This window comes from Lytechinus pictus, chromosome 10 (assembly GCF_037042905.1).
Source record: "Lytechinus pictus isolate F3 Inbred chromosome 10, Lp3.0, whole genome shotgun sequence".
In the NCBI taxonomy this organism is placed as follows: domain Eukaryota; kingdom Metazoa; phylum Echinodermata; class Echinoidea; order Temnopleuroida; family Toxopneustidae; genus Lytechinus; species Lytechinus pictus.
In genome coordinates this window covers 22,307,011-22,364,060 of record NC_087254.1, presented here as the reverse complement: position 1 = coordinate 22,364,060, position 57,050 = coordinate 22,307,011, and the positions used below count along the sequence as shown (strand labels likewise).

Sequence of the window (57,050 nt, the reverse complement as noted above, 5' to 3'; positions counted from 1 at the left end):
CATTCATCTGCACGTACCGCCAAAAACCCTGAAACTTTCGCCCCCAAGATATCTACTTTCCTTCTAAAAGATCTAGTCCTAAATCATGTAAATGGGATACAACTTAATTTCCGACATCTCTACGCTATTGATTTCATTTTCAAACAAGAATTCATAAAAAAATGAGAAAAAAATTATGAAAAGACGTAGGAGACTTGCCCGATGTTTACGCCACCATCTTGTTTCCTATTGTTTTTCCCCAACGTTACTGACGCGTACATGCAGATGAATGGGAAGGAATTCCTGGCTCCGTGGAGAGAAAGCATACGTTAGTAAATGATTTTTACTCTTGAGGAGCCTCCTGGCTAAGTCGAGGGCAAGGCTTAATTTAAGCTCAAAAAAATTTCTGCAACTCAAGTTTGAGTTTGGGGGATGATATATTTTTGTTAGATCTACTGAACTAAAGTCAACTGGTAAGTTAAGTGGTATAATTGGAAAGCTTCTTAATTCCTCTTTACAATAACAATGATTTGTCATTTGTTGTGATTATGTAATCATGAAATGTGCAATTACAAGGGCAAAGTAAGAAGTGAAATTGCAAAATCATATGCATTGTTTTCTAACCAGTCTCCATTTCTTTAGAATTCTGCCGACTGCACGAAAGGGTATTTCCAAGGACCGTCTTTTGCGTCGCCCATCTTTCATGATGCGCTGTAGACCTATGTGGGATATTTCTGAAATTTATGATAAATGAAATTTGTTAGCTAGCTTTTAATCGATATTCATATTACATACAGTAACATGAGGTTTCACATCAGTTTTTAAACAATGATTTTGTTTACTTTAATGGACGAATAAAATGTATTTGCAGGTAATTTATTGAAATATGTTTCACATGGCGCATCATAATAAAATGGGCGACAAGAAAGACGTTTCTTGAAAAGACCTGCTCATTCAATTAGCCCCAGGTGACAGTGAATGTTTGAATGTCTTCATTAGTGTGTCATTAAGGTTGAAAGAAATGGTTTTTGTTGTTGAAGAGATGTGTATTAACTGTTTGCACGATTTGGTGTTTGCTTGAAGTGAAAGCTTTCATAAATTTAATCTGTTCAACAACAAAGAAACCAATCTTCTCATCTTTTGTAAATTCAACATCTTAAATTTTTTTTTAATGACAGGGTTAAACATTATTCCAAGTACATTCAATCTGTTACCATAAGAATACACCATGTGTGGATTTTCACGCATCAATATCATTTAAACTCAGTCCATCCTCAAAACAATTGGAAATTCACGATAAGAAACAACAAATTTGCAACATTTCATTTCTGACATTGCTGCTTATTTATCAAGTCTGGGCATTCCATGATAACATTAGAAGTACAAATGACACATTGTAAAGAGGAATAATCATGCTTTCCAATGATACCATATTTACATATGATGATGGCACACTAAGAAATATATTATCCTTCAAACTTGAGTTGCGTAACTATTTTTGAGGGGTTTATATTACAAAGTAACATGAACAATCAAGATTTAGATCTAATCTGATGTAGGATGGAGGTCGGGTGTCTGGACCCTTTAAAATTTTGAACCCTTCTTTTTGTCTTAAGATTGCACAAAAAATATGAATTCAATACAGTAGTAGTGGTAACTCTTTAATTTGTTTTCTGTAATGCCTATTAAAGATTTTACACTAAAAGTTGATGAAACTTTGCTCGTTAACTTTGAATGGCTGTTTAAACTTGATTGTCTGGACACAACAACAACTGTCATTTTGACAGTGGAATTCGTCCAGTGCCATTGTAAAGTTTGATCTATTTCTTTTGGAACCCAATTTATTTTATACATGAGCAGGTATTAATTATGGGAATGAACATATTTATGAAGTCAAGAATAAACATTTGACAAATTATTTTAGGTTACAGAAATTTGGAATGTATATATCATAAATTGTAAGTGTTCATAACATTTTATCAATTAAGTTTTAGCTTAATTTCTGCCCACACATTCTAAAATATCTGATAAATTTGAATTAGTCATTTAGTGTCACTTTTCACTTGGTAACAGGTGTTTCACATTCGTGAAAAAATAATCAGACTAATCAGGCGGAAAATGTAAAAAAAATAAAAGTTAAAAAAAAAAGCGTCATCATGGAGTCTTACTTAACTTGGTTCAGTTTCTCCTTAAATCTGAAAAGCAGAACTAAGCTTGATCTTCAGATCTTTTTTCATTTGATTTTATCAACTAGCCTACATTGTTGCATCAAGTGATATGGGATCAGCAGAGAACCAAACCAAGTCAAGCAGGAAGCGTAAATCTGCTGATAGTTTGACTGCAACTGAAAAGGATGAGGAGTCAACTTCAGGAAACAAGCTGGCAAAGAAGCAGAAGAAGAGTGGCAAAACAGTAGTTGCTGAGGTATTGATTTCATGCTATTACTTTTCTTAAGATATGACTGATGAATTCATGATGTATGAATATTTGAAAAATAAGTGATAAATATTCTATTATTGATATGCTAAAAGTGCAGTTTGAATTTTAACTTGGGTGGGAAATAGAGTACATTTTTTTTATTAGAATGTAGTTCTGTCAAGTGAAAAGAAAGGACAAAATGGGGTTGAGTCAGCTATAGGCTACTTGGCTGACTCCATTATAAGTTTACTTTTTTCAAGATATTAAAAGAAAAAAAAACTTTAAACTGCTATGGCATGTAATCAGATATCCAGGTGGTTACAAAAATAAAACAGTTAAATAATTGTGATGTATTTTTTAAATTATTGTTTGTTCCAGCAGGCTACAGTTCATGAAGGAACAAATAGTGCTTCAGTTCCATCACCTGAAGCCAAGCTAAAGTACTCTGCAGAACAAGTGGCGGAATGGAAGAAGAGAAAAGCATATTTCCAGAAACAGAAGATGGTATGAAAGCAATAAGTTCCATAGATTGATATTTTTTGCTGCATTCGCATATCTCACTATTCATGAGTGGGTCATATGGCGAGATAAAAGTAGCCATTAGAAGTTTAAATTTAATGTTTATCAGTACCTCTGTGAATGTTATAGATAATATAGACTTTGAAACAGAGGATCATGGGTTCAAATCCCGGCCATGGCGTAGCTTCCTTCAGCAAGAAATTAATCCACATTGTGCTGCACTCAACCCAGGTTCCTGGCAGGAATTTATTCCTTGAAATGCCAAGCGCGTAAAAGCTGCTTGAGCTACAGCCAGGGTAATAATATCCAAGTCCTTTGGAAGCGCATAGAGATGTTATTCATAATGTGTTATGCGCTATACAAGAACTGACTATTATTTTATATTTTGATGTCATATATAGGAATAAAATATGGATTTAGACAGTATAAATTTATTTTCACTTACATTCTGTAAATTTGTTTTCCTGTTTCCTGCAGCTTGGTTATTGAAAATTCACCTCTGAAAAAAAAATACATTTCATTTCTTTACATTCCTGCTTATTTACTAGGACTATGCATTCCATGATTACATTATCATAACAAGTCACACACCACACTGAATAATGTCAATTTTCATTAAAAGCAACTTAACATAGTATTATAATGATGAAGGAGCAATGAGAATGGTATTACATCTCAAATTTGAGTTCATGAAATGTGTTTTAGGGGCTTATACATGTATGTCAACCATGTTTTTATTTATTATTTTCAGTATTATTTGAAATTCCATTGATATTGAAACATTTTCCATGATTAAGATCTCCACCCCCCCCCCCAAAAAAAAAAAAAAATTCATTACTGTACAATTTTTTGTCATTATTTTCTGTCTCTTTCTCTCTCCTATTTTAGCTACAACCAAAGTTGTTTCTTGTAGAGAATACTCCCAAAATGAATGGCAATCACATCTCAGCCAATGGAAGTGACAAAGAAAAGAATGTAGATTCACCAAAGACAAAAGTACCAACAATACTTAAGAGAAAGGAACCAATAACACTCACAGAAATCTTATATCTTCTTCAGTATGGATTGCTAGGAAATGCTGCAAGTTTTCAACCAAGGTATGGTACTATGACAGTCTTGATAAGTAAAGAAATATAGAGACAGCAAACAAAGGGAGAGAGTTCTGAAATCTGATGAATATCCCATTGGCTACTGTAAAAAATTTGCTGTTCAATTATGGTACCGTAATGAACAGTCTAATGCGCATTCATGAATGCATTATATTTACATCACACAAAATAATCATTTTAATGCAGTAAGCATCATAGAACACAGTAATACTAAAGAGTCAAATATAAATCGCATTATCAATCTTATGAAGTGGTGCTATAATATCTGATTGTGATTTGTGACACGATTTGCTCAATCAAATTCTTTTGGGGAAATAATTATATTGGAAAGCCTTTTTTCATGAAATTCATGGAATATTGGCCCTAACTTGTGGAATATTTCTGGTATCCCATTCTGAGTGCTCTATCCAATATAATATAAACATTCTGCCTTAGCACTTATCATACTGGAATAATGTTTGTAAGTGCTTTACAGATATTTTTACCCCATTCATTGGATTCTGGTTGTCCTATCATTGTTATTACCACAGCTGGTGCAAGCTACTTAGGGTTGCCAAGGTGAAGAAGGTTGTTTTCATCATCCTGAATGGTGTAACCAGTATAATTTACAGGAGAAAGAGACATTGCTTCCCAAATATTGCTTCCAAGTCATTTGTGAGTATCAAGCTTTTAATGTATGGCAAGTTATGGAAAATTCTATTTCCACCTTCAATTGGAAATAAGAAAGATATTCTGTTTTTCTTTCTTTCTCTGTGAAGTTTGTAACCATTTATATTCAAATATATGCTTCAACTGTTCATTTATTTATTTTAAAACAGTAATTTCATATCTATTACATTTAACAATTTTACTAAGTCTGATCATTAGCCTTATAGATGCCAAGTGATTACAATTTTTTTAGTTGCATATCTACATTGTTGTGTTTGGTATTGCTTCTATTGTGACACAACTCTTTCATCAAAAATTAATTATATGAATATATAAGATTTTTTTTTCAATAATTTTCTTGTTAATATTCTTATTTATGGGTCATTATTAGGGACAGTGATTTTCCGCGATCGCGGAAAACGGACGGAATTCACGGAATCGGCCTTTTGAAACGGAAAGTGGCTTTTCAAATGGAAAATCACGGAAAACTTGTTTTTTCTCAAAATGCACAAAATATCAACAAAAATTAATCCCAAATCCTCAACAAAATACGAATATCAACTGAAAAAAACACAATTTCACTTTGCAACAACAATCATGACAATCAACACATCGTAACTACACTCGAGCCCCTCCATCACTCGATCGTATCTAAATTAGTTTACACTGACGTCCGCATATAAGGCAGAAAACGGCCGTGTGTTGCCGCCCTCTGCGTTCGGTCATAATACAATGATCACGGTGATTCAACATATCCAACATGGCGGATAAGCGGAAGTCGTCGACTGCTCAAAACGATGTCCGAAAAGTCCCCAAATCAGCAATAAAATCTCATGTAACCATAAAATAATGCTAATAATATGAAAGGTGAGGATGTATTAATGTTGATTATGTTTCTCTAAATAGTTTTTGAGCTCGAATCTCTTTGATTAAAATGGACTTTAAAGCGATTTTAGTACATTGGTGGCTGCAAAATTTGACCAGCGCTAGCATTTTGACATCGCGCTACTCATTGCGTATTGGTTTTCTATGTAAACGGAATTGTCACTTTTTCATGTACACAAAGTCTATGGGGAAACAGAATTTCCGTTTTCAGACATGCTGAAACGGAATTTGAGATTTTCTGAAACGGAAAATCACTGTTCATCCTTTGCAGTTTGTATTATTATTTTTTTAAGTTCAGATATTTTAATTTCAGATATTTTTGTAATAGTCACTTTTGTCATTTACATGTTGATCAGTCAGCCAAAGTCATTCCAGCCCTTAGTTACTTTGCTATGCTTCAAGATGTTCTATCCACCCTGAAAAGCAACACTCGATTTAGCCTTCACAAACACAGGATAATAGCAGGTAATGATTTCATCAGAGACAACCTAGACTTTGATTTAGTTTCATTATATAGGACTATTCAATAAAAGTCTGCCTATTATAAGGAATGAAAATAATAAATAAATCATTGATAAGATGAGTTTGAAAGTGTACCATATACCAGTCACCATGATAATTTTTCACTCGTGTGTTAGTGGGCCCATGTCATTTTAATATGTTCAAATTTGTAGCCTCTGATATATCTGATATAAACCTCTGCAGAGAGATATATCAATGTAATGTCAGTGTAAATGACTAATGACATAATTTACTTGACTCATCCTTCAAAATAAAGGTTCCATGCAAGCAATTTTAGTCTGGTGATCTAATGATAGATCTTATGCATGGATACCAGTGCTGCCATCTTAAAGGCTGAAGCCATTGTCTTGCGTGCATTTGGTGATTTGTAGCTGGCGCATCTCTGACAACTACATTTACATGTACTCTTGTATTCCTATAGCCTCTAAGGTAGGGAGCTATGAAATTATGGCTTTATATATGCATAGGGTCTGTTACTTTAGGGTATGAAGGTCAAAGAGGTCAATGATTTGTTCTAAAAATAACTACAGATCCATGTGATGGACCGATATAAAACTTTGCTCATGTTTGTCTATAAAGGGTGCATTTTTTAATTTCATAATCTTAAAACCCTGTCACTTTAAAGAACTTTCCATAAGGATCACCTTCCTGTAAATACTCTTATTCTTGAGAACTGGAAATGTACCAGTTCCCCCCGTGCCGATAGGCAATGGGTTAACACTTCATGTCTGCAGAATAGTTTTGCCTAGTTTTTACTTGTATTAGAGAGAGCTCTGCATAGGTGATCTTGATAGTGTTAAGAATTTGACTTTTTATTCATGTTCCCAACAGCTATGAAATATGAGAAAGCAGTCAAGGAGAATCAGATGAATGAAGAACTGAAACTGATTGAGGAAAAGGCAGAAAATGGCATCGTGAATGGACAGGATCAACCAGGGAAGACCTACTACCTGGTCAGTAGGGAAGAGATGGAGAGTAGGGGATACCCCTGCCCAGATGACCCAGGATGTGTTCACACCAGGCATGTAGAGTGTGTCAATGATCAGAGCCCGATTATAGGCATCGATTGTGAAATGGTATGTTACGAAACAAGGTTTACCCAAAGTATTAGTTTAGTTTAATCAATTGAATAAGTTTTTTCTTTCTTTTTTAAGGGAATTTTTAAAAATTTGCAAAAATAGTTTTTATTTTTTTCAATTTTATGTAAAACAATTCTATTTATATCATGAACCATACCTAACTGAGTTATTTGATGATCCTATGAGCTAATTTTAATTTTATTTCTTGTTTTATCATAACATGAAAACCCAAATACATTAACTTATTCCTCCAAACATGTAGAACCATTTATGCTCCTCATGTAACATATAAATCATGTTTGTAACACATAGTGATGTCTTCAAGATATTTCATCTTAAGGTTTTTAAAGAAAGTATGTTAAAAATAGACTAATAGAGTAATAATTTTCTTTCAGGTGCTTACATCTGCTGGTTCTGAGCTAGCGAGGGTCTCTGTCACCAATGAGGAAGGGAAGATGCTCTACAACTCACTAGTCAAACCAACAAATCCTGTCAGGGATTATCTCACCAAGTAAGAAATTGAGGCATACGTGAATTAGCAATTTGTGCTACCTGCTGTAGTACTGATTATAATATTGTTGCAAAACTCTGAAACTATGAGATAGACAGTGTGTCTAAAGCCCAGCACACAGTATTCGACAGGATTGCACTGAGATCCGGTTGCAACATGTTGCCAATCTCATCTCAGTGCAATCGCATTGCGGGCCAGCGCACATATTGCAACAGCTCTGCAACGCGCTGCATATTCATGACACCTCTTATTGGCACTTATGTTGTCTGGGCTGCAGCAACGCAGCAAATTGGCCATGGCACCATTGTCTAGGACAAATTTGATCAACTGTAATTAGCGAAAGATTTGACATGTCAAATTTTTTAGACTTGGTCTGCGATCCTACTGCAACAAAGTGGGTCGGAGTTGCAGCGCATTGTAGGTTGGCGCATACTCTGTGATTTTGTTGCAATCGCATCTTTGCGCAGTCGCGTCGCATAGTGTGTGCTGAGCTTAACAAAAGATAAAGAAATAATATCTGTTTGTGAGATTGAATTGTGTTAGAAAGTGCTTCAAAGTGATTGGGAAAGGTTTATTTATAATGGGCTGTACAAAAGGTATAATGCAGCATACAAGTAGTATGTCAAGTGGGATTGAATAATCACAAATATGTCAGGAATCAAGATTAGCGAGAGTCACATACACTGCACGCAGAAATGCATGCATGGGACTCCATACATCTTTACCCAAATATTTTGTAGAGTGGGGGGATGGGTCACATTTTGAACGTATGGGTATTTGAATAGTATTCCTTTGCCTTGCGGCCATTACATGGCAAAACGATGTACTAGTATCTGCAAAATGCACATTCTAAGAAAAACCACTTTGAAGTTACCGCTTTTTTCTTTCTTCAAAAGAAAATTTCCCAGTGTTGAATTTAGTTAGATTTATAAGAATGTCATTAAATTCATCTTCCTTAATAATTTTATAACATTTAACTTTTGTTTTTCATCAAAATAACTGTTTTTATGTAGATTCAGCATTTAGCCAAAATATCAAACTGTCCACATTAGTACTACGTTTATGGCAAAATGATGTGTATCTGCAGATACATCATAACATTCCTACGGCAATATGGCAAAAAGGTGTATCTGCAGATACATCGATTAGTTTCTATGGTTGAATCATGGCAAAATGATGTATCTGCAGATACATCATTTTGTGTTTATGGTCAAATCAATTTAGCCATGAAACAAGCCTTTAAAACTTAAAAAGACATGACAACTGGTAAAAGGGTGTAATCAGACCTGGGTGTAATTGGCACATACACAATTTTAATACCATAAACTAATCTATGACTTTTGGGGGCACAATTTGTGGAAAATGATGTATGTAGCAGATACACTGTTTTGCCATAAACTGGTCTCTGAATATCGTGGCACACAATTTGTATGTTGTAGATACATTTTTTTTGCCATCAAATAGTCTATGAAGTTCGTGGCTCAACGATTACGGTAAAAATATGTATGTTGCAGATACATCCTTTTGCCATATTTCACGAAGCTGGGTGCGCTCACTCATTTGACGGAAGAAAAGTGTAACTAACAGATACATCTTTTTACCAAAGAACATTGCGCTCTCCTGCGGCCTTTTTGGAGTGTATCTGTAAGATACATCCTTTTACCATCAAATGAGTTGGCAAATTTGAATAAAGTACTGCAGATAGCCCATGCTATCTTGAAAACTAAAATACCTGTCATTATGAGAGTAAGATAAATGAAAAGAGCTCCCTGAAAAACCCCACCAAATGTAAAAACCCGAAAAAGTCAAATTTTTCAGATACATCGTTTTGCCATGTGACGGCCGATTGGCAGTGGTCATTTTAGATACACTCTGACTCATCTTCTTTTGTAACATGAAAAGAGTTGAAAAGCTCTGAATTATTTTCTCCACCTTTCCAACAACTTGAATCTCCATTTTTATGACATGTTTAATTGTTTTTATCCCTTCAGGTATAGTGGAATGTCAAAGAAGTTGTTGGATCCAGTTGAGACCCGGCTTGCTGATGCTCAGAAGGCTGTCATTGGTGTCGTACCAGAGGATGCCATCTTGGTGGGACAGGGATTGGAGAATGATCTTAGAGCTCTCAAGGTAAGCACACCATGGGTAAAGCAGAGCTGCCAAGTAGTATGATTTTTCCGTATTTAGTACGTTTTTGCAACCAAAATACGGCAGTACGTTTTTTCTTTAAAAAATACGTTTTACAAAATCGAAATTTATTGAGAAAAATCATCTCTATATGTCTCTATTTCATAAAACGTACACAAATATGGTTATTAGATCAATGTAATTTCAGGTAACTTGTTTTTTTTTCAATCATTTTGTAAAAACCAGGGTGAGATATACACAAGTTTCAATGTTTGTTTTTTTTTCATCTGCAAGAGCAGTGCACATTTTAGCTTGCATGCAGCTTGAGCGCCGTGATGGGCGAGTGCGCCAAGCATTTATTATGAAATACACTTTTTTGGGGAAAAATACAAAATATTTATCTCACACGGTAAAAATACTGATTTTTTTGTCAAAATACTGATTTTGGGGGATAAGAATACTGAAAATGCAAAATACAACTTGGCAGCTCTGGTAAAGATTAACAGGGGAGATCAGAGGGTGATGTTGACTCCCCGGAATGTCCAAAATAGCCCCCATAAAATGAGTTCAATACAAAATGTAATTTGGAATGAGCAGGTACTGCCGTCCCTATGTATGGCTGTCCCTATGAGGAATTTTTATCCTTGCCCCAGTAGACAGTTTCTCAAAGAAGAATTTGAGATTTTAGGAGATGTTTTAGGATGCAAGTTTCCAGTCAAATTTTTTGCAGCTGAAAGAACAAATTGTCCTGTCAAGTTCTTGAATACTCATGAAAAGGAATAAAGTGGTACAAATGTTGAGTTCTCGTAATCTTGTAAAACCTTCTGCTGGCCTGTTCAAGACGTATGAAGCATTACTATGGCCTGAAAATTAATTATCAAGGACCCATATCATAAAACTTATGATTAAGATAACTCTTCCATAATGGTAACTGCCATGATGTTGATTTGAATGTAGAAATTGTATTTTATGAAATTAATACCCTCTGACATATTTGGAAGCTGGTGGTATGTGACATCACAAAATAAAATCTTTAAATATCTATTAATCTGTTTTTATTTAAATCAATTTGACTTGAGAGTGAACTTCCCTCTAAGAACAGCTTTATGAAATGGCACACGGCAACCACAAGGCAGTCAATATTACTGGAGTGTTCGTTTTTCTTTGTGTTATATAGATCTATCACCCTCATTGTGTGGATACGAGTAACATGTTTACTGCATCAGGACGGAGAGTCAAGCTGAAACTCTTAGCCAAAGAATACCTCGAGTAAGAAATAATTATAGTAGTGATTGAAAATTATTAAAGGGGAATCCAGCCCGGGTGGGTGTTTCTTAAAGCTGTTCGTAAGTTAAGAGCGACTTTAAGAACGACTGGTGATCCTTTCTAATGGTAAATGGTATATTCAATGGCGATGGTTTAGCGCGTAAGAAAGGATCACCAGTCGTTCTTAAAGTCGCTCTTAACTTACGAACAGCTTTATGAAACGGCCCCCTGGTCATAATATGTTGTGTTTGAAAGGAGAAAAATAAATAAAACAGATTGTGAAAGTTTGAAAGAATTCGGACAAGCAATAAGAAAGTTATGGCTGTTTTAAAATTGAGATCTCTAAGACTATGTAGATTTCAAATTGGCAAATGGGTAAGTAAATTATGACAAGAGGCAAGGACAACTTTCCCACAGGCCATGTACTTTATTATCAGTGATATGTGGTTTTCTCCCAAGTACCCATTCCCCTGGGGCTGTAATCTAAATATAGCCTAGGTAGTATATTTTTGTATGTCCTCATGAAAGAAAAATATAATTTGAAGTAAAACATTTGAAAAAATGTAATTTTAGTCATTTTATGTATTGAAGTACATGGCAGAGTAGTCCTTGCCTTACATCACTTTGACAGCACATTTGTTGCCAATTTGAAATCTCCATAGGTATAGTGATTACCAATATTCACAACTTTTAAAAATTCATAACTTTCTTATTGTTTGTCCTATATTGCTCAAACTTTCACCTATTAACTTGTTTGATTTTCCTTTTTCCTCTAAAAGCAAGTTTTTATTTGGGTTGGATTCCCCTTTAATCAGTGCAAAATGAATCGTGAATTTGTTTTCCTTGTGCTATATAATGACAATATACAAAGTGATAAACCAAAAGTTTTATGCACCCGAAAGGAGAAAACTGCCGAAAATTGTAATTTGGAAAGGGTCTGTTGACTTTTTTCTCTCTTATAATAAATGTTTAGGTTTTTTATCATTATTTCATGTTTTAAGGTTTGAGATTGTAGTTTGCCTCCAAAGTATGTTTTTAGCCATTTAAAAAAATTACTACTCAATATCACACATCACTCTTAAGGTTAGCTATTTTACTTCAAAACTGATATGTTCTTAGTTCTTGACCTATCCATGTGCCACAAATAGGAAAATCTGAAGAATTATTCATTCAAGCACCCACAAAGTCACTAACCCCCTTTCATCTCTTCTCGTAGTCGTGACATTCAGTGCAGTACAGCCGGTCATGACTCTATAGAAGATGCAGTAGCATCTATGGATCTCTTCAAGCTCAAACTAGCTAAGGGAGATCAGCTTAGGAACTACTACAGAGAGTGCAGTTCAGGACCAGTCTTTGCTGCTAGAGAGAGGTATTTCAATTTATTTCTTTCATTTCAAGATGGCTGGCGTCATCTTTTATGGAAAATTTGATACCTTTAGCATGCTTATCAATTAGCAGTTTCTCAGTTATTATAGATAGGAATTGAGTTTAGACAAGTAGACATTACATTATTATAAAGAATATTCTTCTTGCTTCTTCTTATCCCTGTCCCAATATTTTCCAACTCAGCCAAAAAAATTATGTGATCCGATTTAATGGTGTGTGAAAACTAACTTATCCCCAAATATGAAGGTATGTTATGGGGATTCCCATTTTTTCAGTGTCTGGTTCAATCTAATTGTAATCTGATTCCCATGAAAGGTCAAGACAGACTGCAATTCATCTTTTAATTTGATTTCCTTTAATTTCGGTTTATTTTCCTTTTATTTCCAATTAATTTTGAGTGTCCCTTCAGCAATACCTGTATGTTTTCCTGATTACTTAAACGCAGTGTACCAAGCCACTGTCAAGAGCATCAGCTTCAGTCCTAAACCACTCATACTATCCCAATTCATTTTTGGGTGCATCATTCTAATATAGTCTTTGATTACATGCCTTTTAGAAGTATAACATATTCATTTATTAATTCTTCACATTATTTAAATCACAAGTTGCCTAGGAATACTAATATTTTCTGTTAGTCTTTCAGAACTTGTGCACTGTGTTATTCACTTGCTATCTCGTAATAAAAGGATACTGAAATGTAATAATATCCTGTCTTCAAATTTCATTGTAATCCTATTAAATTGATTTTCTTGTAGTATATTTGAGCTGGCTGAGGAGCAGGGGAAGAAAGTGACTGCTGTTGACACTAGATTTACACTCAAGAAATTCAAGAAAGAACCTGTTAGCTGTGTTGTGTGCTCCAATGACAAAGAGGTAATGATGATGGTGATGATGATGATGATGATAATGATGATGATGGCGATGATGATGGTGATGTTGGTGATGATGATGGGGATGATGACGATGACGATGATGATGATTAAAGTGATTAAAATGATGATGAGAGGATGGTGGTGATGATGCTGTTATGAATGGGTATAATGACGATGATGTTGATGATTGTGAGGACAAGATTGATAATAGCAATGAGGGTGGTTTTGGTGATGTCATATTCTTCAGTATTCCAAGGCAAAGCATTATTACTTGTACATCTACTTTCACTCCTGTATATTTTTTTGTCCTGTATTTTTGACATGTCGGTAAAAGAAAACTTATTTGCAGTGAGTTTGGACCCTATGGAGCAAGCGCAATTTATAGTGAACACATCACTCACTGAATATTAATTTTTAAACATTTAAAAAACAGAAGTCATCTTGTGGATTGTTTTAGATCTCTTCATGTTATTGATAGAAGACATTAGTTACCTTTTTGACTTCTACATACTGCCTTCATTTGATTATTATCACACTTGAATATAATGCTTTGATGATATCGCATTTGGGCAGTATATGTCATATTTCAGTCAATTTTCATCCATATTGTTTATTTCTGTGTTTCTGCAATCAAGTATTTGTATGTATGTTAATAAGACATTCATCAGCTACATCTTTGTTCATTTTTGTTTCACATAGATTTGTAAGAAAGCCTGCAGTGCACTCTCCAGTTCAGATTTTGTCTGCATGCAACTCCATGGTTATAACAATCTAACTCAAGGCAACACAGTAGATGATGTAGATATTGAGGTGAGTGTCATTATTTAGTTTTTTAGATCTTTTAGATTTAGATCTTTTTTTCCCCCATTTAATTGGTAACTGAAAAGTTACAAGCAATAAACTCTTTTGTAATGTACTTATGTGTTAATTTGTGGTATCTTATTTATATAAAATTCATGAAGAAATTGCTCACCAAAGTTTACCATTTAAAGAAAGTGCAAGTCGGACAATTCACCCCACCAATAAGTCTTGGCTTTGGCATTTGCAGTGGTTTGTGTGTATACATCTGTTTCATCATTGGTGTAAAATCTCTGGATGAAATGAATTACTGCAGCCAAAGCCTCATTGCCATATATACAAGATGAGAAGTGATTATAGGAATAGCCCTTCTTTATGTGTAAATGTATGAAATTTTAAGGATCATTTTAAACTGATCTATAAAAGAAAGGACACGTTATACAAATCTTAGCTATTGGTCGAATAGTTGATTTATGCGCTAGATTGCACCTACTAATGAATGTAATCAAGCTTAAAAATTAGCCTTAAAATCGAGTACTAAGTATGTGTTACAGTATGGCCCAGAAATGCCTGATAATTTTGATCTTTTAAAAAGAATTTAATGAGGAATCTGAAAGATCTTTCAGAATTACTAGCAATCCAATCAAGGAAATCAAAGTAGAATTCAGGGAGACATTTAATTGTGGTTGATTCTGCATGCTAAAATCAATTAATTTTCATGGAATGTTCCTGACATTCAGGAATACTTTGCAACTTTGTAAGAATAGCATTGTTGTACAATCACAGTGTAAGCTGAAATACTTTGTTGTTGCGAATTACCAAAGTAACTTTCATGTGCAAATTCCTATTAATCTCTTGTATGACCTGACTGCCCTGCATCTTTCCCTCCAACCTTCTTTCAGACGACACTTTCCCTGATGGATGAACGGGTAGGCACAGTACTGGAAGCCCTTCCTCACAACTCCTTACACGTAATCCTTATGCCTGGGACTACAGAGATGAGACACGTCAAGGATCCAAAGCGAGGGGACTACAAGATGAGGCACGGGAGATGTGTCGTTGGTCTCAATCTAGAGCAAATCAAGTACCCGGACAATAGATAACGCTAACTTTTAAGTCTGATTGGAACTTATATGGACTTAACACTTAGACATTATCCGTACTGGTACTTTTTGAAATTCAAATAAGTACTACAGAGACAGAGAATGTTTCGATAGGATTTTTCAAACACTTTCTACTACTACAATGTGAAAATATATTGTATTTGATGACTGAGTTGGCGACAGGCATTCCATAAAAATGTGGTCTGAATTCATGTAGATTAATTGAGTGATTGCATTGATTAAATCTATGATTGAAATCAGGTTTCCAGAGAGATTTTACTTCCCAGACCATAGAAATAATATCCGGTGTAATCTGTGTAATACACGAGAAGCAAGAAAAGTTTACCGTCATTTCCAGTTATATAAACTGCATGGATCTGCTAATAGGGTGGATTAAAAAGATCTGTTGCACCAACATTTTTAATGACTGCCTGACGTAGCAACACAATTTCTAAAATTTTAAATCTTGTTCGGAGTGATGTCATGTGTATGCACATAACTGAAAGAAAATTAAATTCTAAACAAAGATATTTTAGATTCCTGGGAAATACCCATACTTTTGAATCCCTAATAATTTGAGAGGTGATTTTTACCAACTGGTTTTACAAGCTACTGAAATCCTTGTAACTGAAAAACTGTTACACGAAACATTCCATTTGCCTATAGTCTTGATATTTGCCACTTGAAATAAGCTTAAGATTTGGAGAGGCAAGACCTCTTTGAGTGTTGATGTCACGTGGCAGCTTCACCAGCTAGCCTGCAATGGAAATGGTGGCTTCATAATGTAATGAGTCAGGTAATGGCAGCAAATTATGGATTGTATTTGTCAAACTGGGTGTGGCAGTGTCATTTGCTCCGAGTTTGTACCAGAATTTAAATGTGCTGAACAAGAGTGAATCTTGTCTTCCAAGCTTTGTTGTGACGAGTAAGTGAATTCAAACTATATCTTTTGCAGTGCTTAATTAAGTGCTTTATCAGAGACATGTATGGGAAAATGAGAAGAGATTTTTATAACTTGATTTCTTCAGCTGCTTTCATGACATTGCACCCAGGATGTAATGTCACACACTGTAAATCACTTGTGTGGTTTATTTCTATGACAGATGAAATATATCCATGTAATAAACGTTGTTCACTTGTTATAGCTTGAAATACCACAAGACTCGTTGATTTAAATGAACTGTAAAGTGATTACTGTGTGACACAATGACCATATGACCTGTGTATATGATAAGTGCTGGTACATTGTCGTTGTTTTAGGCACCTTGTCAAGTATCAGAGCTGTGTCTTTACCGCAGGAATCCAGCAAGCAGCTTCTCATTACAAATCAAAGTCACCATAGACCAAACAATGGGGACTGCAGGAAAGCTGCAATGAAAAGACAAATAGCATCATTCTAGCAAGATTCCTGCTGAAAGACACAGGACAGACTTTTGACAAGTTTTCTTGGGAGAGAGAACGAGAGGGAGCTGTTCAGCATTGTGTGTGTGTGTGTGTGGATGGGAGAGGTAAAGGGAAAAGGACAAAAAAAGATTTTTGATTCTCGTGTGTTTCCATGGAATTTTTTGCCGTCTACGATACCCCTGCCACCCCTCCCTGCCAACATAGGTAGTGCATCTAATTTTGTCTGAAGGAGAGCAGCAATAGACATTCTACTTTGATCGATGAACAGGCTTAGTCCTACAACATCGTTGGAGTAAATTAACTAAAACTAAAGAATGCAAAGATCTCTATTATATGTAATGGAAATGCGCTACAGAAATCTAAAAGCGGGTGCATCCAGGCTTCAAATCAGGTCAACCAGGAGAGTATACATGTGGCTTATCCAAAACAGGCCACTTCAAACTCTGAACAATGGCACCCGAGGTGTTACATAGGGTTCCACGACATTTGCTCCGGTGACAACTGCTCAGCTATGAATTCCACATATTTAAAGAATTACCACCTTAAATTCAACCATGGATTTGACACTACCCTATTCTAACCCTAAACCAAACATAAAATCCTATTTCAATCCTAACCCTGTATCTTAGATGGAAAAAAAGCCTGGTGTAAATGTTGTGCCCCTGTTAAATGGTCTCTTGAGCGAAAATATGAAATACACAAAGAGAGTGTGTAAAAACAAGACACAGACAATGATGAAAAGGAAATATTCCATAAGAAAAAGAAATCACATGTTTCGAACACCATGGAACTTTTGATTATCATCAATATTCTTTAATGTTCCTATAGAATATAATTGATGGGGGTATGCACATAACACTTTCCTTCATATATTCATATACAAAATAACATGAGTGAATAGCTTCACATAAATGATTGGTAACATAAAAACACATAAATGTAAATAATCAAGGGTTAATTTGATCAGTAACTGCATGGTAAATAATCATAACACAGGAAATTGGTATACAATGCTGTCCTAGTCATAATCAAACTTTAAATTAATACATTTATAGCCACAAAGTATCCTAGCTTTATACTATAAAAAAAAAACTGAATATCACTGACTCAACACCTGGCATTAAAAACGCAAGAGGCTTATCTAAAGAAAAACACACCAAAATATAATCATGCTTGAAAACATTAATACAGACATCAATGTCAATTTACAACAAATTATGTTTTACAACTGTTTCCAAATGAACTTGAATAGCAATTTTGTTTTAAAATTAATTGAATAGCAATTTTAATGTCAGAGACAGAGACAAGCATCAACTAAAATGCAAAGGGTTATTGGTCTTAACCATACACAAACATATACCATATTTGATTAACCCTATTTCACAGTAGTGAACTTGATTACATAACCCACATTTGGATGAATGCTACATGTTCGGACCTGTCACTAGACTGATTTAATCTATGATATCAGAATTTTACTAACGTTTTCTCTTTTTTCACTTCTTTTTCAGGATTGATAACCAGTATTATTGTTTACAAGGGATGTCATAAAGGACAAGTCCACCCCAACAAAAAGTTGTTTTGAATAAAAAGAGAAAAATCAAGCATGACGCTGAAAATTTCATCGAAATTGGATGTAAAATATGAAAGTTATGACATTTTTAAGTTTCGCTAATTTTCACAAGACAGTTATATGCACATCCCGGTCGTTATGCAAATGAGGGAACTGATGACATCACTCACTATTTCTTTTGTATTTTATTATATGAAATATAAAATATAATTTTCTTCCCATTGTCCTGTGAAACAAAGTTTTATTTCTCCCTGAACATGTGGAATTACCATTGTTTAACATTTTCTGGTTCAGTCAAGTTTGTCCTTATTGTCATATCTGTAAAATTGAAATATTGTATTATTCAAACAATAAAAAAAAATAGTTAGTGAGGGACATCATAGACTCTCATTTGCATGAGACTAAATTGTGCATATAACTATTTTGTGAAAAATAAGTGAATCTTTAAAATGTCATAACTTTCTTATTTTACATCCGATTTTGACGAAATTTTCAGTGTTGGATTTTTCTCTTTTTTATTCAAATCAATTTTTTGTTGGGGTGGACTTGTCCTTTAAACATTTTTGAGGATGTCATATTTTTGTATTGTGCTTTTTGTAATACAGGACCAAACATGTCAAATCTGGTGCAATCTTTGCCTATTGAGACATGTCAAGTTTCTCTTGGCTTATATAAACCAGTGTATTGGACTTATTTTGCTGTGAATGTTCTTAAACAAGCCTCTTCAGATTTAAGCACCATCAAAACCTAAACAGTATTTTAAATTGAAATAGTCAGTTACACAAGTCATCATATCACTGAAGTTTGGGAATGACACAAATTACCATCCACCCCCCCCCCCCCCCCCGAATAATAGGTTCACAGCTCGAATTTATGCTAGTATGTACTACAGAACAGTATCATTACAGAGATAAATACAGTTCTAGTAAAGTCATACTAACACTTTTTTCATCTAAACATCAATATCTACTCGATTCTGAATTTAATGTTTAATTGCATTTACATTTACTTCATTGAATATGCAGAGAACTACATGTACTCAAGTTGATTTCTGTATGTACATGTATTTACATTGTACATGCTCGATAACTTGGGTTTCTTTTGCCCACTAAATTACCATCACCCAAGCTACCATCCCAGGGTAAAAAGAAACTCTGCAAATGATTAGAAAATATAAATGACATTGCTATTTAGTGCCGAAAATGTCATATTAAACAGACATAACTGAGTACGATAGAGTATATGAAACCACTTTTATCATCAATGGGCAGTTTAAACTTTGCTACACAACTAGTATCAAAGCATAGACTGTTTTTTCCAACAATTTAAACCACTGCAAGGCAGAAGTTGCTATATTTAAACTGCCATCTGCTTTTTAATAGTTCACTGCCAGTAAGGTTATCTTCACATAATATGAAACCAAGCAGTACATTACAGCAATCACTATTATAAGTTTAGTATTGAAATGATTCAAAATGCATAAACACTATATAGCACACTTGCTTAGCAGGAAACGACCAATATCTACATCATATTCCATTAAAAAATTCACATTTATAATCATAAACAGGAGTTTTCAAAAAATTACAAAGGAGGTCTCAATTGAATCTAGAATTCCAGAGAATATTTCTTTCTGCCATTTTCAGACTTTATATAGTTCTATCATTTGCTTTATTGCTATGAATGGATCACATATAGAATTAATATAAATCATTTAAAGCCTGTGCCTATATGTGGCATGTTATATAAAATGATAATTATCATAATCTAGCAAATATATAACACCGGTGATGGACATCAAAGGGACAATTAAATATCACAACATGAGACAAAAAAGCAAACAGAATGAAATCGAGTACAAAGCCAACAGAGGAAAATATATTTAAGCAAAGTAAAGAGAGTATAACATGGGGACACCACCATTCTAATATAGGCCCGTAGTGGTAAATTTACAATACATAACAAAACTATAAGATACTTCAATGTATATGATTGATTACAAGAAATATGATATATAAACAGTGGAAAGGCATGAGATATAAAGTTTCTAATGGAGTTGTATAAAGTGTGTGTGGATTGAATACATTAATGTATGGGGAGGGAAATTGTTAAAACTAAAACATTCATTTTGTTTCATATAGAATTAATTAGGATCACACTACCATACACTATATTTTTATTCACACCTTTCAAAATAAACTTTAATAAACAGCAAAAAATTTCAACCAATACGCTAGTATATAGTGAATTTACATACAACTGAAATGTGACATAATCAAAATTAATTAACAAGCAGTTAGTAGGATAATGGTTATCAACGCTATATAAATCAAGATATAAAGCTATGAACCATTCAATTATATTGGCATCTATATCATAGTGTATTACATTTATATAATATTGGCTGGCCTTTAGGGGAACATCAAATAAGTCGCCCGCAACAGAATCATATTGGCTCAAGTCTTTAGACGAGTGCAATATGGTCCTTTTAAGGGCTATATATTTGATGTTTCCTGAAAGAGCCAGTCAATATTATTATTATTACCTACAGCTGTGTAATGCAACCTATTGTTTGGAACAATTTATTTGCTTATCACTACTTTTGATTCCAGATTATTTACGAACCTAGCGAAGTAACCCTTGCTTTTAAGCAATTGTGACGTAAATTGTTACCTTGCAGTCGCGCATCATACATGGCGCGCACATACACTCAACGCATAGAAATCTTGCGCTTGGGTTACGTTTGTATATGCACTGGCCGTGCCGCGCATTATCTACAATGCGTTGGTTCATAAACTGGTTCCAGCCAGATTTCTGAAATACTGAAATTAGCAACCAAAATCTGCTCCTACTGCACAAGCGCACTAGCAGAAATATGGCTAATATTGCCCTCTGTTTTGTACAGTATTCCTATGTGCAAAGCACGGGGAGGGCAACATGGCAAATGTTTACCTCGTTGGTCTCGGATTGAAAGTAGTGAGCAAAATATGACTTATCTATCTCCTAAAATGCCTTGTATAGGTAATATACCAGTTGTCAATGAATTACGGAAAATGGAGCATTTTGTATAATAAAAGGACTGTGATCTTTACATCCCTGTATTTTGATTGGGGGCCTATATATAATCTCATGAACGATGATAATCTAAAGCAGTGCATAGATAAACCTGATATTCATATATATTATACACATTCTATACATCTTTTTTAAATGCATTAAGATTAGTTGAATTGAATAAAACATTAATTTCATTAATATACCTTGTAAATTCAACCAGAAACTACCCATGTTGATTATGTACATGAATGCATGTATAAATCCATCTGTAGGTAAGAATACATACTGTATATCAATTGATACAAAACAGCATTTGGTATGAAATGCTAATTTTTATATAGACAACAACCAAAAAAAAATCCCCTCCATACAGACTGTATACAGCCAAGACTATCTTCTAAGTGCAGTGTATCTCCACATTTCATGATTCATATACATTGCTAACTTTGAATCAACATTTCAAACACAGAAAAACGGGCAAAAAGAAGCCATACAAAACCGTAAGAATTCTATTCAGGGAAATACATTGGATACAAGAGTAAACAAATTAGACATAACACTTGATAAAAACTACAGTACCCTCCAACATAGACTAAGTATTCATAATTAATCACTTAATTTTCATAATTGTTGAGAGAGATCTATAATTACTACTTAACAGTCACAAATTTCAATGAATTAAATATGAGTGTTATTTTTACATTTCCAGGGATATCCCTGAAATGTGAATATTGTGGCTGTTTTCATAACATGTATAACATGATAATTAATAGTGAATTTTCCAAAACATCTAAAGGTTAACTGCCATTCACACTGATGTGAATCAGTAACAGTGTTCCTTATTGTTAAACATGCAAAAGGTTGTGTGTGTGTGATAGAGCTTTGTTAGACGTGTATCAATCATGTTTACCGGCAGGAAGTAATTCCTCAAAAAAGCTGTGTGCACCGAATAGGTAGCCTAGCTTAGCCGGGTAATAGCCGGGCCCGCTGGGAGAACAGTTTTCGGAACTGAAGTGGCTACCCTGGGTGTAAATATACCTTTATTATTATTATTATTTAAATCTGGTACCGTACTTTAATGTCACCATCCAATAGATGTGACTAAGGCTTGAATCTCGAACCTCTGCATCAATTTGTAACTTCTCCAATATAGCTAGGAGTACAGGCGCACACCACAACACCCAGTTGTTATTTTCTTTTCTATTATTGAAATATCAGACTCTTCATCATTTTATCGTATACATTATATGACTCGATCAATATTTGATGTGCTAGAAGTGTTATGGTTCAGTAGATAATACCCCAAACACAAGGTCCAGGATTCATATCACACAGCAGCACCAATGTCATTTGGCAAAACATTCATCTACATTTGCCACTCTTCACCCAGGTGAAAGTGGTTACAGGCAAAGAGAAATTCCTAATATGATGTGAGTCATATTATAGATATATGGACTGCTTTGAGAGGCATGGTTGTTTCTAGAGGCTCAAGGGGACCGCAACGCGACTATGCCCGAGGGCTTGCCCGAGGGCATGGTCTGGCCGATGCGGTACCCGCGAGCCGAATTGAAACAACCATGTCTCGAATATAAAAGCAGTCCATATATATTTTATGAACCGAATTATTAAACATTAGATCTAACGTTAGGGCCTAGTCTAGGTCTAGATCTAAAAGCCTGCCCCTGGCCTTGGCCCCAAGCTAACGTTAGGTCTAGGCCCTAACTTTATAGCCCTGACCACAAAGTTGGGTCTCAAAATCGAATATCAAAGCAGTTCATACCGATGGGCCCTACTAGGCCTAGGCCTAGGCTAGATATTTTTAGGAACCAAATTATGATTCTGAATAGGGCGACTCTACTAAGCTAGAGTTCAGTCTTAAATCTTAAATCTCCATGTAAAGTGTAATCTAACGTTAGATCTAGTCGACTAAACCTACGCACGTAACTTCTAGCTAACTAACGTCAATTAAAAATTAGATCTACCCGTCCTAACGTTGTCGTTTGTCATACCTAACTTTACATGTAGCTGTCCTAACGTTAAGTTGAACGAGTAACGTTTATTTTTAGAAAGTGCAGTGACCGTCTAATCTTTTCTCCCGACTCACCTTTTGCGACCATGCATTTGAGCGAACTGCGACAAGACATGTTGATTGATACATCCGTTATGTCCTTAATAAGTTAGTTTTCTTTTCAATAAATGCCATATATTTTAACAGCAATTAACAAGCAAAAGTCAAAGATTTGCATCGTTCCATCGATATGTCACATCCGTTGCGCGCACTTGCGCAATAAGCGCGTAAATGCGAGAATTGTCTAAAACTTTCGATCAAATCGCGCGGATATTTATGGTATCCGCAATCACCGCAGAAAGCAACATTTTGCATGCAATCTAATGGGGATTTCAGCCAAATTTTGCTATGCCCGTCGTTAAGGGGCGGGTCAGGGGGCAACGGGCAGAAATCTTGTTAACTATGCCCGTTGCCCTTGGTTACCAACTTAGTTTGTTGCTTTGAAGGCATGGTCGTATACATGACCTCAGTTTTGACCAATCAGAGGAACGGATTATTCGACATTCTTAAAGAGAGGTTTATAACATGTAATAGGTAGCCAAGACAGAGTAAGGCGTTTAGTGGGTATATGTGCTATACAAGATCATTGTCGTAATTATCATTATTATAATTATACTTTCTCATTCTTGAAAAAAGAGAGAAATAATACTGATAGTAAAATCATTTAAGAAAATAGCTATTTAAATGATACTTAGAATGGGTACAAACATGGATAGGAGAGTGACTATACCATACTAAAGCAACACCAATAATAAACAATATTGAGTATAGATTTTACCTACATATCACTGAAAATACATTGCTTATACATAAAACAAAAGGACACATTGTTGCTTGACAAATACAGCACCCTGTTTAAAAAGCATCATTTTTCTCCATCACTTGCCAAGCAGAAACAATATCGAAACCAAATCATGAGAGAGTACCTCCTTGAGAATATGAAACTTTGAATATGAAGATAGTGTTAAAGAGAGGAAAAGATGGATGCAGAACTTAGTGAAGCATACTGTTGAATGATTGTAGGATGCTCAAGATAAGACAAAAAAATAATACATAGTAAAGGGTGAAAAAGTGAAGAAAATTTAAAAGTTAGAAAGGACAAAGCATGAAATTTAAGAGGCTGAAATGAGCAAATGAAATAGGTAGATAAATAAAGACAGACAGAAATATGAAAAGGATAAAGTGAAGAATAAAATGAATAGGAGACTGATAGGGTGGTATATAAAGAGGCACGAAGATTAGAGAGAGACAATACAGATGATATACAGAGAAAAGTGCAGAGGATGTAAATGTACACCTGTGTCCAAGCACAATGAAAGTTAAGAAGAAACAATTACTAACTATCCTGAGATGCTGAAGGAATAATCCAAGAACCTTCCATTATCAAACAGCAACAAGACAATATCTATACTAAAGCTCCATTACAAAAAAATACCTGCTTACTTTAACAAGATATTGATTTTAAAATTTCATTCTATACATATCAATTCACCAATCAACTATTAGTATTTATTTCACTGACCACGTCCTGCTCATCTAGACAAACATACTTAAATCTTTGGAAGTTCTACTGTATTTCAATAGTATATATAAAAGTTGAAAATACAATCAAGAATCACTATTTCAATTGAAACTTGTTAGCAAAAAACATTGGTATAAAGGAAACACTCACTCTGTAGCGTTGGTATGAAAATAAGTCTCTGGATCGCATTCAATCTAGGGACCAGCATATTACTTCTTGTTTAAAGCAAAATATATTTTTTTTAATCCAACAGTCCACTGGCATCATACATGTATGTAGGCTGTTCTATTAAAGGCTGAAATAAATTTTACAACTTTAAAAGTATACCTACATTTCATGTTTTAAAAATCTAATCTTGTTTCCTATCATTTTTTTTATGTGATTCACTTCTCCCCCTCCCCCAACCTTTCCTGCAAAGACAAAATAGTTTATATATGATTTAACTTTTTCACAAATTTAAAAGGCAATAATAGGCAATCCAATTTTTTTAACCTTTTTGGGTTAAGTCAAATTAAAATAAAAATTCAAAATAAAATTCAAATTCTTCAAAATTTCTTGTTATTTTAGAATGTACGAATAAAGATTAATGAATTACAAAACAGGCAATTGAGTTTCTGCATCGATTCATTGAAAATGGGTTTCACAAGGTCATCTTCATTATTCAATTTTGTATTTTAACCCATCATTTGGTTACGTATATCAAATTTGGTTGTATCAAACTAAATTGTACACAGCACTTGATACTGACGATGTGGTAACATGCTAATTAAACTATTACTATTACTATTACTATCACATCGGGGAATGGACTCTGGATTATGTACATTCCATTCTATGTGCATTATCTAAGACTGATGGTGAGGAGGATTAATCAATATATCAACCTGAAGTACTACTTTGTTTACAAAACATGGGGGGAACAAGTGCCCCACTGGAAAAAAAAATGAACAGATATGAACTTGCAAAACTAACAAGCAAAACCAACATAAATGATAGTAAAGAAGTTGGCATAATTCCAAGTTCACCTTTTTATCTTAGCCATATCACAAAGTTTTTACCTAGTAAAGATAGCTATAATCTACACTTGAATGTAATTGGCCTGTACATTATTTAAGGAAATGTTCGGTTCCTTGTCTATTTTTGTCTTCTCAAGCTATCTTTATACTTACAGTAGAATCTGCATAAGTCAACCTTCAAAATTAAAATGGAATAATCCCTAAACACAGAGCATTATTTTAGATCAGATTATGCAAGACAATGTGTTGCAATACAGTATGATTTTCATAAATTGTCAAGCTGGCAAAAGAGGATAATACTGGTATTCGTATAGTAGTTTTCAAAGCACACTTAAGTTTATTCTTGGATTTAATTTAGCCATGATATATGTACTATATATCATTAAGCAATGGTCATTTACCCATGTCTGTGCAATTATTTTAAGCTCTTTTTATTGAACATTATTATTGACCTAATGTAGCAATTTAACACTCCCTCATGAATGCTAACATCAATTTAAAATGATATACCCCTATATAATATGTTCCTTTTTTAAAACTATTTTATATATATGACTGGTACAGTACATGTACTATCCATTATCATTATATATTATCACATTTCTATTTGCTTGGCATTTTCATGATTTAAAATCTTATATTTGTCTAATAATTTCTTACCATCTCAGGAGCAATGCCATAGTCTCTGGATCATTTCTATACAGATTCTAAACAAATGTTATCATCTATTTGCCCCCCAAAATATCTAATTATTTGGAAATGGTAGCCTTCAATTTTGGCCCAGAATATTATCCTATACTAGTTGTTTATAGCTTGTGTAAAATTTGTGTTAAGCATTTGATTGATGGTGCAGCAATGCTCGTATTTTTTTAAAACAAAAATCTTTGTATCTAGTTGCAATGTGCATGTACCACATTTTATGTGGAAAAGAGGACTGGTTTGAAGGATTAAGTTGACAGATATGAATATTACATTTGGGACCTTAGGGAGGTATCGTATCATACATGCTCAGACATGGGTATAGGTTTGTGAGTGTATTTTGCACCACTGGCGTAAATCCCGGGGGGGATGGGGGGATATATCCCCCTCACTTTTCGAGGAGGGGGGGATGGCCTGTACAAACATCCCCCCCCCCACTTTTTACGAAAGAAATGAAAAAAAATCACAAGAGATAATTGTTTTATTGGTGAAAATTCTTCCTGAAATACCGCTTAACAAATAAAACAATATTATTGAATCATAAAATGCAAATAAAGAGCCAGTTCACCATTTCCAAACGAAATACTTATGTCCTTATTATAACATTGAAGAGAAACTCCCGTTTCTTCCAATTCATCAATGTTGGGGTCTTTGGGAAGGGATTAAGATGGAATGTCAATTCTTTTTTAATGTAATCTCTAATAAAACCATTAAACCATGGTAATAGCTCTATGATTAAACCATCATGGGGTAAAAAAGATAATAATATTGGAGGGGTATTTGCCATATGGACATACAATGGCGTAACTACGGGGGGGGGGGGGGGCATCGGCTGACCAAAATAAAAAACGGGGAAAAGGGGAAAAGGAGAAAAGAGGGAGAAAGGAAGAGAAGCGTATAGTGGGAAAGAAGAAAATATTATTCATTATAATGTTATATTATAATTATGTTATGTTACATTACATAAGAAACATTTTTCTCATAACTTCATGAAACATAATTTGCCCAGGGCCTACGTCTTCATTGTTCCTGGTGCTTGCATTGTCTGTTAATGAGATATATAATCCTGTTGTACTGAAACATCCCGTTTTCAAGTCAATATAAACCAAATATATTTCCTAGCACTTGAGTTATCATTGTTTTATGTAGTGACATATGCTTCTTTTTCATGACTCAAAAAGTGATTGCCCCATGTTAAGGTCTTCGTATATATGAAACATTTCTTGTCCGTGATTACGTTCGCATTAGTGGATTGGTGAGATATGTCTGCTCTTCATGAATTCCTAAAATCAGTCCTTAAAATGTCCCTTCTGATCTGAATATCAAAAATTTTCAGCTCGCGCTTCGCGCTCGCATCATTTGGATATTGAAATACGTATGGTCCTAGTTAATTCCTACAAAGAAACCTTAGAATGCCCCACTTCAGGTCTAAATTTTCAGCTCGCGCTTTGCGCTCGCATTATTTGATTAGTGAGATGCGTATGATAATCATGATTGCAATGACTACAAAAAGTGGTTCATGTGTTCAGATGTAATTCTTATAAACCAGCAAGCGCTTGGCACTCGCATTAGATGACTATGGTGAGATATGCATACTCTTAATGGATTCCTAAAATATATTCCTCAAAATCTCGCTTTTTGGGGTCAAAATATACGAAAACTTCAGCTCGCGCTTCGCGCTCGTATTGTTTAGCGAGACAGGTACCTATCATGATTACACAAATTTGATTATAATGTCTCTTTTTAGGTGTGAATATAAAAAAAATTCAGCTTGCGCTTCGCGCTCGCATTATTTGATCAGTGAGATGCATATCCGTTTAATGACATTGTCCAGAAAATGTCTCTATTAGGTCAGTATAACTGGCAACTGAGCGCGCTCACTCAGTGATTCAAACATTTTGCTGGTGCCCCCCTCCCCAATGCCGTGACCCACGGTACGCCACTGTGGACATATCAATGACAATTCCTTGCATATCTAAAAACATGATTGCAAAATAAAAAAGCCAAAATATTTCAGTCATCCCCCCCACCCATCAACACGGATTTACGCCAGTGTTTTGCACAATGTACAAGTGCCTGTTCCAAATGCATTGAACACTATTCCATTCATCTTATTTTTTGTTCATATACTGCAAATTCAAATTCTATTTATCTTCTTGAGCATAATTCTCATTCAAATCTTTACCATTCTATGTACTGCATTTAGACTGAAAATAAAAAAATATGATTCAAAATAAATGAAAGGATATATTCTATCAACTGACCATGGAGACTGCTCTGGAAAAACTAAAAATGTCCTTTGACAACTATGAGCTCAAATGTGTATTTTTACATTCTTATTTTATCCTTCCAAATGTTGTATGTACTTTTTTACTGAAACTGTCAAATTAATGGCAAAAATCATCAAATAAATACTTAATACACAGCCTCATAAAGAAGATGCACACACACATAAACCAATGCCAAATATCATTGAAAACTAAACAATTTAGCTCTCTTCTGTATAAAGAGACGTTACCTAGATGAAACTATGAGGAAAACTATGTGTACTATCGACCTTTAGACATTGTTAGAATTGAAGTTCTTCCACAATACTGAATTTAAATTTTGAAGTAAGGTTGTTTTTTCTGGAGTATTAGATTGGTACTAAAATTGCACAACTGGGGACCAAAAAAAAAAACAATTTGAATACAGAAGTTTGTCAGATCTGTGTAGATAAAAACTACTATCAAAACCTACTCTTATAAAACTTGTTTCTTCCTGGAAAGTTATTATCATTCCTTTCACAAAAGAAAAGAAAATTTAAAGAAGGAACAAAAATCTTAATACTATATTGTTTACTGTTTATTACATTCTACAGCACAATGTAACAATATTGTCCATTGGTATAACAAAAAAAATCACATCAATTTAGATAAGGTACAACTTGGCATTAAGACCAATTGAATGTCTTTTATCAGGGACTAAAATAAAATACTATAGAGAGTTGTCGACAATTTTTACCAATCGGCAGTAGCCTCCATTATTACATCCGATCACAGCATCAATGGTGTCCATGTGAAGTCCTTTAATAATGCAAAAAAGTGAATTCACCTCATTGCCATATAGAATAGGAGACTTGGTCACATAACACAGAAGGCATAACATGTTCAATGTCAACAGGCTGAGCTGCAGGAAGATGATAGAGCATTCCTTCAATTCACTTGTTCCTCAATTTGAGAAAACTAAAAGATTGCTTTGACACGTGCATGAATCCGAATGATATATACACTGAACCACCTACATGCACCTCAACAGCAGGGTACGAGTCTTCTCTGTAGAGAGGTCTAGGTTGATCCTTCTTTTAAAGGGATAACCACTTTTTTGCATTTACTGTTTAAAACTATATATATACATGTATCATGCAATTCATGCATATTCATTCTTCCCTCATTGAACTTTGACCCCATATAGAAGCAAAGAACGACATAGCCCTTCCTTTCTTGAAATCCAAACTGTCATCGAGACCTTGTAACCGTTCAACATAGTAGCACTGATAGATTCCATTACACACAGAAAAACTCCACACCACCAGTCGATTCCTTGCAACATCGCATAATCCTAGTTGTCAAGAATGTCACCACGATAGGATTGTTTACCCGATTTGTTGGCGTTTCAGGTTAAAAATGATGATGATTATAATTTATGATCAGCATTGGTGTACTCTTCCGGTTCATCGGGCTCATTTTGTTCTCCGCTATCGTAGCACTGTCCACCAAACCTGGTTAGCAGGCTCATACCACTGGGCATACTAGGCATGCTAGGCATACTGGGCATACTAGGCATCGACTTGTTCAAGTTCGGCAACCGGTTCGGAAGCTTGTTAGGCAACCAGCTGCGCCGACTGGAGCTTGATGATTCAGCGCCCTCGCTTGTTGACATGGGAATGGTGACAACCTCCGGAACTGGGAGCGATGCATCCCCGGATGAAGCCCCAGCGCCGTCTTCGACCACTGCCACCGCTTCCACCGATGATGTGGATGATGAAGAATCTGAACAGTCACCTGTCCCTGATGACGATGATGGCCCTGACGGACCCACAGACGATGACCCTTGACCTCTGATGCGCGATAGAATGTTTGGCATAGTGATATTGGGCATGTTTGGCATGCTAGGCATATTGGGAAGGTGGGGCAAGTGGACCCAGCTGCGTCGCGCTGAAAAGAAGTTACGCGTGTGACGAGCCATGGCGTTGGGTAGATTGCACGGTTGGATGCGTGAGATGTAGGAACCGAAGTGCTTCATATAATCTGTGAGCTGAACTGTCAAGGAAATTGTCATTTTCAAAAGTTTCTTTAAGTCAACCACAAATTTCTGATTACCGGTAATAATGCATCTTCTTCATACAAGTATGTGCTTTCAGATATTAGACACAAGCCTTGAATTCAACTACAAACAGTATTGAACCTTGGTTCCAAGAAGCACAAATAAAAACTGGACTAATGTATTCAAGCTTTTTCTGACTCAATTTCATCGTTTGCCCCTTGTTTGTTAGCAAGTGTATTTGGGCTGTTCATGTTCATTGCTTGTTTTTCTCACAGAATCTTTCTCTTGATGCAGGAAAAATGTTTTTATTCTAGTTCTGATTATCCCAGTTCTGATTATCCCATCACTATGTCTGAACTTCTCTTTCTGGAAGAATCACACAAAAATATGACTGTTCAACAGATATATTTTATAGAGAATTCAGTCTTTAAACTGGTTGATTTGTATAATTCATTCTTATGTAAACTTAGGACATTTTGATGGATGAGTCTCAAGATAAATAAATATTATCATTATTGAACTCCGGAAAAAAAATTAAATAGTGACTGTCAAATTAAGAACAAAATGCCCCAAGAACCCCAAAAATTCCTTTAGGGTCAAATGTTAATTGTAATATAATGTAGCAAATTTGGGCTAGTGAACTTCAAAAGTATCCCCAGAAAGTGTGTATTATTTTTCTCCCTGTCAGACATGGTTGAAATCTACAAGAGGAATACATATCTTTAAAAGCTGGGTGCAAAGATAGTAATGTTTTAAGATCAAATGAAACTTCCCAAGAACTTTCCAGAAGGAAGAATAGGTTTTCAGTAAAGGATATATGAGTGTCCAGGGTGGTTGACCACCATTGATGTAGAGCACATAGGAGAGACCATCCTTGGCTTGACCATGGATAGAGTAATAGTATGGAAGGAACTCATGGCGTTGGAATTTATGCTTCTCATAAAACCTGATGGCTCCTGTATTAGTGGCTAGGACATGGAGGTAGACAGCTTTGGCAATCTGCCGGGGACATGTGGTCAACGATGTTAGAAAGTTGTCCAGGAGAGCAGAAGCTGGAAAGGAAAAGAAAGATAAATGAATGAATGAAACCACTATAAACATATTGTTATGAATAAACCAATATGATTAAAAACTAATATAGGCATACTAACTGTTGCAAATAAACAAATGTAATAAAAACCATTGTAAACATGCTATTGTAATAAACTTAAATGATAAAAACCATTGTAAACAAACCAATATGATAAAAACCACTGTAAACATACTTTGAAAGGCCATAATAAACATACTGCTGCAAATTCTCCAATATTAACCATTAAAAATGCATTAAATCTACAAGGCTCTACCTCTCGGAAGTGATTACCTAATGTTGTTAGTGGCACAAATATATTCAGCAATATGTACAAGTAAGTGAAGTAACTACAAGGATAAGATGGATAAGTCCATATTTAACATACATGTAATTGGTCTTTACACAATTTATTTAACCAATGTAGTACAGCATTTTGCATACAGCTATTTCAGTGCTTTTGGACTAATTGCATTTATAAGTTCATATAGACCTACTCCATGTAAATCAAGGACTTGGGTGATGTAAATAAGGTTATTGTATAACAGGAGAAAAAAAATCAGCAAAACTGAAACATTGTATACATTCAAAGCAGTTATATGCACATTCTGGTTGGTATGCAAATGAGGGGACTGATGACATCATCCACTCACTATTTCTTTTGTATTTTATTATATGAAATATTTAATATTCTAATTTTCTCCTCATTGTCATGTGAAACAATGATTAATTCCTCCCTGAACCTGTGGAATTAGCATGTTTAATAATAATACATGTACATGGTTCAGTCAAGTTGGTCCTTATTGTGAAATATGTAAAAAATGAAATATTGTTTAATTCAAAGAATGAAAAACAAAAGAAATTGTGAGTGAAGGACATCATCGGCTGTCTCATTTGCATGTCACCGAATTGTGCATATCACCATTTTGCAAAAAATAGGCGAAACTTTAAAATGTCATAACTTTCTCATTTTACATCCGATTTTGATAAAAAAATTTAGTGTCATGCTAGTTTAATTTTTCTCTATTTATTCAAATCAACATTTTTCTGGGGTGTTCTTGACCTTTAATGCTGTGAGCAGCTCTCCATGCCACATGCATGAAGTACATGTAACCACCATCAGAAATAATCAAAGAACAAGTGGAATGCCTCTGGCGGTCTCACCTGCATCACGCGATTCAATATAGCAGCTGTGCTGACTTTGAAAACTGCTATCAAATAATTATTCACAAAAAACACCATTCATATAATGAAACAATACTACGTTCATTGACATTTGACCTTGATCATGTGACCTAAAACTTGTCAGTGAAACTTGATTACCCCTATATCCACATTTTATACACTATATCTATAAAATTTGAAAGTAATGACAGCAATCTAACAATTACCTCTAAAATGGCCAAAGTTCAATGACCTTACATGACCTTTGACCTTGATCATGTGACGCGAAACTTGCACAGGACGTTCAGTGATACTTGATTACTCTTATGTCCAAGTTTCATGAATCAGATCCATAAACTTTCAAAGTTATGATAGTAATTCAACAGATACCCCCATTATGGCCAAAGTTCATTGACCTTTGACCTTGGTCATGTGACCTGAAATGTGCACAGGATGTTCAGTGATACTTGATTACTCTTATGTCCAAGTTTTATGAACTAGACCAATAAACTTTCAAAGTTATGATGGTAATTCAACAAATACCCCCAACTTGGCCAAAGTTCATTGACCTTAAAATGACCTTTGACCTTAATCATGTGACCTGAAACTTGCACAGTATGTTCAGTGATACTTGATTACTCTTATGTCCAAGTTTCATGAATCAGATCCATAAACGTTCAAAGTTATGATGGTAATTCAACAAATACCCCCAATTTGGCCAAAGTTCATTGACCCTAAATGACCTTTCTAAGTTATGATGACATTTCAAAAACTTAACCTTCGGTTAAGATTTTGATGTTGATTCCCCCAACATGGTCTAAGTTCATTGACCCTAAATGACCTTAGGCAGGATGTTCAGAAATACTTGATTTACTTTATGGCCAAGTTTCATGAACTAGGTCCATATACTTTCTAAGTTATGCTGTCATTTCAAAAACTTAACCTTAGGTTAAAGTGATTGGTTAACATTGGTTTGACTTTTAAAAAATCTGAGCTAGAAGGTCACACTTGTCACCTGTGTCTGTGATATGTTACAAAAATGAAGCCCAGAAAAAATTGCGTTCGAAAATAATTATTTAGTGCTTCAAAAATTGAAATATAAAGTGACTGAAAACACCATCTTAATTTCATCCCATACACTTATGTGTACTATTTAGGCGTCTATAAGACGCCTATTTACAAGATCGGGGTTTGCCTTGTAGTTTTAGCTTTTCATTCTCAATAATGGTTGTTTTCAGGGTTTATTAGTTCTAATACATGCACTTGTACACATGTTTCATCTTGGTTTGAGAATTTTTTTAATCGGCTGCTCACAAAGTTAAACAATACCTTTAAGATTTGGTGTTGACGCCGCCGCCGCCGCCGTCGGAAAAGCGGCGCCTATAGTCTCACTCTGCTATGCAGGTGAGACAAAAAATGAAAATTTTGATTTATATCAAAATATTCATTTAGTTTCAATTCAATCTTTCAAATATTTCATTGGAAACAGACTGCAATGTTAACAAGTGGAACGCCTCTGGCAGTCTCGCCTGCATTACGCAATTTAATATAGCAGCAGTGCTAACTTTGAAAACTACTATAAAATAATCATTCACAAAAACATCATTCATATAATGACATAATACCACGTTCATTGACCATAAATGACATTTGAACGGAGACTTAAGACTGTCAACTACACCCATGTCCACATTTCATTCACTCTATCCATAAACTTTCAAAGTTAGGATGGTAATTTAACAAATACCCCCAACACGGCCAAAGTTCATTGACCTTAAATGACCATTGACCATCGTCATGTGACCTGAAACTCGTACAGGATGTTCAGTGATACTTGATTACTCTTATGTCCAAGTTTTATGAACTAGATCCATAAACTTTCAGAGTTAGGATGGTAATTTAACAAATACCCCCAACACGGCCAAAGTTCATTGACCCTAAATGACCTTTGACCTTGGTCATGTGACCTGAAACTCAGACAGGATGTTCACTAATACTTGATTAACCTTATGTCTAAGTTTCATGGACTAGATCCATAACTTTTCAAAGTTATGATAGTAATTCAACAAATACCCCCAACTTGACCAAAGTTCATTGACCCTAAATGACCTTTGACCTTGGTCACGTGACCTGAAACTCGAGCAGGATGTTTACTAATACTTGATTAACCTTATGCCCAAGTTTCATGAACTAGGTCTATATACTTTCTAAGTTATGATGTCATTTCAAAAACTTAACCTTCGGTTAAGATTTTGAAAATAATTTTCCCAACATGGTCTAAGTTCATTGACCCTAAATGACCTTTGACCTAGGTCATGTGACCTGAACCTCACGCAGGATGTTCAGTAATACTTTATTAACCTTATGTCCAAGTTTCATGAACTAGGTCCATATACTTTCTAAGTTATGATGTCATTTCAAAAACTTAACCTTAGGTTAAGATTTGATGTTGACGCCGCCGCCGCCGTCGGAAAAGCGGCGCCTATAGTCTCGCTCTGCTATGCAGGCGAGACAAAAACCATGAGTGACTTTGCTCTCAGCCAATCCAAAATCACATCTTAAAAATCCTCAAACCCTCATGTTGGGGGTAATAATTTTTTTTTTATTGCCCCTATACCTGCAAAAAGAATGTATATTCAATTCACATGACAAACATACATACATGTGCAATACACTACAGAAATGACCTTTGACTTTTCAACGGGTCTATGTGTTATTAGCCACATTTGCACTGTCAATTTGGAATGCTGCTTTACGGTAAAGGCAGAATAAATTACTCTACCCCAGATACTATTTGGTTATAAAATTATTTACAATTGTTGTCATCGGGCTGCAATTCGTTCTTATTTCTCGTCTCCAAACCGGCAATTGGCGATGATCAAGTATGTGTACTGCACCTGAATTGGTTCATACATTAACTTGCAATTATGAAAGAGTGTTTTCATTCATAACCTAGTTTCATGCCTTTACATGTAGCCAAATATAGGTTGTGTTTGAGCAGCTACTTTCACTCTATCATTTTTATTTACAAGACATTTAGTTCAAAACATGAGACAATAAAATTTTTGTTGGTCGTATAGAAAGAAAATTATTTTAATGGCACTTTATGATTGCAGCTCTTGATATTCAATTCAAGGATGCACAATGCACGAGGGTTCGAAAATAAGGAAATCAGCTGTCCCCTTATCCCTAAAATTTTATCTCATCTTCTCTTTTTAAGCATGAAATATTCAATGGTCTGATATGAATTAAACATCAAGGGCCTGAAGAGTTTTACCGGAACATATTATGCATTCACCATTACCCATGAATACTTGAATACAACATGAATGTTGTATTTCAAAGGGAATAAAAAACTGCTTAAAGTGAACATGAAAGTTGAAGAATTACTGCCGTCTATCATGACTACTGGCCAGGATTTAACTACATTTATAGACAAACTATTTTATCTATACCCTGCATTTGAAAGAAAACTGAAGACCTGCAATATACAATACAATAATCGGAGCATTTTAATCGCCAAGCTTATAACGTTATAAGTTTGAATGCTACATGGAAGTGAAAATCTGCAATTATTGTTATTCATTTGATTTTCACAGATTTCAATTTGAAAGAAATGAGAGCAAGCAAACATGGATAATGAATTAGACAGACAAACCAATTATTTCACATAGATTCTCTGAAATCAGTAAAAAAAAATATGTATGTGTCTATGTGGACTTTAACCAGTGATTCGCTAGCTGACAGAATTGCCAATTCGATGGATGAGGAAAAATAGACAGAGAAAGTGGTATCATTAATGAATGTGCCATCTATGTCATAAAAGCTTTGCTTGGTAGAATATGGCATCCTGCACACACACAAGTAACCTTTCATCTCACTTTTTCTGTTGTTATATTATACGATGGTTACCATGGCAACAGATTACAACATCATGAATCTATATATGTCCAACTCAACCATTATTCAATGCCCCACTTTTTCTGAACAAAAATATGATTTTAGAGCTGCAGCATCAGCTCCACATGATGGAAGAAACAAAACACCTTTCACACTTCTATGAATGAAAAGGGAAAAATGCAAAATGCACCATCCTTTGTATTTCTGTATAATATAATGTATTAGATGACGGACAAACCAATGCACGAGTGCACTTGAGAGACTTTGTAGCTTGGTTTTCAAAGCTTTTCATTTTTCTAAACATAATTTCAGACTACACGGGTACAAAAAAATCATGTTTATCGTATGACACAGGTATATTTTTAAGATACTTTATATAAAATTTATACATTGTATTTCAAATTCGATTTTTCATTTCAACTAAAAAAAAAGGGTGTTCTCTCTTTACTGCATATTCCTTTCCTCGAAACGCCCTTTTTTTCATTTTGAAAAACTTTCTGTCTCATATTTTTTTTCCATTAAGCTGTAGAATTGAAACAAGTCTTTCTCCCTTGCTCATCATTTCTACCACTGCTAAAGGTTAAAGAAAGCAGTTACAGCAAAAAATTATTTCATGAGAAAGTCTTTTAAATCAAGGTTGTCGCTATACCGTGCGTATAAAAAAAGTTTACAAAATCCTGTAAAATTATACATTTGTAATATCCTGAAGATTTTTCCACATTTTAACATTGGTACAGATCCATTTAAGCAAATGACAATTTAACTGTCGAAAAATATTTCCGCTTGAGTGAGCACCACTTACTTTTCAAAAGTTAGTGAAAAATGATTTGCGCAGAACTTTGAAATGGTTATGCGAATAAAAGTAGACCTTAATCATGAAGAACACGTTGAATTTAGCTAGTAAATTTGATTTGAAGATATCTTTTACCTTTTTAACTTGTTTCCTTGCCCAAAACACTTCGAAGAGTGCATTGCGCCCCACCCCACTCCCCCACACACCGAGGCCATCGTGACGATATTTGCTTTACACCGAGCTGTGATTTACATGAAATGGCTTAGGCTTGATTTTCATTTTGTTAATCATTGTTATGCTTGGAAAAGGTGAGGAGAAACAAGTATTAAATAAAACATGAAATTTAAACCCACTTTAAATGATAAAAACTTAGTGAAAAAAATGCTGGAGATGTCTGATATAAACTTTTGTTCAGATTTAGTTATGTCCTCAGATCCAGCTGGCACAAAAAGGGTAAAGGTTGCGCTTACTAAGTGTTGAAATTTCAATTTGGGTGGCAAAATTGTTACAAAATGCTTGAATGTATCTGTTTTATTTCAATTGACTAAAAGTGCAAGGGAAATGTATGAGAAATGTTTCGCAGGGTAAATTTGATTTCGCCCTTTCCCCTTGACACAGCGTGAAAACTAGCATTTTCTGCGAGCTTTAAAAAAATGGACAGTGCTCACTCAAGTGTAACATTCTGTCAAAATTTTTACTTTCATTGGATAGATGAGACCCAAACCTAAGATTATATATGAAAAAATTACCCACATGTTGTATATTTTTTAATTCCCAGGGCTTTTTCAAAGTGTAAACTCTTTTTTTGATACGCACTGTATTATCATATATCTAAATCTGGTACATTAACGCTGGCGATTTGCAGTCTACTGCCTTGCCGGAGTAAACTTCAGAAGGTTCAGAAGGTTAATGTAAACTTATCTTTGTAAAATCATGAAATATTAGCTCAACACAGATTCTGATTATCACTAACACAAAAAAACATATGTGGGACAGCGTATTAATATTGCTTGGAAAAATCCCCAACATTTGATGGAATTCCATACTTATATTGCTAATTTCTCACCAATTACATACATGTAAATATTTTCTTCCAGAGCAATTTGGCGTGCATATATTTCTGCTTGAACTCATTTTGAAATCGTTACCACTCCATTTTAATTGTTTTTATTTTAATTTACAACTTTCTCTCCCTCGTCCCTCCCAGTCAATATGAATAAAATAAAAATAGCAATTTATGGAATTTATTGACATGTCAGGCAGCTACATGCATATGAAGTTTGAAAATCAACTCTTGTATTCCTTATAGATGTCTTCCAAATTTAACCAATACAGTATACATGTACTTTCTCTAATTCTTCTCCTTTTTTATTAAAGCCTACTACATGTAGTTATCAGGGTGAACCTCCCCTTTTAAAAGGAATTTATTACTTATTCTGAAGCTAGGACTGTAAAGTCTACCATTCTCGCTCTTTGATTTAAGACATGCATGTATGCTACAACAGAAGCCTTAAAGGAAAATATATAATTCTTCTTCCGAGAAACACTCACCTCACTGAACAAAAACTCTTCACTACAAACGTAAACTATATCTTACTATAAAAAAAATCAAACACATCACTAGACCAAAACTGAATCTATTACCACACAGATTATTAATCAGTTGGATAATATTCAATAGGTGTATTCAGACCGCCTCCATCACCTGAGTATTCATTAAATTACGAGAACTTGTTCAAGATAAAAAATATCATTACCATATTCATACTGACCCAAAGTACATTGTTTTCGTGGTAAGTTACAAGCATGCACAGTCAGATTGCGCTCACGCCCAATGCTCACTAGGTTGAGAAAGTTCTTTAAATTTGCTTTCACACCTCAAGCGACCTTAAAATGTCCTTGCAAAAGTTCTCATAATTTCGGCAAGTACCTACTATTAAGCGGGTATTTTCTTTCGGGATATTAAATGCATTTTGCTTCCACATCGGCAAAAATACCTTGTATTTTAAATTTTCTGATCAGAGAATACCTAGAACTCCAGAACTTTGAGGTGTTCTAAATTAGGACTAGTCCGAATATGCCTTTTCAAGAAATCTTACCAATGCCTCTCCGTCTGTATCCTTCCACGACACCAAGGCTTAAAATGTAAGCCACTTGGGTTGACCCTGGAAATGTTGCTGACAAAATGTTAGAATCCTGAGGAAAACAAAAGATGTGGGAAAAGAAAAAAAAAATGTATGAGAAATGAATTGTTAGTTCAATTCCAATTTAGAGCATACTGAATTCAAATGAAAAGTATTTGATGTACCTTTATGGCATTCAAATCAAATCCCAACTGGTACTTGAATGCTCCATAGTATGAAACTGCATACAAAATTGATAATGTGTCAAAATATTTCTTTCTCACTGAAGCAGACAAGCAAAAACATGGAAAATGATTCACATCATGAAAAGAAATTAAAATTTCTAGTGGGTAAGAACTATTGCTTGGCACCAACATACAATGTACACTATCAATATATAGCAACCTGGTGTGAAAGAGGGCATTTATTAGCGAAAGATACAATGAGGGCAATGGGGATTCCACTCCAAAATAATAGCCCACTTCATATGAAAGCCCCTGGTAAACCACTTAATTGGTAACATTAATTACAAAATGTAGTTTTCAATTAAAATTAATGATATTCTCTGCACATTGGCTATAATAGTATTCATATTTTTAATCAACTTTATTAAAAAATATATCTACAGCCAACTTAGAGAAAATATTATTATATTATTATTATTCAAACATTATTCAAAATCATTTGAATATTCAGTTGACAATCATGTTTCCATCTGTCATACAATGCTCTTTAACCATACTGGGAAAGTTTAAAGAAAAAAATTCATTACACAATGGAATCTGTCATATTACAAATTAAAGTAATTACTCAAAATGAGCAGAACAATGCACTTAAGATAGCAATTAATTATAGACTGCATTACTATAGATCTTCCAATATTTAAGGCAAACAATGTTCATGATACATGTGAGGCCTATGACAAAAGTCAAAGCTACTCTAGTCTAGTAGTCTACAATAAGAAACCCTTTTTTTTGTTTATATCAATAGTTTTTTTAGGACAAAAAGTCAATGTTATAGCAGGTTACAGTGCAATCAAAATTATAAAATATTTCTTATGATACATGTACAAATGCCTACATGCCAGCAGTACTGCAAAAGATTATTAAAGGTTAACGGGTCACATTGAAATGTCATGAAATGTATCATATCAGTCTTTGATGTGCATTGTCAGCAACATCGTTGTCTATTTAAAAGACAAAATAATTAAGGTTTGCTGTACACAGCATTCATCTATTTAATCAATTAGGCCCATATTTTTTTTTTGTTCTTTATTGTTATTAGTCTTGCATTAGTCATGCATTCATGTACACTTTCTTTGATAACTGAATAAAAACATAATTTTTCAAACCATATTTATCATAAAATGGTCTTAATAAAATTCTTGGTTTGGAATTGTAGACTATGTACACCAAAGCTTTCACTGGAAAGCCTGGAATACTTGTCTGGTGCTAAGTGATCCGAAGCGGTGGAAAGACAAGGGAGTGTTTAGTTAAGCTTTGGAGCCAGCAGCTCAGTGCTCACGTTTTAATTACAAAGCGTCCCCTCTCCCGTAAAACAGTTCTACAGAATATGAGATTCCAACAGTGTTTGCATTTACTGGCCAATCTTAAAAGAATTAGATTTTTTGCCTTTATCATCAGTCAAATATCATGAGCTACATGTATTTCAACTTTTTCTCTTCACATGTCAAGTTGTATGCAGCTATGTTGTTACTCTAAGAAAAACAATCGAAAATTGGAATACCTTCCCTAAGAAATTGAAAAAGTTCACCCTGACTATATTGTAAAAATATTGGTGAAGGTTTAGGGAAATGCATCCATGCATACAAAGTTATCAGAATTTTGATATTTTTTTTGGGGGGGGGGGTGGGGGGGTTGTGACGTCCTAATGAATAAGAGCAGCTTCCCCAATGCCATGTTGTAAAAAATCAATGACATGTCATTTTCTAAAATGTTTTTTTATTAAATCTCAGACAACCTATTTCACACTCGCTCCTTATGAGCCATTATAAATTAATCCATTACATATTTAATATGGGGTAGCTGCTCGAATATGACATCAGAAATAAAAAAAAATTCAAATTGTATTATTTTTCTTAATGTTTGATGGATTTTCTTCATACCTTCACCAGTGCGTTTTATCCAGGGAGGGCACATGCCCCCCCCCCCCTTTTGAGAAGCAAAATTAAATTTTTAATGTAAAAATGCCATTACAAAAAAATTGAAGACCTTTTTTTTGTGTGTGTCAATTTTAATCTGGTACGAAATATCCTTAATTTGTGGTTGACAATTTTTTTTTTTTGCGTGTCTAAATTTTCCTCCGAAAAATTTGCCCCCCCTTTTGGAAACTCCTGGATCCGCCCCTGGTTTTATCACTTTGTCTGGTACATGTACATGTAGTTTAACAACAAACTTTTCTTCAAGAAGAACTTCCCCTTTAAAGATCATGTTAGGATTGGGATCACTTATTTCCAATCATGTGACTGGTATCATATACCAAAAGTTGATTTTGGAGCTCGGTAGAACAGCTCAAATCACGCTCTCAACACGAACACTCCTTAAACATTGAACTTCATGTAAATTATCCATTGTAATCTCATGGGTATGAATATGGCATTCAGTTTAATAAGGCTGTCAATTTCCGTAAATGTAAATCAGGTTTACAGAGTTTGATTTCAAATGTTACAGCCACTGCATCTCAACTTATACAGGAAATACAAAGATGAATCAAAGGTATCTATCACAGAATGGAGACCATGGCTAGGATCACAAAATTTGTGGAGACAAAAATTGAGATGGAGTCCCGGGGGGGGGGGGGGCACTTCCATTGACGAGTGGATACCATGCATGACCATGGGGGTTTCGAAAAGCACCCTAAACAAGCATTTTCCATCCATGTTCCAATAATGCACCCCTCATTAGTATTGGCATGTGAAACCCTACCCTTAACAAGTATTAGAAACAAAATGGTACCCTTGACAAATATTCCCTGAATTGACCCCCTAAACAAGTACAACGATATCTTAATTGTTATGTCACAGACGTGATCACGGACGTCGGCTTACCTTTACTTTCATCGGGTTTAGTACCACCCCGACCCCACACACCTCACTCAAATTGGACCCTAAACATGTAGTGTTGGGGCAAAAAGTATCCTTTATAAAATATTTTAGTTTTTTACACCTCGCAAATTGGACCATAAACACATAGTTTTTTTAGCGAAATATATACCCTTTTTTCATTATTTTAGTGTTTTTTACACCCTTATTACATTACGTACGTAACATGCCATTTCTTGAAAAAGAGATCCTATTTACGTGGGTTTTTTGGGGTCACGCATGGTATCCGATCGTCAATGGAAGTGGTCCCCTGGGGATGGAGTGACAAGCTCACAAAGTTCATAGGCACAAAGTGGACTGCATGAGCACAAGACAAGCACCTTTGGCACCAACTTGAGGAGGCCTTTGCCTTGCAGTGGACTGAACATGGATAATAATGAGCACTTTTAGAAATGCACGTGGACATAGACGACTGATACAAGATGACGTCATTTCTTTTTTTTGCCTCAGGTCCTCACACACGTCCACTTTCAGAATCTAGAACCTCGCCACATTCATTTTGCGGTTCTCCAAAATCATAGTCGACGTGCACGTGAGTGACGTCATTTTAACCGTTCAAGCCCAGCATGAAGATCAACCTTTCCCTTTTAAAACACAGTTTTCAGTGACTTTTCACAAAATTAATGTAAGTTGTACAATGCATTATGTTTATCATATTTGAAATTGCTTTTTAATCTCCAATATATACATCAATATATATCCTAACTCGCGTAAAAAAGAATCAAAGCAAGTGAAAGGGCAAGTGTGCATAAGTTGCACCTTCGCATCACCCGACCAGGTCGCCAGGCGATGGTACATGTACGCCAGATCTTCCGGGTCGGGCAGCGTGTCATGACCCGCTGGTTATCGCGCTGTTTCACATGGACGTACGTACACGTACAAGTCGAGTGAAATCTTAAAGTATTCGCATCTGTAGTGAACAAGGGCAGACAACGTTGACTCGAACGATCAGACGACTGCTACGTTGTTCTCGTTCACTGCTCCTAAAAGTCTCTAAAGATGACGATGATAAAGCGCTGGGCCTTAGAGCATGGGGGCTTAGCACACAAGCTTCCCCACCACAGTGTTCGATGCTGACTATATAACAAACTGGGGGGTTAAAACTGACACCAATTGATGTCCCTAAAAGACCACACCCTGTGGTGTTGTATTACATCCTAGATATTGAACACCAAATAGTGTAAACAATCATCCAAAGGTGTTATAATAACACCCGTAAGTGTTGAACTAAAACCCAGAGTAAAATAACTACTGCGGCTCTCAATCAACACCAAAGTGTTTGCTGTACACTCTTTCTTGTTTCGAAAAATCAAAAGGGTGCCCTGCTGTACATAAACAAGCCCTAGCACTTCATACTAATGCACACATGCACGTTTCTATTTTTAATAATTTCTTGTAATTTACATGAATTTTCCCAGATCGGGCAAGTGTGAATACTCCTACTGTACTATCAACATCATATTGGGAGATCTGAGAATCCATGCTATGTGTACATGAACTGCATATAACCTTTACTGGTGTGTTATAATAGTTCATACATGTACCTAGGATACAACCCTTGACTCTAAACAAAAATGTAATTCTATCTTCTCAGCAAACACCACTATGATACAAAAAATTATCTGATCATTCATACCTACTGCCTTTCTATACCTCATTTTTCTACCTCCCCTGAAATGTGATACTATTATTATCCCCGAACTCATGAATATTTCTGTGATAAATTTCCTTTCCCTCCATATTAATGGAAAACAAATTGTCTCCCAATACACAACTGGATCCACGGCAATCCATCATCAGATACGAATCAAGAAATTTTCCCATCTCGTCCAAACAAAAGTATAACAACAATCCTAATGCATTTTGAAGGTTAAAGCTTGCGTACACATATCCATGTATTTGTTCGCCCCCATTTTCATATTTTGATCTACTTGTGATGATCAAATCCATTCCTTTGTTTTCCTTTGTTTTTGTTATGATCCATTAACCATCAGAAGGTCATTAATTAGCTTTTCACCTTTAAACATAATCATTTTATTTTTTAAACCTTCTACTAGGCGAATCAAGATGTCTAGACACATTAAACCCAAATTTCAATTGAGGATTTTTAGCATCATCTGAATAACAATTGAATATTGAGATAGTTCAATTTGTGTATGAAGTGAATTGGAATATATTTTTTTCACCGATTGAACAATCTAATTGGTAGTCAGAATTTTACAGTTTAAAATTTTGGTGCAAATATGATGGGGAGTTGGATGTGACCTTTCGCTTTCATGAATTCACCCTTACAGGTGAATAGTTAGGATCAGAATAGCATAGTGCCATAGTCCCAGTAATAAAAATAATTACTTCTGATGTAGACCGCATCAATTATTTCAAAAGCAGCAATGATATCATCATGATTATTATCATCAAAATGTAAAATCTTCTGTAATGAAAACAAAACCAAATCATACAACTGCTGTGGTGCCATGAAAACAAAACCAAAATTAAACCATGAACATATATCTGATGCAAAACTATTATAGACCCACTGATTTGTGTAGCTGCAAATAAACTGACTGACAATAACTTGTCACTATTACAGGCAAAATCAATGTCATTTTTTTATTCAAGTGAAGTGGGTGTCTCTCAGTTCCATAAGTAATCCCATCTCTTTCTATAGGCGGTGCTGCACCAGCCCGAGTTTGTTCAATTTCGAGATTTTAGCCCGATCGGCCCTCTTCGCGATTAATCTCGAGATTCAAGAAACCCCGTCTCCACCATCGCAAGAAGAGCGATTCCTGCTCAAGCGAGGCATCCATGCATTATGGTCTGACGACGTGAATAAATAAATTTGAGTGCGTCTGCACCTGCGAATTAGCGAGATAATTCGTAAAATAGCGTGCTATTTTGCAATGAATCCCAAGTTGACTTGGGATTGCAATCTCGAGATTAATCCTGCGAACTAGCGCGATAATTGCGTCTCCATTACAAATAATCTTGAGATTGTTCAGATTGGGATAATTTTCCGAATCAGCAATAGCGCGCTAATTTGAAAACTTGGGCTAGTGCAGACGGCCCTATAGTTCTCTTTTCTCCTCTCTCATTCTCTCCTAATGATGTTCTGGATCAAGGCCAGCTTTACTTACAGAGGAGGGGTTAGAAGTCAAGTATACATCCCATCACCACAATGCATAATGGGTTCACTGTAAATACCAACTCAACTTGGACACTAATTGACATTGAGTTTCATATCCTAGATTAAATAAGCGGTACTTCATTATGGGCAAGTATGCTCCAATGTGGAATGTGGATGCCCAAGCTATTGGAGAACATTGATAGTGACTGTTCCGTGGCAGAGTAACTTTGATTTTATGCATTCAATATCATTCTTCTCTTGCCTTTCCTGATAAGTGTCCAAAGTCATTTATCATCTTTCTCTCTCTGTTTATTTTCACCCTATCTATCAATAACTTTGTCTTTACTCTCTGGAAACTGCTGCATATTCTCTATTTTACATCTCTTTCTCATCTAAAAGATTCTCCTTGCCCCCCCCCCCCCCCCCACTCTCTCTCTCTCTCTCTACCTACCTGCTCCTTTCTTCCTCTTTCCTTCTTCCTTCTTTCTGTTAACTTCTTTCTTCTTCCTCCACCTCCTTCATCCACCCGCTCCCTCAACTGCCCCCACTCCTTCTCCCTCTTTCTCCTCTTACTCCTATCCTTTCCCCTCCCCTCCCCTCTTCCTTCTCATCTTCTCCTCCTTCTTCTACATCTTCTTTTCCTCCTCCTCCATCACTGCGACCACCTCATACCATAACCTAATTATTGCTATGACAAAAACCTGTAAGATGAATGCAGACATGAATTGGTGAAAAAAATCAGTAGGCTACCTTCAATATCAAGCTGTCAAGAACAACAAAAATATATAAGTGCAAGCAAGGCCAAGAGATACTGTACAATGTGTACCGGTATTTCAGAACCAAGCGGGACGTAGCTCTAGAATCATACAAGAATACAATACAGGTAGACTAGATACAGATATTTCTCCCATCCAATCCCCCTTTCCTTCTATACCCACCCCTTGAAAGCACCAGAATGGGGAGGGGTGGGGGCAAAGCATAGAATCTTGTTGATGACTACCCAAAATACACCTGTTTACCGAGCCTGACTAATGCTGTACTAGCACACAATTTTTCACAAAGGCTCAATGAATTAACATAAAGTTGTGACTTTAAAGCCTGTATAACAAAGAGTGAGGGTACCCAATTTACAGGGTTCTCAGTCCATCAGGGAAGATTATTTTACTTTATTCCAGTCAGGGAAAATTTTGGGAATTTTATTTAAAAATACCTCAAATCAGGGGAAAATGCCTCAAATGAGGGTACAAGTGGAACGCCTCTGGCAGTCTCGCCTGCATTACGCAATTCGATATAGCAGCAATGCTGCCTTTGAAAAAAGCTAATGAATAATTATTCACAGAAGAAAACACTAATATGATAATAAAATCATATGTCCATTGACCCCAAATGATCTTTGACCATGTGACCTAAGACATGCGCAAAACAATCATTCATACTTGATTACCCTATGTTGATGTTTCATGAGCTAAATCCATAAACTTTCTAAGTTATGATGCCAATTCAAAACATACTCCCAACATGGCCAGAGTTCATTGACCTTTAAATGACCTTTGATCTTGGCCATTTTCCGGAAATGTGCACAGGGTATTCAGGGATACATTGCTGCTCTTACATGTATGTCCAAGTTTCATGAACTAGATACATAAAACTTCTAAAGTTATGATGACAGTTCCACAAATACCCCCAACATAACCAAAGTTTGTTAACCCTAAATGACATTTGACCTTAGTCATGTGACCTGAAACTTACACAGGATGTTCAAGGGTACTTGATTGCTCTTCTGTCCAAGTTTCATAAACTAGATCCATAAAATTTCAAAGTTATGATGACAATTCAAAACATACTCCCAACATGGCCAGAGTTCATTGACCTTTAAATGACCTTTGATCTTGGCCATTTTCCTGAAATGTGCACAGGGTATTCAGGGATACATTGCTGCTCTTACATGTATGTCCAAGTTTCATGAACTAGATACATAAACTTCTAAAGTTATGATGACAATTCCTCAAATAACCCCAATATGGCCAAAATTCGTTGACCCTACGTGACATTTGACCTTAATCATGTGACCTGAAACTCAGGAAGAATCTTCAGTGATACACTATTACCCTTATGTCTAAGTTTTATGAACTAGGTCCACATACATTCTAAGTTATGATGACATTTTAAAAACTTAACAAAAATTGGTTAAGATTTCAATGTTGACGACGCCGTCGCCGCCGCCGTTGGAAAAGCGGCGCCTATAGTCTCGTTTTGCTATGCAGGCGAGACAAAAATCAGGAAATTTTGATCAGCCCAAATTTCGGAAGCATGGTAGTCAGTCAGACTTTGTTATATTTTGTTGCATATTAAAACAACATCCACTGAATGACTGGTTTAATGGTAGTACTAATTAGTTTTACATTATTGATTTTATACTGAATATACATGTAATTCACTGCAATACTTAGAAAACATGCGAAACTGGGAATGGGTCTAAACAATTATCAGGGAATTTTTAAACTTCATCAGGGAAAATCAAGGAATTTTAGAATTTTGTATCCTTGAAAAGCTTTGAACCCTGATTTAATAAAGAAAACAAATTACATCTCGGAAAGGACAATGAGAAAACAGTCACTTTACTTTTGAAAGATTGAAATGTGAGAACAATATTTCAATACAATTCGCTTCACTGAACCAGGGACGCTCCCTCTCAAGCCCCTGACTGAACCTTTTCAAAAGGTTCAGTCAGTCTTACGTCCCAAATTCATCATATTTGTTAGGAACATGTTTTCATTCTAGCTCTAAAACGAAACACATATCTACCGTCGACCAATATCTACACGAAGATGTAGAGGTTGTGCACATGTTTTGTACATGTGTTAATTTGTGATGTGTCCCAAAAAAAATCAAATATTGACATTTGCTGTCAAGAATGCTCAGTTAATCTTAATTCTTTACAACATTGTTGACACAAACCTTCCAACTTCAAAACAAGCCCATTTATCTCTACAGCCCAATTCTTTCATTCATCTTGCTATTTCTGATACATGTGGCAAATTATCTATCAGAACTGTGAGGTTATTATTTGTAATGAAGAGTAGAAGACGCAATTAGCCAGCTAAAGGGATGCTCCGGGCTAAGAATAATATGATTTAAACAGATTAAGAAAAATCAGACAAACAAAACAGTGAAAATTTGATCAAAATCGAAAGAGGAATAACAAAGTTATGGCATTTGAAAGATTTGCATTATTCCAGTGAAACAGTTCTCTAAATCTAGGCATGTCTTCATGGATATTCAATGAGCAACTTGATGATGTCATATCCCCTCTTGTTTTTTTTTTTGTATTTTATTATATGAAATTAGGTTTATTAAAATTTTTTCTACCAAGAATTGAAACTAGCACATCAATGATGTGGAGCTCATCCGGCATCTCGCAACGAAATTTAACACAATTTTAATTTCAGCCCAGTTGACACTGTAGTGAATGATATTGGTGACATAACTTGAGGATATTATAATTGAAATTGATGAAGAAATGACATAGAAGCATTCTTTGTGATCTATGAATAAATTTCATATAAATCAGCATAAATAATTTTCTAGTCAAAATTTCTTAACTCTTGTGTAGAACCTTGATGAACCTCATGTAGCTCTCAGATGGAACAAAAATAATCAAAATCAATCAACAAATAAATAAGTATTTTTTGTGAGTTTTGAAAATATATGAATAAATTAGCATATTAATGAGTTTCAAAATTCTGTGTTGAAATTTTGTATCACCACCTAGAGCTATCATATAAAGCAAACAAAATTGAAACTGATCAATAAATGAAGGAGAAAAATCATTGTTTGTGATTTATGAATAAATTTTGCATAAATTAGCATTAATAATTTTCTAGACTAAATTGTGTGTACAAGTTTGGTGTTCCCCATGCAGCTCTACCAGATGGAAAAAAAATCAAAATCAGTCAACAAATAAAGAAGAAGCATTTTATATGAATTTTTAAAAATATGCATAAATTAGCATTAAACATTTTCTAGTCAAAAGTTCAAAATTCTGTGTAGAAGTTTGGTGAACCTCATGAAGCTCTACCAGATGGAAGCAAAAAACTCAAAATCGGTCAACATTAATAAAGAAGCATTTTTTGTGAATTTTGAAAAATGCGCATAAATTAGCATATTTAATGAATTTCAAAATTCTGTGTAGAAGTTTTGAATCCCCCACCTAGTGCTATCATATAAAGCAAACAGAATTGAAATCAGACGTGAAATGGCGAAGAAGTAGCATTTTGAAATTGTGGACAGACGCCAGACGACGGACGCCACGCCAAGGCATAAGCTCATTTGGCCCTTCTGGCCGGATGAGCTAAAAATCAAAATCGGTCAACAAATTCAGAAGAAGAAACATTTTATGTGAATTTTTAAAAATATGCAAATAATTTTGCATAAATTAGCATTAAAAATTGTTCTACTCAAAATTTCAAAATTCTGTGTAGAAGTTTGGTGAACCTCCTGAAGCTCTACCAGATGGAAGCAAAAAGTTCAAAATCGGTCAACAAATAAAGAAGCATTTTATGTGAATTTTGAAAAATGCGCATAAATTAGCATATTTAATGAGTTTCAAAATTCTGTGTAGAAGTTATGAATCCCCCACCTAGTGCTATCATATAAAGCAAACAGAATTAAAATCAGACTTGAAATGGCGAGGAAGAAGCATTTTGAAATTGTGGACGGACGACAGACGACGGACGCCACGGCATAAGCTCATCTTGCCCTTCGGGTCGGATGAGCTAAAAGCTGGATTGACAACTGATTTAGTGCATTAGATATTCATTGCTGCAACTTCTTTCATTATACAGGACTCCGATTAGGAGACATATTATTCACACATGTTAAAAAAATGAAACAATTATGATTTCATGTAATAACATAAGAAAAAGCAAATGTGACATCATCAGCCCACCTAACGAATATTCATGACGCGCATATAACTATTTTCACAAAATATTGCTAAACTTTAAAATTAAATAACTTCGTTATTTGTTATCCGATGATGATGAAATTTTCAGCATTTTGCTGTGTTAATTTTACTCTATTTTAATAGATATAAACAGTTTCAGCCCAGAGTACCCTTTAAAGGGGTTTTATATCGAGATTACAATCCTCAGGTCTGATCAGGTTATGGGCTGTGGAGAGCTGCTTGAGTAATTTCATTTATAAAAGATTATTGTATAGGCATAGCAAGAGAAATTTCAAGAATGGGAATTAGGCGAATGATAATGTACGATCTCATCCTGATAATGTACGATCTCATCCTGAACCACCAAAGTTTTGATTTTTTTTTACAACTTCACTGGTGTAATAAATGTATACGGTCAGAACAAAAGTAAAGCTTGGTATTTTATGCAGGAATCCTGCAAGCATCTTTTCATTATGATTGATCATCAAATTCAGCATAGACAAAACAATGGGGACTGTAGGAAAGCTGCAATGGAGCAATGCATATTCAACTTATAGCGAGATTCCTGCTACAGGCCTGGTCCCACTGGCCGACGGCCACAAAATGTATCCATAACGGATACAGCGGACAAGCAATAATTTGGGGTGGCTCCATCCGTTTTTATCTGCTCCAGACAATGGACAAAATGGGCGAACAATGAAATCACAGTGGACGGATGCTTGATGGATATAGAGCGTATAAAACATGTATGCAAAGAGTACACAACGGTTACGTTTTCCAACGGATGGCAAGATTATTTTCAGTTCTACAATGTACATCCTCTCTGCATCCGTACGTGTACGCAAGTGCAGTGGGACCCAGCCTTAAGATGTACATGTAGCACTGACTTTTGGCAAGTTGTTTAAAACATGTAGGTAGAATTTAATGACTACTTCAGTGAAAGCTAAACAGTAAAGCATATTTTAATGAAATAATGTATTTCAGAGTGCATTATTATGTGCTGAAAGTTCTTGTATTTCTTCATTACATTTGCCTACGATCACATATGTACAGAAGTAAAAAATCAAGGGTGAGTACAAAAAATATTAAAAGCACATTTCAAACAACCTTTGGCTTAGAAAATAGGGTACCTATATGCTTTTCACACTGCACTTTTTGTCCTAAATTGGTGGGGCTAAGGGGGGGTCTTAGCCCCACCGAATTCCCGGGGTTAAGCTTAGCCCACTTCGTTTTCACACTACGTTTTAGCAAAGTGGGCTAGCACGGTAAATAGTACGGTACTATCTGGCCCTGCAAAAAAGCAGGGTTAGCCGGCATATTGCGGTGCTACCGTGCTAGCACCACAATTGCGGTGCTAAGAGATGCAATGTGAATCGAAACCGGGCTAAGGAAAAGTGGGGCTAAGCATTAGCCAATCACAGAAGTCGAAATTGCACGTTAATCGCGCTCTGTATGGTAAAATCATCAATATTAATGAGCTGTGTGATTGCCCGGGGTTAAGGCGTTAACCCCGGCTAAGCAAATAGTATGGGGTTAAGAAAGACAGTGTGAATCGAAAAAAAGATAGTATGGGGTTAAGGATAGTCCGGGGTTAAGGATAGTATGGGGTTAAGGAAATGCAGTGTGAAAAGCATATTATTGGCTTGTAATCAGACTCTGAAGACTGAAATGTTTTAATCAACATTTGAAAAGTTGGAGAGACATCCTTTTCTAAATGTTGCATTAACCACTTTAAGTGGTTTGACCCAGCTTTATGGAAAGTTGGATATAACATTTGGAAAAAGGTTGTCACTCCTCCAACCTTGTAAAAATTGATTTAACATTTCATTTATAATTTCTATAAATCAAGTCTGTCTGAGCATCAAGAGAGTATCACTGCCATATGACGTACAATGTTATGTATAAAGGTAGAAAGATTCATGTCTCTACGCACATTTATTTGTATCTTATAATGAAATTAATACTACACATGTGAAAATTTAATGTGATAATCAAACGAGTGTTCGCATGTGAGCAGCCTTTGTTACATTGTAGATGTCGTAATCTAATGAGAGCTCACATGTGAACGGCCCTTGATATATTATTGAAATCAAATTCAAATGAGTGCCCATGTGTGAATAACCCTCCATGTATTGTTGATATAGTAATCAAATGAGAGCTCACGTGTGAACAGCCCTTGATGTATTGTTGACATAGTAATCAAATGAGTGCTCACGTGTGAACGGCCCTTGATGTATTGTTGACGTAGTAATCAAATGAGCGCTACATTAAGCACAGACCCCTCACCTTTCCAATCAGGATGTACATGTACTTGACATTCTACAGTAAAGGTGTCTGCGGTGAGTGAGCTAGCTACCAGACGTTTTCTTGATCTCTACCAGCAATGATACCGCATGGTTGAAAATGTAGGCTGTAGGCCAACATGTACATAACATGATCACATCTTGTTGCCAGCAATGATGAATCATACTCTTAACTACATTTTCATACTCATGAAAAGGTCATCTTTTATAGCAAAATAGAGTTGAAAATTTATTTAACACAATGGCCAAATTAGTGCTGTTGGAGGGGATTTCAAATTCAAGAGCTGATCTAGAGATGCTCGGCGGGTCGCGCAACCGAGCACATGTATCCCCCGAACCCACCGCATCATCCGTCATTGCGATATATAGAGCTCACGCAGAAATTTGACCAATAAATACAATTATCATGGCGACAATGACCCTAACATGCAGGTCCCCCAAGCCCATCTACCATCCAAGTGTGGTTGAAAAGTGACTTACGGTTGCGGAGAAAGAGAGTCTTGCATGTAAACTTCAACGTTGACCTGAAAATGATCTTTGACTTTACCATGTGACCTCTGACTGCAGCATAACATGCAGGCCACCAAGTCCATCTACCATCCAAGTTTGGTTGAAAAGTGACTTACGGTTGCGGAGTTAGGTGTCATAAGAGAGTCTTGCATGTAAACTTTAACATTGACCTGAAAATGACCTTTGACCTTACCATGTGACCTCCGACTGCAGCATAACATGCAGGTACCCTAAATCCATCTACCATCCAAGTTTGGTTGAAAAGTGACTTACGGTTGCAGAGTTAGGTGTCATAAGAGTCTTGCATGTAAACTTTAGCGTTGACCTGAAAATTACCTTTGACCTTACCATGTGACCTCTGACTGCAGCATAACATGCAGGTTCCCCAGGTCCATCTAACATCCAAGTTTGGTTGAAAAGTGACTTATGGTTGCGGAGTTAGGTGTCATAAGAGAGTCTTGCATGTAAACTTTAACGTTGACCTGAAAATGACCTTTGACCTTACCATGTGACCTCCGACTGCAGCATAACATGCAGGTCCCCCAAGTCCATCTACCATCCAAGTTTGGTTGAAAAGTGACTTACGGTTGTGGAGTTATGTGTCATAAGGTTTGTGACAGACGTACGGGCGAGGTTTGGATCCCTCAGTCTCGCCTTCACCTCTGGTGGGCGAGACAAAAACTCTTGTTACCATGGCAACAATGTCTCCGCCCACACCAAAATCAATAGGCGGCTTTGCTTTACCATAATGGACCTTCATGCCACATTAAAAGATGATCGGAGAAGAAATGCAGCTGGTAGAGCGCTCACAAGGACATCTCTGCTATATTTCCACAAAAACTCTTGTTACCATGGCAACGATGTCTCCGCCCACACCAAAATCAATAGGCTTCTTCACTATACCATACTCAACCTTCATACCAAATTTGAAGATGATCGGAGAAGAAATGCAGCTGATAGAGCGCTCACAAGGAAATCTCTGCGGCGGACGCGGCGGCGGCGCGAGTAGGCCAAATCCATAGTATCCTCCGAACCCTGTTCGGGGGATACAATAAATAGCCCTGAGCCCCCACCATTTTTTTTTTAGCTCACACAACATTACTTCGTTATATATACCATGGGCCTGTTTATATTACAAGTTGTAAGACAATCAGATTTCATTGATCCAATCCCGACCTGGAAATGGCATACATGTATCATCTTACATGTAGGCCTACACGATGTGTAATTCTGCCTGTACCTTTAATGGGCTTTGTTAATGTGCCAGGACTAATGTGAGAATAATGCCAAACAATAATCAATATCAGGTATAGCACTTCCTTGTACCAGCATGTATTCATAATTTTCTATCATTCCAATGCCCTAGTCGTTTCCGGTATGTAGTTTTGAGACAATGTTTGATGGCTATTAAAGGGCATTGGGTATTAATACAAAAACTATGATTATATGATAATTTAAAGACGTAGTGCACTTTCCATCTTTATCATATGCTTTTCACATTGCATTTCCTTAACCCCATACAATCCTTAACCCCGGACTATCCTGAACCCCATACTATCTTTTTTTGGATTCACACTGTCTTTCTTAACCCCATACTATCTGCTTAGCCGGGGTTAACGCCTTTATAACCCCGGACTATCCCACAGCTCATGAGTATTGATTTTACCATACAGCAGGCCTGCATACAGAGTGTAATTAACATGTAATTTAAACTTGGCAAAAAGAAGCGGCTGAAAACTGCTTATCTAATAAAAGAGAGCCAATGGAGTAAATTAGAAAGTCAAAAGGGGCCTAAGCTTTCGATCCTAGCAGAATCTTCGTCGGAGGCAAAATGAAATAATTTAAACTTCTGTGATTGGCTATTGCTTAGCCCCACTTTTCCTTAGCCCAGTTTCGTTTCACACTGCATTTCTTAGCACTGCAATTGTGGTGCTAGCACCACAATAAGCCGGCTAACCCTGCTTTTTTGCAGGGCCAGATAGTACCGTACTATTTACCGTGCTAGCCCACTTTGCTAAAACGTAGTGTGAAAACGAAGTGGGCTAAGCTTAACCCCGGGAAATTGGTGGGGCAAAGGCCCCCCTTTGCCCCACCAATTTCCCAAGGTTAAGGAAAAAAAGTAAAGTGTGAAAAGCATTTTAGATGGTGAATGCGCTTCACAAATAAGGGACAAAAATGCAATACGGGTTCAAACTAAATCCAAATGCATTTGCAGTGGACATGGTACGCCTAGTAATGTATTGCCAAATCAAGTAAGTTTATCTGGCATAATTGAATCTAATGTCTCAGAAGTAAAGCACAAACCCGACGTGCCCCCCCCCCCCCATCACTCACTCACTTTTTGAACAACTAAATAATGATTCTCGGATGTGATATTTATATTTTTTCCAGGCCCAATCTTTGTAACATATCACAGACACATTTGAAAATAGGGACCTTGCAGCCTGTGCCTTTTAAAGGAGAATGAAACTCTTGGAGCAAGTTAGCTTTCGTAAAAGCAGAAAAATCAAAGAATAAGATCAACAAAAGTTTGAGTAAAATAGGACTAGCAATAAAAGAGTTATGAGCATTTGAATGTCGAGATCACTAATGCTATGCAGATCCTCCCATTGGCAATGCGACCAAGATCTGTGATGTCACACACGTACAACTCTTCCATTTGGACACTGAAAATATACCCCAAAACATCTCTTTTTGCTCATTCTAATCATATGACAAATGATTCATCAATGATGTAATGTTGTGAAACCTCTGTACTTGTCATCTCATAAAGAGAACACCTCACCTTGTGATAGACTCTATAAAAGTGAGAATATAAGTGAAATAAGTACTAAAGTAATGAGGGAGTTGTACGTGTGTGACATCATAGATCTTGGTCGCATTGCCGATGGGAGGATCTACATGGCACTAGTGATCTCAATATTCAAATGCTCATAACTTTCTTATCATTCATTCAATCTTCCTCAAACTTTCAACATTATGTTTCTTTGATTTTGCTCTTTGATATTGATTCAGCTGGTGTCAAGGGTTTAATTCTCCTTTAAAGTATGTAAGCTACATTAAAATGCCTTACAGGTATGGGTTCTGTTTTCAAACATGTATTACAGTTTTTATTGCAACCAAAGGGTTGGA

The 57,050-nt window shown here is 35.5% G+C and overlaps 2 protein-coding genes across 2 annotated transcripts in view; one reads left to right on the top strand and one right to left on the bottom strand.

The window, feature by feature from the left end:
• Positions 1-16,374, top strand: part of LOC129269304 (uncharacterized) — an 18,047-nt gene extending 1,673 nt beyond the window's left edge. Inside the window, exons 2-14 of the mRNA XM_064105567.1 lie at positions 2,234-2,403; positions 2,776-2,901; positions 3,805-4,013; positions 4,556-4,679; positions 5,915-6,023; positions 6,912-7,156; positions 7,555-7,670; positions 9,662-9,800; positions 10,975-11,066; positions 12,280-12,432; positions 13,205-13,322; positions 14,021-14,131; positions 15,022-16,374. Coding sequence (XP_063961637.1) covers positions 2,257-2,403; positions 2,776-2,901; positions 3,805-4,013; positions 4,556-4,679; positions 5,915-6,023; positions 6,912-7,156; positions 7,555-7,670; positions 9,662-9,800; positions 10,975-11,066; positions 12,280-12,432; positions 13,205-13,322; positions 14,021-14,131; positions 15,022-15,222 — 1,890 coding nt within the window. The 5' untranslated portion in view covers positions 2,234-2,256 and the 3' untranslated portion in view covers positions 15,223-16,374. The remainder of the gene's footprint in view (positions 1-2,233; positions 2,404-2,775; positions 2,902-3,804; positions 4,014-4,555; positions 4,680-5,914; positions 6,024-6,911; positions 7,157-7,554; positions 7,671-9,661; positions 9,801-10,974; positions 11,067-12,279; positions 12,433-13,204; positions 13,323-14,020; positions 14,132-15,021) is intronic.
• Positions 16,375-17,417: 1,043 nt separating this feature from the next.
• Positions 17,418-42,994, bottom strand: LOC129270333 (uncharacterized). Its single transcript, XM_054907729.2, has 4 exons — positions 42,983-42,994; positions 39,892-39,988; positions 31,684-31,918; positions 17,418-30,852 (listed from the first exon to the last, which is right to left on the bottom strand). The coding sequence occupies exons 1-4, from the start codon at positions 42,992-42,994 to the stop codon at positions 30,237-30,239; spliced, it is 960 nt and encodes a 319-aa protein (XP_054763704.2). The 3' UTR covers positions 17,418-30,236.
• Positions 42,995-57,050: the final 14,056 nt, after the last annotated feature.

What these genes read in the sequence shown, in the direction of transcription:
- LOC129270333 (XM_054907729.2), bottom strand. An exon ending in ATACAGACGGAGAGGCATTG is followed by an intron (nt 31,919 to 39,891) that starts GTAAGATTTCTT and finishes TTTCCTTTCCAG; the next exon opens with CTTCTGCTCTCCTGGACAAC. An exon ending in CAACCACCCTGGACACTCAT is followed by an intron (nt 30,853 to 31,683) that starts ATATCCTTTACT and finishes AGTTCAGCTCAC; the next exon opens with AGATTATATGAAGCACTTCG.